The following is a 72,089-nucleotide window of genomic DNA, read 5'->3' on the forward strand; positions in this document are numbered from 1 at the left end:
GGACATAAAAATTTTTACAGAAAATACAAACTATTAATAAGAGGAAACAGGTAAACTTGGCTTGAAGCTACAGAAGTGATTGGGAAACAAAGGGCACTAGAAAACTTTTGGGGTGATTTGCACTGACTTAGTGCTATTACAGGGGCTTATACATATTTTACTTTTGATTAAATTATGCATTCTAAATATGTGCAGGTATTATATGTCACTTATATATCAATAACAGTTTAAAAAGTAGTATATATTTTTAAGAAAATACACATGTCAACAACAAAATTTTATGTATAAATAACACTTTATGGACACCAATACTGAATAACCCATTCTAGTTTGTAATAATGAGTGCTGTTATATGTGCATAATTAAGTATAGAACATAATGCTGAAAGAGATGCCCTTCTGATTTTTGGTTTATTTTTGCTATATACTATGTCTCTCATATTTAAAAGAGAATTAGACATTATTGAAAACATTCAACTTCAGTAATATTTAGCTACTTATTTTAATAGTGTGGCAGTTTTAAAAGAGGCTCCCCATTTTTTTTTAATCCTACATTTAAGAGGTGAGGGTCTACATCCCCTACTCTTGGGTCTGACTGGACTTCTACATATTTCAACCATTAGTGTATGATGAACTGACACTGAGTGACTTCTGAATTTTGGTCATAAAAAGCAATGCAGTTTCTGTCTTATTCACAGAAATACTTGGACTCGAAGCCCTGAGACACCATATATGAATTTTGACCAGCTTGAGTCTGCCATGCTGTGGCCATTCACAGGGGCCAGTGTAGGTATTTCTGGTAGCAATCTTAACCGTCCAATCATTCAACCCAGGAGCTTGCTCTGCAAGTGAAGGAGTCAACCAATGATTCCAAACCCAGTTCTTAAGTCACTGACCACCTTCTCGTTTTCTAAGTTGAGTTTCCAGACATCATGGTGCATAGAACAATCATTGCTATGTCTTGTCAGAATTCCTGATCCACAAAATTTGTGAGCATAACAAAATGTTTTAAGCTGAGTTTTTTGGTAGCTTGCATTCAGTAACAGTAACTGGTTTCTAATGTAATGGCCATTTTAATAGCAGCATTTCAAACAGGTTTTCTTTTCAAGATCTACAGTATTAAAAAAAAAAAAAAAAAGGTCAATGGGGCTCCTGGGTGGTTTGGTCGGTTAAGCTTCCGACTTCAGCTCAGGTCATGGTCTCGTGGTTCACAGAGCCCGTTTCAGGCTCTGTGCTGACAGCTCAGAGTCTACAGTCTGCTTCCTGGCTTCTGTCTCCCTCTCTCTCTGCCCCTCCCCTGGCTCATATGTGTCTGTCTCTCTCTCAAAGATAAATAAAACATTTTTAAAATTTTAAAAAATAGTCAACATTTAGATTTAACTATAGGCAGAAACCTTTGGATTCCCAGATGTTTGCAGCTCTCTAAGCATGTGGATAAGCCTGAATTAGAAATGGTAGGAATTATTTTTATAAAGTCTGGCAACAGTTTCACTATACGAGAACAGCTGCTGGCTCTAAAGAGTAAGGGTTGCCATATTTAATAGCAAAACTAATATTGGTTTATTAAAAGTGCATTACTGATTTGTTCATTCTGTCAAATGACAGGTGCAAAACACATATGTCTTTTTTAAAATTCAGAGAAAAAAGATATTGAACATACTGTCTTGAGCTGTTTTAGACAACTGTGCTACACATTCATGCACAACAAATAAAATAAAAATAGAAACTTCAAGGATGTATACAGGGCAAGATGCAATCCCACAAAATAGTTTTCTTTTTGTCTTCCTGTAGTCAAGAATGTACTTCAGGACATTTACTCCCAGAAGCTGAGGCAGAGCATCCTTGGCAGGCTATGTTCCTGGTTCCCATCAGTTATGGTGGCATAATGATGGCTTCGTTAATGATTGATTATATTGCAAAATTGAATACATTTGGTACAATACGAATCCATTAGGTAGCATCTGCCATGCACTTTCATCAATAATCTTATAGGACATGGGTAGATCAGACGATTCTTGGAACTAATAAAAACATGGCTCATAACTAATTCCTTTAATTCTGCTGGAGACCAAAATATGGAATTGCCTTCAGCTTCTGTTTACACAGCCACGAGAAAACATCTTTCTCTCCTTGTGCTATCATGTTTCATTTCTACTGAGGCTTGATTACTTATTTTGTTCATCAGAATTTTCCCCAAATATTTTTGACTCTTTACCAGAATTAGAATTCAATTTCAGCAGATAAGGCTTGAAAACACTGACAACTATTGAACATAATTTTAAAACCATTTTATTTTTAAAATTTCAAATTTATCTTTATCATTCACAGGAACATTTACATAAGGACATCTCAAAGAAACAATTTTGAAGAGGAAGAGTTACTGTACTTTATTTTTTAAGAGTTACTGTACTTTTAAATAAAAGCAGTTATAATTTACACTAAAACCTTGTTCATAGTTTCTGTGTCCCAGTTTACATTTCTATATTGCAAACACTGAAAAAATTGAGGTAATGATCAAATGATGGTGACCTTTGCAATTTTCTTTGCTTTACCTTGATTTCAACAAAGATCAATGAGCTAAATCGCATCAAATATGGCACATGGCTCAACCTTCCAGGAAGAGAATTAGGATTAATATAGGACTATGCATGTGGGCAGAGGAGATGGCCCCTGCATCACTGCTGATAACTATAACAATCTCATCAATATCATTAGGTCAACAGCTATTTAACTTACCCAGGGCTCTCTACTGTAGTAAGAGACATAAAATTTGCAATATTATTAGATGTCCAGAGAGGGAAGTTCATAAAGTCGTTTTTAAAATTTATGAGATTTTGATAGTAGAGTTGTTTTTTGAAGGCTTATCTTTTGAATTAAATGCTAAGAATATAAAAGAAGAGTTTGGCATCATTATGGCCATATTAATTGTATTTTTTTATTTATATTTCTTTTTAGTACAAATCACAAAGGAATTTTCTAAAAGGAGTTTTTTTTTTCTTGCTATTACGTTTCAGAAAGCAATACAGATGGAGAAGGCAAATAATACCTTCAAACTGAGGTTTATTTGATGTTTCAATCCCTGAAACACCTTTAGAATTATACCTATAATAGTGGCTTGGTATTTAATGTTATTCTACTTCTCCTTTCTTTTCTCATCTGTTTTTATGTAGTTTGATAGACTAGAATTCAAAGCCAATTGAACAGGGAGATTAAAGCTTATAGAGGTAGAGAAAGAAAGAAAGGCTTTGTTGATAGAAGTTATAGAAAAGAATAGATTGAAAGTAGTCAAACAGGACTAAAGGAAGGAGAAACAACTAATAGTTGAAGGGAAAGATAGCAATCTTGAGAAAATACTGGTACCACTATAGGGGCTCATTTTTTTTTTTTTTTTTTTACTGGAAAGTGTTGAAAATGAATTTAATATTGGCATGTTAGGAAGTTTTAGGACAGGAGAAAGAGGGTTTTTAAAAAATTGTTTTTGATAATATAGTGTATTCTCAAATATTCAGAGGGACAGGGCTCTCTCCTCCTTTTTGCTCCTGCTGTTTGCCTTCAGGCTATTTCACTGCTCATTAGCACCTTCACCAGAGAGTGGGCAGGAGGGAAAAAGAGCTGAAACATGAGTCACTCAATTACAGTTCTCATTAGGGGCTCTGGCAAAAAATGTATGGGTGGGCGGAGTCTGAAACTGACAGCTAAAGAGAGATGTGGAATTATCCGTGGTATTCTCTTGTCCAAATCATTCTGCTCCCTGAATATCAGAGATAATTGCATGTTGACTGTATTATAATACATTTCCATAGCAATTACTGACATGTTTGCAGAAGGGAAACAAAGCAAAAGGGTGAAGTAATTATCTAGGTCAGTGGTTCTCAAATCTGAGCTTGCATTAGAATTACCTGCAGTGCTTTTTTAAAAAAAGGCAGATTGTGGGGCTCTACCCGTAGAATTTCTGATTGAATAGATGTGTGGTAGTGCCCCAAAATATGAATTTCCAGCAAGTTCCTAAGTGATGCTGTTATTGCTGGTCCACAGATTATACTTCAAAGATCATTGACCTAGATAATTCAGAAAACATTGCATAGTTGCTAACAAGAAATATAATTGACAGATTTTAATTTTTCTCTTTTATAGGGCTTATGAATCATTATATGATTTCTTATAAGAATTCTGGCAGCCATGCCATCCTTTTTGGTCTTATCCTAATTTGATATACAAAAAAAAAAAAAAAAAAAAGAAGAAGAAGAAAAAAAAGAACACTGGGTTGCTATTCATCTTTTTCAATAACATCTGTAAGTATAATGGCAAAAATGAATGTATTATTCAGATATTTTCTTTCAAGTTCATTTTTATTTCATTGACTTACAGTTTGTCCATCTCAAACTATTAATTTACCAATTAAATGTCTTGAAATTATAGTTTTTCTTTTTCTGTTTTTTTTTTTAATTTTTTAACGTTTATTCATTTTTGAGAGATAGACAGAGACAGAGTATGAGCGGGGAAGGGGCAGAGAGAGGGAGACACAGAATCCGAAGCAGGCTCCAGGCTCCGAGCGGTCAGTGCAGAGCACGAAGTGGGGCTCGAACGCACGAACTGTGAGATCATGACGGGAGCTAAAGTTGGACGCTCAACCAACTGAGCCACGCAGGCGCCCCTTTCTTTTTCTGTTTTAAACTGTGAAAGCAGCATGTGATCTTTGAAAAAGAAATGTAAGGAAGTCTGAAGTAAAAATGCAGAAATCTTCACTTTCTACTTCCACTCAACCCATAATCTAAGGGTAGAGACATGTGGATATGTACAGCTACCCATATGGATACACAAAAACTACAAACGTAATAGCATTTATCAATATTTTTAATATATCTTACATGATTATAAGATACGGCCATTGTATATATAAAGTTGTAAAGATATATTACGTGAAGATATATATAAAAGTCGTAGAGAAGAACAGTTTGTATATATATAGTTGTACTACTAGATACAATTATTATATATTTCTTCTGTAACTTGTCTTACATTTTTTAAATTGAAAATCTATTGTGGACATAGCAGAAACTGTTCATTACCTCTTCTATTCAGTCTCCCTTTTTTCTATATTAATATAACTGTAAGACTTTGGCGTTTCTTATGGACACCTAGATTAGATTTTATTTGATACATCCTGATTTGCAGTTTGTTGTGATCAAATTGAATGACTAGAAAGTGGCATAAATGTTGTATAAAACTTCCCAGAATATCTTTAAAACATTGGAAAATAAGCTGTATCAGAATCACCTGGAAGCCTTGTTAAAATACTGGGTCCCAACCCTAGTTTCAGACACAATAAATCTGAGATTAGGCCTGAAAATTTGCGTTTCAGATAAATATCTAGGTGATGCTGATGCTGCTGGTTCAAAGACCACACTTTGAGAACCGGTACCTTTGTATACTTCTCTTTCCCTTATTCTTCCTGCTGGCTTAATGTGGACAGGTTTTCCTGCTTAATCACAAACAGCCATTTTGACATTATGGTAAAAACCACACGCAAGATGGCAGAGCAGTAAGATTCCAACTACAAGGACTCTGATGATTTTCGAGACTTCACTACCATCTCTGTACTCCCTACGTTTAGGTGAGAGAAGTGCATTTCTGCTTTTTTCTTTTTTATGTTATTTGTTTTTAAGTTTTGACTTTTTTAGACTATTTTTGTGTTCTCTCTCATTTGCAGTCAAATTGACATGGATTTCATAGGCATATTTTCACGTAAAATACATATAAATTCAATGTAATGGTTTTAACTGCTGCATAATATATTCTTTTATAGATAAATGAGTTTTCTTTTGTTACAATTAAATACAAAATGAAGACCAGATTTGGGAATTCCCTGAGCAGACAAAACCATTTAAACCACATAAGCAAAACTAACTCTATCTTATTTCATGAGCATAAGGAAATTTCTTAGGTTATTTCTTGTAAATGCTTCTGACAACCACAAAAGAAACTTGTCATCTTCCTAAAACTGGCATGTGATGACAACTTTTAGCCAATCCTCTGCCATCTAGAAGCCCTCATTGTAATAACTAACAGTTGGAAAGGGTAAACACCTTCCTCATTTTTTACTTTGTGAGCCATCCTCTAACTTCATGCTACGGTGCTTCCTATCAGTCTTTGAATTTGAAGGCTTCCAGCTTGTGAACTGTTCTTATAAATACTCTTTCTAATACTTTCTAAATACTCTTTCTAAATACTATTTATCGATTTTGTAGTTTTAATTGTGCTATTTCTGGATGTTTGACAGTTTCTGAAATAAGAAGTGAGAAGCAAAGAAGACCCCTCAATGATGCTGCAGCTGATCAGCAAGACGGTGCTGGACCCACAGACCCATTGGGGTCTTTCTGATTTCTCGCCCACCCTGGAATTTGGAGGTGAGTCTGTCCTGGAGCCAAGCTCTGCTATCATTGTGTTTTAAACTCTCCAACCTGATTGTACATATCTATGTTTTGAGTTTGAAGCTTCTTGTTAAGTTACCCTATGTTGTTCAAAGTGGGGGGTGCATGTAATGCCTTGTGTTACAAACAGGGCCCCTCATTGTTAAGAGGCCTTCAAAAATCTACAGAAGTCTATAGGTTGAAAACTCTTTCCCCACCTCTCTCATAAACTTTTGCTTCCTGGGGCGACCTGGGTGGCTCAATTGGTTAAGCATCTGACTTCAGTTCAGGTCATGATCTTATGGTTGGTGAGTTCAAGCCCTGCAGGGTGCTCTGTGCTGACAGCTCGAGCCTGGAGCCTACTTTTGATTCTCTGTCTCCCTCTCTCTCTGCCTCTCCCATGTTTGTGCTCTCTCTCTCTTTCTCTCTGGAGTAAATAAACATTAAAAAACAAACAAAACTACTGCTTCCTATATGTGTATCCTCTATGGAACAGGATCTTATGTCTGCTTGGAAAATGAACAAATTTTGGATAATTTGGAATTGTCATTGCCACTTTGGGGGACCTTTAACTTAGAGAATATAATCCATTTTAGGGGGCATGATTGAAAGAAGAGGATCCCAAACTCCTCAGAAAAAAATGCAGTGCATTCTTTGGTATGCAGAAGCTTCTAAAAGCCAACATAACTCCAAAAACAGCTTCCCGAAAGAATGCTTATAGTATATAAATAATCTTTTGTAATATTCTTTGGCCAACTGAGCAGGTAACTTAGTCCATCTGCCACAAACACAATTCGGATTGGGCTGTTCTTTTGTATTTTGTATTATTGTACCTGAGACATGGCTAAAATTTAAAAATGAAAGCTCTAAGATTTCTGTGTGTGCATATATATACACACACAGATATATACACATAATATGTATTTATGTATATTTATGTATGCATATATGTATACTATATGTAAGTAATAGTTTCAAAAGGCTTTTTCTATTTAATTGGCTTAAAGAAAAATGAGCACTTAAATAAATTAGGTATTCCTAAAACTCTCAAAATACAGAAACTAATTCAAATGATTTTCAAATTCACATGATCTAGAATTATCTCTGATATATAAAAGCTACTTTAAGTTTGTTGGTTTAATAAAGCAGACATGTCTTCGGAGTTGTTAATATTAAAAACAATGCAAACATACAACTTTTTCTACCTTGGTTTACTAGTCAAATAAGCTCATGCTATATCTATGTTACCAAATTTATCAACAACACAAAAATAAAATGATGGTTAGCTGTTTGATATCTAATCTGAACATAATTGGTTAAAATAAGTAATTTAAGCACATATAAATAAGCTAAACTAAATAATAGATATTTGTTGAATGTCTATATAATTTCCAAATAAGATAATACACTGAGGTATTAATTCTTAAACATTCATTTATTTACTAATGGCTTTTTAATTTTTACAGAGAAAAATATATTGGGGTTTATTAATAAAATATGACTTTTGTCACATTACAATATACTATTTAAAACATCTCTGAAAATTATAAATTTCATAATTATGTATTTAAAGATTGATTAACCTACTACAGAATGCTGTTGTATGATAGTTCACAAATGCCTGCTTCATAGTTTTCACTGGCTTCAGAAAATAATTTTTGAGCATTATTGAAAAAATACATTGATATGGGGAATGAGTCTTACTCAGATATAAATCTGGAACTGCTCAGATTTAAATCTAGAAAATCATGGTGACTACATAAATGATATCCTCCAAGGTCGAGATTTAAAATGTTTAACAACGCTTTGATCCTGACATTGAGTTTACAGGTTGATATTATTGGATGGATATTGGTCATTGTGACTCAGTGAATAATAGTCACTGTGATTATAGAGCCAGTGTGGTTATAGAGTCATTGAAGAAACAAGTTGTTAACCTGACCAACTCTGACTTAAACTAAACCTTTTTCAGTAAGCTTGGCATGGCAATATAAGAGTGAAGTTGGGTTGTGTGATCTCTTCTTTTGATGAAATGATCTTAAGTCACAGCAAACATGCATTCTGTCTTATTCACAGCTGTTTTGCAGTGCTAAGCAGAATTTCTAATATATGATAAATGTTCAAAAATTACATATTTAGTGATTATATATGTAATTTTTATAAATCAACTGTTACTTAGGAAATGATATTTTATGTAAATACTGTTTGTCAGACTAAAATAGAACTTCCATTAAAAATTCTACCTGTAATACTGTTTAATATATCCAATACTTGCCAACAGAAATTCAAATTTTGCTATCCCAAATTCTATTACTTTATTACTCTGAAAAATAATTTTTGTCTCTGTTTTGTGCATTTGTAGATCCCCTAGTTTTTCCATACTTTAGATTGGCTTTTAAAATTAATTGTAATTTATGGGGTACGTGGGTGGCTCAGTCAGGTAAGTGTCTGACTCTTGATTTTGGCTTAGGTCATGATCTCACAGTTTATGAGTTAGAGCCCTACATCTGGTTCAGCACTGACAGTGAGGATCCCATTTGGGATTTCTGTCTCCCTTTCTCTCTCTGCTCTTCCTCCGTCCCACTCATGTTTTCTCTCTCTCTCTCTCTCTCAAAAATAAATAAATAAATAAATTTGATCCTACTTGTATGCCAATATTCTTGAGAGAATTTCTTTTTAATATATATTATAGGTAAAAAAAATTAAAAAATGTGAATAGAATGGTCAACATATAGTAAATAGTCACTGAACAATCAGAGCAATACCCCCCTTGAGAGAGAAGTGGATAATTTAAAAACAATTTATGGACAATTTCCAACTAATAGCCTGAACCATGTGAAATCACTGTTATTCAACTGTTTTTAAATTATAGAAATGAAAGTTTCATGTACCTAATCATTTACTTATCTTCCATAGAAATTTATGTCTAAATATTATTTTATTAGTTTATTCCTTTCATTGATATTTCACATATTTATTTGTCTTTATCACTGTCATAACCTTTTTTAATTTGTTGGGACAGTTACTTTATATATACTCTGAAAAAAAGATGTATAATGAAATAATTGTCTTAAAGGATTTTTCCTGAGTAGTATACTGAATGATATTAATAATTGCTTGTCCTATTTACTTTTAGGAATCTTAATAAAAAATTAAAAGCATGTAAATAAACTTTTTCAAGACCTGACTATAGTATCTTCAATTAATATTCTTTTTGTTATTCACATATACATTTCTCACCAGTAATTTTTTATTTATTTTTTTAATGTTTATTTACTTTTGAGAGACAGAGTGCAAGTGGGGAAGGGGCAGATTCAGAGGGAGACACAGAATCCGAAGCAGGTGCCAGGCTCCTAACTGTCAGCACAGAGCCTGATGACGGGCTCGAACTCACAAACGGTGAGATCATGACCTGAGCCAAAGTCAGATGCTCAACTGAGTCACCCAAGGCGCCCCTAGTAATTTTTAATTTTTTTAACTGTAATTTTATTTTATTTTTTTTAGAAAGAGAGAGTGAGAGCATGAGTTGGGGAGAGGGACAGAAAGAGAGAAAGAGAGAGGGAGAAAAAATCTTAAGCAGGGTCCACACTCAGAGGGGAGCACTATTCAGGACTCAATCCCAAGACTCTGAGATCATGACCTGAGCCAAAATGAAGAGTCAGACTTTCAACCAGTTGAGCCAGCCAGGTGCTCCTCACCTGTGATTTTTTTTAAAACTTTGACTAGAACATCTTCAAATACTCTACTTTCAGGTCTCAAAAATTATTATCAACTGAAAATAAACTAAATTTCCAGCTTTATTCTCTATTTGCACAGACCTGCTAGATGCCAGCCACCAAGTTTAATTAGGAATTAAACAAACTTGAATTTACGTCTTTGCCCTATTATTGGCCTATGAATAACACTGTACAATTTATTTAAATCACCAAGTATTAATATCTTCATCTGTAAAATGAGGTCTTAACTCACTGAGTTGTTGTAAAACTTAAGTTATGCATTCCTTCAGCCTGCAACACAATGCCAGGTGCATGTTAAGCCTCCTAGAAATACTAACATTTCAAATGTGTACCATTCACCAAATGTGAACCATTGGGTTCGTGGCCAATGTTTATATTGCTATACAGTGTTCTAAGCTTTCTCAAATCTGTAATGAGCTTCACACAAAATGTAATATTTTAATTGAACAAGTTATAAGACAGCATATGTTCTTTGCAAAAATCAAATGTTACTAATTGTTATTTGAAACAATTATTGTTCTTATTTTGTTGTATATCTTGCAGGTATTTTTCTGTACATTACATATTCTGTATAGCTGTAGATATGCAGTTTCTTTCAATGCTATTTGCCTTTTTATTCCCCAAATAGTATAATGTTCAACCTCATGTTCTACAATTTGTTATTTCACTTGGTAAATATTAAAGATCTATCTATGTCCAGTTATATGAAACTACCTCTATTTTCTAACTGAACCATAGACTGAATCATAGTGTATGCTACACTTCCTCAGTTTATCGACATTTAGGTTGATTTCAGGGTGGTCATTATTAGAAAATATAGTGCAATGAGCATCTTTATACAAATAGCAGGCAAATATGCAAGGTTTCTCTAGTGTAGATCCCACTAACAAAATTTCTCAGTCATAATATGTTCAGTCTTCTTAATTTTATAGCCATCACAAAATAGATCTCTAAAATACCTATACAAGGGAATCCTGGGTGGCTTTGTCGGTTAAGCATTCAACTCTTGATCTTGGCTGAGGTCATGATCTCATGGTTCGTGAGATTGAGCCCCGCATGGGGCTCTGTACTGTCAGGACAGAGTTTCTCTGTGTCCCTCTCTCTTTGACCCTCTCCCACACTCTCTCTCTCAACATAAATAAATATTTTTTAATTAACTTAAAAAAGTAAAATTAAATATCTGTAAATTAAATAAACCCATTAGCTACATTTAAGATTTCCTCTTTTACCCATATATATGCTAATAGTCAATATTTTTTAACTATGTTTTGACAATTAGATGAGTAAAATTATGCTTTTTCATTGATGTTTTAATTTGATTTTCCAATAACTAATATAAACATCTTTTCATATCCTTAATGCTCATTTCTACTTATGCTTCTGTGAAATGACTATTTAGATTATTTGCTTATTTTTCTTTTGAAAACAATAGTATTATTATCATTATATTCTGGATATTATTTGGCTATTATACTGTTGCAAATATTTCTTCTTGAGGGCCAATAAGTTTTTAAATTTTTTTGTAGTCATTTTTTTCCCAAGAGGAAGTTTGTAATTTTGATATATTTTGATTCATTTTATTTTCCTCCATGATTTAGCTTCTTATGTGTTCTTGGAAAAAACCATCCCCTAGCTCAAGGGCATACATTTGTTCTCCTATATTTTCCTTTACATATTTATTTTTATTCCTTATAAAAATATTGATAATCTTTAATACATCAAGAATGAATCGGGGATAGTGTGAGGTAGGGATTTAATGGAATGTTTCTCTAAACATTTTCTAACATCACTTATTGAACACTTTTATCTGATTTGAAATATGACTTCTGTATCATAATCAGTTCTCATACACACATGTGGTCTATAGAGCAGTTTTTCTTTTTAACTTCAAGACCTTGCTTTTTTTTTTTTAAGGCCAGCTATCAGTTTTAAGGTTCAGGAAATTATTTATAATATTACATAAAACTTTGTGAGTTAAAATGTACATTTCCTTCTGAGTAACCTTAACTTTAATTAGATCCTTAATTAGTCTCTCACTCATACACACACACACACACACACACACACACAAAATGCAACATGCTGAAAGACGTTGCATTTAAAAGAAGGAACATTGGTGAACCTTTCCACCAAAGTTGCTACTATAGAATCATGCTGAGCCTACTTAATAGGCAGAAATCAAAAAGCATCGGAGATTACATTGAAAGTTACCGTTTGCTGGGTAGGTAATAAAATGTTGTTTCATCATATGTAAAGAAAGGTCTTTTAATGAGCGCACTTAAACTTTCCTTGGAAGTTTTATAGTTTGCTCTATAGCCATCTGGACTCAAAGAGTTATTTCTTTTGAATTACTTGATCGTCACTTCTACTTCAAGCACCACAGGGGCAAGTAGGTTTTCTGGTTGAGCTCCTGAGAGCTGAGGAAAATCTGAATTAATCAAAAATTGGCATGTTCTCACTGCTAAATTTTCAAGGGAGTTTCTTCTATATAGAGTGTCTGATAATATTGAAAACAGCATCTGTTACAGTTTTTGCTTTTGTTTGCCGCTTTGTTGTGATTGGATTGTTGGTTCTTTGTCAGTATATTGAAGCTCATTGTTTTCTTAATTGAAAGGCCGACAGCTGGCTCTTTTTGTTACACTCTTTCCCCTACATGCTATTCAGATACACCTTGATTTAAAATGCAAAGGTGCTGTTATAAATATCTAAAAATCATCTCACATATATGTAACAGGAGGTTCTGATGCAAAATAGAACAAAATAGACGTTAAATTTTGAATAACACCTAAGTATTGAACACAGATGCTGTTGTTTAACATTTCTCAATAGCATCTTTCATAATTAAAATTTATATACTATATAAAATGCTTTAACTCATATTACTCATTAACCTTATACCTTCTGAGACATATACCTGTTTACCTTCCATGGGATCTGTAAAAGACCCCCTAGAGGACAGATCTTCCAATTCTTTGGTGATATGGAAATGGAGATGTGCCATGTTCTCAATCAAATATTGGAAAGCCACATGCAAACCAGATATAGATGGTGTAGAGAAAGTCTTACAAAAATGTAAACAAGCTCCAGCCAACACATTGCCTGAGTGGACTGAAGTGAATGGACCTTACCTATCCCTGTCTGACAGAGGAAAGAGAGAACCCCTTCTCTGGAATTTCTGTGGTTCTTTTATTCATGATATCCATTATATCTTAAAATAAATAAATAGATAAATAAATCTGTATCTATATCATCTGTATCTATGTTTATATCTATATAACATGCAAAGAGCCGATAAAATATGACCAACAATGAAGAGAAAAAGAAAACAGAAATAGACACATTGTGAAGTTTATATGATTAAACTGCATAATGTGTTTGTTTTTTCCTCTTTTGATTTTTCAGACTTTGGACAGTTATAAATGTGGCACATAATTATAATCCTGTCTATAGAGCATTTATTATGTACTTATTGCCTAAATCCTAATAGCCTCACTTAAGTTTGTAATGACAAACTCATTGTGTTAAATACAGATAATATGGAATATAAATTAGAAAAAAAAGTCAAATAGACAAATTAATAGATTACAGATATAAAAAGTTTAGTTCGCCAAATATATAAGTGATTTTCATTTTCAAATACAAAATTTGTGTGAGCCATTTCAGTATATAAAAACCATCCCATTTTTATACATGAGAGCTTCTCTTAGGGAGAGGAAATTTAAGCTATGATTATCATTAATTAAGGGTGGTTCAGTTTAGATGATGGGTTGCTATTTTGACCTCCCCAAATGAAATATGATTGAGTGTAATCAAAAAGATAATAATTTACCAAATTCAGAGAGATTCTTTTTAATATTATATAGGTTAAGATTAATTGGAGCATTCCCCAAACCCCTCAAGTGTCTTACTTTTCACGGCTAAAGTGGGAGAGAAATTATATTCATGCAGCTGTCATCAGTAAAGGTGGTCTCTGTAATTCGTCATTCTTTGTTAATAACGTATTAAATTCAGAATATAATATGAGCATCATTTTTCTAATTTAAAACTTAAGGGAATTTTAGCTTATAGTTTACTTAAGTTATTTTATCTTCTTCTATATCCCATTAAAAATAACAGCTAGGGGCACCTGGGTGGCTCAGTCGGTTGAGTGTCTGACTTCGGCTCAGGTCGTGATATTGCAGTTCGTGGGGTGCTGACAGCTCAGAGCCTGGAGCCTGCTTTGGATTCTGTGTCTCCCTCTTTCTGCCCCTCTCCTGCTTGCACTCTGTCTCCCTCTAAAAAATAAACATTAAAAAAATTGTTTTGAAAAAAATAACAGCTAATTGGGAGCGCCTGGATGGCTCAGTCGGTGAAGCGTCTGACCCTTGGTTTGGGCGCAGGTCCTGATCTCACAGGTTGTAGGATAGAGCCCTGTGCAGGGCTCTGCACTGTCAGTGAAGAGCAGGCTTGGAATTCTCTCTCTCCCTCTCTTTCTGCCCTGCCCCTGCTTAGATACTCTCTCACTCTCTCAATATAAATAAATAAACATTAAAAAAATAAAAAAAATAAAACAACTGCTAATCAAAGCAAAGCATTTTGTAGACCCTCCAAAGAGTCAACAGTCACCTTTTATTATGTGTGTGTCTCCATATGCTTGTTTCTTTCTTTTTTCTTTTTTTTTTTTTTTTCAACGTTTATTTAATTTTGGGACAGAGAGAGACAGAGCATGAATGGGGGAGGGGCAGAGAGAGAGGGAGACACAGAATCGGAAACAGGCTCCAGGCTCTGAGCCATCAGCCCAGAGCCTGACGCGGGGCTCGAACTCCCGGACCGCGAGATCGTGACCTGGCTGAAGTCGGACGCTTAACCGACTGCGCCACCCAGGTGCCCCTCCATATGCTTGTTTCTTAATCAACAGGTCTGTTCCGAGATAGTGCTAGGTAATAATATCATTGCAGTGCCTTCTACTACCCAGCTGTGGTAAAACCTGGCTTTTCTCTAATGTGGATCGCTATCATTCAGTCATACAATAGAATCATAATTCTCAACAATTTTCATTCAGACATGATCTTGGGTTGACTTTAACCAGTGCAACGTGAATAAGCATCAATGTACATCTTGGCAGACATTTGAAGGACCAATTTGCTTCTCACTATATTCACTTTTCTTCTGTGTCGGCCCTCTTAACCTGGAAGCATACATCGAGATGGGGCCTACGTTAGATTATGACTGAATAAAGACCGTGAACAGAGTTCCCATGATAACCCATGAGGTGTAGCATGAAGAATAAACTTAATTGTTTTATGCCACGAGGAACTTTGAGATTGATCATTTCCATAGCATAACCTGGCCTCTTCCCGATGACAGGTAAATTAGAACCAAAAGTGGTTTGCAAATAACCTTGAATATGTGGCATGGCCCTGGGAATCCGAGAATGGCAAGGTAAGTGTTAGTGGACTTTGGGAGTTAATGGAATTGGAAGCTGTCAGAGCTATTCATGTTATGCAATGGCAAAAATGTAGTAAGCCACTTCTCTGTAATGAGCTTAGAGCTTTAGATCAGGGTTGGGAAACAGTGTTTTTGTTTGTTTGTTTGTTTGTTTGTTTGTTTTGTAAAAGACTAGATAGTAAGTGCTTTAGGTTTTGTGGGCCAAAGGAGTTCTGTTGCAACTACTCAGCTCTGCCATCATTGCAGGAAAGTAGCCACAAACAATATGTAAATAGGTGAGTGTCGCGGTCATTTTCATAAAACATTATTTACCAAAGCAAGTGACCTGCTGGATGCAATAAAAGGTATAGCTGTCACACCCATGTTTAAAAGCTCTGACTGGATTAATGTGATACCCAGAAATTTTTTTTTCAGTAAAACAAGTGTCTAAGGGAAAAGAAAATTGTGGCTTTCCCAGGAGACCGCATATGCTCAAGGTATATACAATTTATTTAGTTACATGTCCAGTGAATTGTGGGTGCAATTTTTGGCACATGTAACTGATTGAAGTCAAATAAATAATAAACCTAACATGTTTCTAAGACTGTTGCACTATTACATGAAGAACACCATATTGGATTAACTGGGGCTCCTGGTGGCTCAGTTGGTTAAGCATCTGACTTCAGCTCAGGTCATGATGTCACAGTTTGTGGAACAGAGCTCCACATTGCGCTCTGTGCTGACAGCTCAGAACCTGGAGCCTGCTTTGCATTCCGAGTCTCCTTCCTGCTCTCTGCCCCTCCCCCACTTGCGCTCGTGCATGCGCTCGCACGCTCTCTCTCGCTCTCTCTCAAAAATAAATAAACATTAAAAAATATATATAACTGTTCAGTACTTAAAACCCTTCCTTGAGTTTCTTACCTTCTATATGCAGGGCAGATTGAAAAAGATGCTTAGCCCATAAAGGTGGAGCTGAAAAGAGAATTTAAAGGAAAGACCCATTCATGCTGACAGGTTGATTTACAAAATGAATTAGGAAGCTATTCTCTGGGATTAGAATCTGTCTAATCTAAAAACAGTCTCCTTTCTCGGAATATGGGAGTAAAGGCTTCACCCAGTCTTTGTCTTCTGAAATTTAAATATTGCTGTAAAAAGGAACTGATGTATAGTTCCTGTTCTTTCTTCCAAAAAGTGTTTATTATAATTATCCTTTCCCAAAACTCTCACCTTTTACTGGGTTTGTGGAGAGTTTATTACTTATCTTCTTAGTTCATAAATCTCTGGATTTAGACCGGATGTAAGATTTTCTAAAGAGACTGAACATGGAGAATAATGAGTTGTGATGGATTTTGGGGGTTATTTCCCTTAAAGAGGGGTCAGTATATTATGCATGGGTGACTTTTTTTTTGTCATAGAAGGAAAGATTATTCTACTCATTAGGATTACTCCCAAGTGTGTGGTGGTATCACTTGAGAAACATGGAACATCTCTACCCACTTTAAGGCGTTTCCACTTGATTTTATTTTACCAATAAAATTGTGAGCTGACATGGTATGTATCATACCTATATGAACATTTTGTCATGTGACCAGCCACTTTTTTCTTTTTCTCTCTCCTTCCCCAAATCATATACCGTTTATTAAGGTAGAGCTTCTGCCAGTTGACATTCATGAGTAACTACTAAGGCTTGAATCCCCTCACAGTTATCAATGGCCATATGGCATCAGTGAAAGATGCATTTTCTTGTTTTATGCTTAAAATATAAGATGAATAAAAACTTGTTAAAATTGTGCACTTTCCAAACTATACTGGCAACTCTACTAGCAATGCTTTCTCTTCAGTTCTCTTCAATTAGCACTTGTCAGCTTTTAAAAATCCATTTAAAGTTCTTAAAAATAAGGAATGTCTTCAAACAAACAAAAGTGTCTGGGTGGGAATCATCCCAGGGCGTGGAGCAAGACAGACAGGGCAGCCAGGAAAGAAGATATCATAGGCTGGTAACGCAGGCTGAAGTAGTCAGGGTGCAGAAAGCTATAGGGAGCCTTCCAGAATTCATAAACAGCAAGGGAGGATAGGGTTTGCTTCAGGAAACAGCAACTGGTTTGGGGCTACTAAACTTTGGAACAGCAATAAGGTAGAGAAACTGAACCTGATATAATCACTTACAAAGTCACCAGTAGGAACAAACACTCCCTGGGGAGAAGCTTCAATACAAAATCCCAGAACCCATACAGAATTACATAAAGCAATAGAATCATGTCCAAAGATGGCCAAGCACTCAAGAATCCTGGCATCCATGAAAGAAGTTCTAAAAGATACAATAAACAACTGATTTTAACTCCAAGGATTACTTGTGTTTGAAAGGTCAATCACAGAATATAGGGTATCTAAGTATGAAATGCTTAGGGAACCAGATTATGCAGTTTCTTAAACATTCAACAGAGAAAATGTGAGAAAGACAGATTTGGAAATAAAACCGAAAAGGAAACCTGCAAAAATGAAAAAAAATGTTACAATAAAGAATTAATAGATGGTTGAGATGATTATTAAATGACAGAAAAAGTATTTACGATCATCTCACAAAAGTAAAAATAAAATAAAAGTTGGCATCTGCTCTTTTTATTTTTAATGCATAGACAAAAATATCTAGAATACTTGGCATACAGAGCAAATTATTTAACCTAATGAAATGGGAAAAATGTTCATAATTAATGTAACTCTAAATGAGTATTGTGAGAGGCAATTCCTTTATAGTCAGGGACATTTTCACTACCTACATTCAACAGTGTAGGAGGTGATATAGCAAATGGTAAGAGAAACATAAAAGCACAAGGATTAGAAAGAGGAAAATTAATCATTTGCAGTGAATGTGATTACTTACATGGGGAGGGGGAGAATATACAGACATATTATCAGTATTGACGATAATTGGATAGTAATAGCAAGGTGGCTCAAAATAAGAAAAATCTGAAAAAAAATCAATGTTTATTAACAGCAATGAGAAATTTAAATAGCAAGACAAATTAAATTCTTAGATATTACTGTAACAAAAGATGTGCACATCTGTGACCTTTGCAGTAAATTATAAATCTACTGAACAATTATTAAAGCTCTCAAACAATAAGACATGCCCCATGTCAATAGATACAATGAATGAATATCATAAAGATGTTATTTCTTCTCTACAGACTCCAACTGATCTACAGATTCAGTGATTATATAGAATAACAGTGAACTATAAATAGCTTAAACCTTTCTGAAAAAGAAGAATGTGGAAGAAGAAAGGCTTTTATGAAATCCTGAGACTTGTTTTAAGTTATAAGAATTCAGACAGTGTAAAAAGTGAACAAGCATAGGCAAATGACATATATAACAGAATAGTGAACCCAGAAATAGATCCACACAAATATGCCACTTTGATTTAGGGCTGAAGTGGAAAAATGAGCAGCAAAAATTTGTTATCCATATGGAAAGAAAGTGAAATTGAATTTCTCCATCACAATGTTTTCATAATTCAAACCCAGATAGCTTAAAACTTGAAATACCATAACAAATCTTTATAGCATTTGAAAGAAAATATAAATGAATATATTTTTGATATTGGGAAGTGGAAGATTTCTTAAACAGTATGCAGAAGTGTTCATTATTAAAGAAACAAAATTTAAGTGTGGCTACATTTAGTTGAAAAACTTCTGTCCATCCAAAAATACTTGAAAGGGGCGCCTGGGTGGCTCAGTCGGTTAAGCGTCCCACTTCCGCTCAGGTCATGATCTCGCGGTCCGTGGGTTCGAGCCCCGCGTCGGGCTCTGTGCTGACAGCTCAGAGCCTGGAGCCTGTTTCAGATTCTGTGTCTCCCTCTTTCTCTGATCCTCCCCTGTTCATGTTCTCTCTCTGTCTCAAAAATAAATAAATGTTAAAAAAAATTAAAAAAAACTTGAAAAAGTAACGATCAAGATATAAACTTTGAAAAATATTTGCAACACACGTAACTTATGAAACATTAGTTTAAAAATATCAAGAATGTAATAAAAAATCTGTTTTAATAATCGTTTGACGCATAACAAAACACTCCAGAACTTAGTGGATCAAAACAAGAACCATGTGTTTTTCACGGTTCTACTCTTTAGACAGTGCTCCATTGGGATGACATGTCTTCGGGCTACACTGTGTTGACTTGGCAGAAAGACAAGAGCAAAAAAATTCCAGATGCCATGACTACATATATGCCACCTGCACTTGTGTGGTTGAATGCTTGGGACTTTCTCGTTTCAACCTCACATCTTACAGATCATCTCTTCCTGTGGCTTCTCCCTTCAGCTTCATGGTCAGTCTTCTTTAACAGATAGCTCAGGACTCCATGAGAGTGAAAGGGAAATTACTAAGGGTGTTTTAAGGCTAGATCTAGAAGTAATACAGTATCACTTCTGTCTCATTCTACTTACCAAAGCTGTGAAAATTAGTAATGGGAAACCTCATTAAAATGAGGAGGTTTCAGCAAGGGGAGTTTTCACATTATACCACCTGTAGTCAATTGTACACCCAAAAGGAAGAGATGGATTTGACTTTGCCTAGAAAACTATTTTATTCCAGTCAGAGAAAGGGAAACTTTCCTTATCCCCACTGGCAACAATTCAGCCAATGAAAAGTCACTGTACTTCAAACTCAGTTTATTCTAATGGACTTTCAATTTATCATACCCTTCCCAACTTACCTCTCTTCTCCTTAAAAAAAAAAAAACATACCTCTCCTTTCCCCTCTAGACTTGCCTACAGTTTTACTGCAGCTTATTTGTTCCACATTGCAATTCTCTTTTATTCCTGAATAAACCCACCCTGTGCTGGAAAACAAACAAACAAACAAACAAATAAACAAACAAACATGGCAGTTATTATTTTTAAGGTTAACAAAGCAAATCACAAATTTGAGGGGAGGAAACAGACTCTAACTCTTGTTGGAAGAAGTGGCAAATGACCTTTAGTGTAAGAGAGACTGTTAGGACCATTTTTTAAACAACCTACCATGTAAATCTATGGAAAAATGAGCAAACAACCATAGACATTCCCCAGCAAAAAAGAAAACAAACAAAACAAAACAAAATGAAAAAAACATGACCATAAAAAGAGGTGCTCTGTCTCATGAGCTTGATGATTAGTCAGAGCAAAGTAAGACCACAATGAGATTCCACTTCATACTCATTTAATTACCCAAAAAACCTGAAAATACCAAATACTAAATATTAGAAAGGTTTTCCATTACTGAGCTCTCTTAATCTTTGGTAATGAGAGTGTTAATCGATACAATTTCTGGTAAATATTTCAGAATTATCTTGTAAAGTTGAGCACCCACATATTCTAGCCTAACTATTATAGTCTTGTATGAATGATGCAATCTTGCTGCAAAGAACCAGAAGATATATAGGAAAATGCTCATAATGGCTTCATTTGTAATAACAAAACCTCGGAACAGACTCAATGCCCACAAGTGGAAAAGTGAATGAATAAAGGAAAGTTTGATATCTTCACACACTATGGGATATTATTTCATAGGGGGAATGACTATTTGATATGATAACATGAATGAATCATGGAAACATAATGCTGAGTGAAAAGAACAAATCCAAGTAGACTGCATAGAATATGATACTTTCTTAATATAGTTTCAGAGGAAACAAAAATAAACAATACATTAATATGAATGTATACATACATACACAGATATTTATCATTCTGTAAAGTGATAAAATTATGTGTAAATATAAAAGTATGTGCAGTTATAGGCAACATATGTGGGCAGAATATGGGAGGATCACACAAGTATGTAGGTATCATTCACAAATGTTTCAGGACTTGGGTAATAGATTCATAATTATTAATCATTATTATATTTTAAATTATACAATTCTCTCTAAATTGTACTGTTACTTAGGAAAGTTGGAATGTGAATGTGCATTCCCATGCAAAAAGTTTTTATGTAATTATGCATTTCATTTTTTTCTCTTACCCTTTTTCTTTCTCATGTGACTAATTTACTTTTCTCCTTGTATTATCTCTCGCTGTATAAAAAAATTACTCCCAAATTCAGCTGCACAAAGCAACAAGCATTTATGTTATCGCATTGCTTGTTAGGGTTAGGAATCTGACAGAGCTTTAGTTAGATAATTCTGACTCGGGGTCTTATGAAGTTACACTTTGCTGTATGTAGGCTGATGCTGCCGTCATCTGAAGACTTGACTGGTAAATCTGCTTCCACATTCACTCACATGGCTGTAGGCAGAGGCCTCAGTTCCTTGCTGGATGTTTGTTGTTCAGAAGAGCTCAGTTTTTCACCACGTGGACTTTTCCACAGACATGCTCATGATATGGCATCTGGCTTCTCCTAGAGCACACCTACTCCAAGAGAAAACTCAATCAAGATAATAAAATAATCTCAGGACGTAACATACCATCTCTTTTGCCATATTCTACTTGTCACACAGGCCAAAACTCATGTAATATGGAAAGGGACTCCAGGGTGTGAATACAATGAGGTACACATCATTGGGAGCCATCTTGCAGGCTGGCTATTACACTCAGAAGCTAAAAATAATAATACATCAACAGTACTACATAAAGACAAATGTGAATTCAATATTTCTCAATTTAAGTTAGCATACTAAAACACATCCATCATCAAATTTATTAACTTTTATAATTCTCATAAATTTCTTTACAATTTCTAAAATAGTTTCTCTACAGTTTTGATTTTCGTCCTAATTAAATCCACATTTCACTAACCAGCTTGTAAGAAAAATTCATTCACTATTTTAATTTATATTTCTTTTTTATAAGGAAAATTAAAACCATATTTGAAATTGCTATTACTTTCAGAGAAAAATATATAATCTTTTAATTTGTTTTGAGTTAGTTTATATAAACTATGTGAGGAAATATCCCCATTCATTTTTCACATCTCTTCTATAGTTAAATCAATTTATGCCTTTACCTGTGAGTATTTAAATAACAATATTGGGGATTTTATTTACTGACTGAAATATTCACTGATAAAAACACATTTTCAAGTTATTCTCAAATTATCTTCTGTGAAAATATGTGGTATATCCCAATTTTACATATATGTTTTTAAATCATTTTTTTCCTCTAAAAACTTGTTGGGATATTGGGAATTTATAGTGTTCAGTGTATTGCATCAATGGTTTTGCAACAATGGGAGACAGACTCTGTGTTTCTTGCCATTATTCATCTGAGACACGTACTACCTGGGTGCTTGATCAAAGCACTTACTCATGCATTTGATATTTTATGGACAATTAATGACCATGGTTATGTTTATATAGTTCATCAATGTTTCAAAATTTCATATTTAAACACAGTAATTGTAATGTATAAATCACAGAATAAATGATAGATAAAGCTACATCTAATATTTTTCAATTTCTGTGTTTTCAAAATATTTGATGTATGTTATTACTGTTGTTTTATGTTATGGGTCTGTCTCTATTAAAGAGATTTTGCTAGTATTTTCACAGAATTATATTGATATTGGTTCATTTCATGTATTTGCACTCTTTGATGCATTTGTATTTTATAATCTAAATTGTCATTTGGAATTATATTTTATAAGAAATGCTTTCTTGAGGTAGATAGTACTTGTCTAGTACCTTCTAGTCCTTTAAAGATACCCTGCATGTGACTATATAAGCTATTAGTACTAGTTTTGATGGTTTCTATTCTGTCTATAAATACCTACATTGTAGCCAGCATTTTGAAAATACAGTGTTCATATATTAACTGAAGGAATCTTTGTAAAAATGTTATAGAAATAACTGATAATTTTGATGTGATATTTTTTCACCAATTTTAGGAGTCATATATACATGACTATGTATATATGTCATATACATATATATATATGTATATGACATATACGTATATATATATATATAACATATATATGTTGTGTGTCTGGTGGCTTTTCTAATCATTGATATATGGAAAACTTTTTGACAGATTCCTAGTTAATTTAATGTGGTTTCATAGTTTTTTTAAAGTGGAGACTTTGAATCATTTTTCAGTTCTTATATTTAAATATTTAATCCCATTATTCCATCTTTTTTTTTTTTTGTAGTAAATTTACAGGGAAAATGTAATGCATTGAGTAAAATGCTGAAAGCATTTGGATGGTTAAGCATTTTAATTATGAAGCTTCTCATTTCATGTCTTTGTCATAAAAGCAGATAGTTATTGAGGCAGTTATAGCTACCTGAACATAAAGAACCTAGACTATTTCGTATGCTCATGCCAACACCATGCATATATCTAAAATTCAGATGTAGTATTCCATCTGCAATTATGTTTGATTGGTTTTATTTGTCATTTGCAGGCAGTCCCAAATGAATCACTAAAAAATAGTCCATCAATTCCTCAATATAAAATGATCCATTATTATAGAATATGATAAGTCTAAGAACACAGTTTCCCAACAAATGATTACCTTGCAAAGTAAAAGTATCCTATCTCCTCTGAGAGCACAATAATTCAAGGCTAGAAATGTAGTTTTGTTCCATGGCTGACTGGATCGAGCACATTTTAGCATACTGTCTAAACACATGAATAAAAGGACAGAAAAAAAATGCAATGAAAATTTATGAAGTACAGTGTGTTCTTATATTGTTAACCTAACTTTCCAATTGTAAAGAAATGTGACTATATTATAAGAATTATTCCTCCCCATAATCTCTACTGTTTAATTGATTGTATAATTGATACTGCTTAAAGAGCATATAGCAGTCAATAATCTTTTTTAATAATGGAATGACACAGAAATGTAATCTAAGGACATAAAAATAATGGATAAATTGACACAGATTTTAATGGGAATTTCTTGTAAAACCCTTTAGTGATTATTCTTTTGGAATTGAGACTTTTTTTTTCTTTTAACAAGAGTCATTACTAAAGTAGAATGATGATACAAGATACAAGAAAAGAAAAAGAACTTGAATACTGGAATGTATAAAACATCCTAAGAGTTGAAATTATGGAGTCAGTAACATGTGGTTGACTGAAATTTATGCAATCTACAAGCTTTATTATTTCTCAAAGTTCTTTGCAAGAGTATTTTACATAGACAAATACGCTTGGTATGCACTTAAACTCTATTGAAAGTAAGATTATGGACAAATAACTCTTTTAATCTGGAGCTGACACTACCTGTGTAATTTTAGAATAGGTAATTACTTAACCTTTCTGTGACTCAGTTTACTTACCTGCAAACCAGAATAATTCAAATACCAAACTATAGTGTTATTATTAAAATTACAGTTATAAATGTAAAGTAGCTTAGGAGAGTATAGACTAATAATGTGTACATAATCAATGTGAGCTATGAGTATTAGAATTCTAATGTCATACATTCCCTGAAGGTCTGTATATATCGATGTGAGAAACTTTTTTTTTTTTTTTTTTGGCTAGGAGAAAGGTGTTCATCCTAGAAAGTTCTTATTTAGGAAGTATAAAGAATGATATTGTTTTCACATCAATCTTCTTTTTCCAAAGGCATGATACCATCATAACATTCAAGGACAAACACTTTATTAAATGTTTTGCTGGTGGACCTGTTCTTTATTGACTGACATTGTCATCAATCCTTCACCCCAGTGGCTAGAACATACCTTAAGTATCAGTTCATCTCTGCTTACGAGAACAAAAGTCATTCCATTACAATGAGTTTTTAAAATATATATATATAGTGTATTGAAAAGAATATTTCACTGAAAATTGATTACGTCATTCTCATGGCATTCCAATAAATCCATCTTACTATCCTGTGTAGTCTAAATATTCAGCATAGCAGTGAGTAAGGGTGCAAGCATGCACGGTGTGCCTTTGGATTCTAGTTCCACTGCTCACCTGCTGTGTGAACTTGACAAGTACTTGCTCAAAGTTTTAGGTTTCTCGTCTGTGAAATGGAAATAAAAATAGTATTGGCTTCAGAGAATACTTCTGAGCACTAAATGAAATAATCCATTTAAAAATGTTTAACACTGTGCCAGGTACAGAGAACAGTTAGCACAGAATGTTGTCTTCATTGATGTTTTGTCATTGGTGGTGGCAGTGATGCTGTTACTAAATTTGGCAATTTTCTTTTGCCCTAATAAAAGTTTTGAGTCTATATTCATATGTATATAAATTTTATATGAATATATATACACATATACACCCATATATATGTATGCTATGTGTGTATAGATGTATGTGTGTGTATGTAGACATTATTTCTCTCTTTTCCACTACTTTAAACTACTGTATACATGGTATTTTGTTTCTTTACATCTGGCTATAGTATAGGCATTTCTACACATATTAACATAATGTAATTAGTCCGTGTTATGAACAGGACAAGGTCTTTAATAGAGGTGGATGTGGTGTTATATATACAATTAATTGAAAACCTGATTCATTGACATAAAAAATAAAACAATAAGTGGTAGGTTTCCTCAGAAACTAAAGTTAAAATTAATAAACTCCCTCATGCAAACTTCCTGGCATTATTGCTGCAGAATATGCAATAGACGGTAGGGAAAAAGATTTTCTCTAGATGATGAGAAAAGTAGGAATCTTAAAAAGGCAGTAGTAAGATTAAACAGAAAAGTATATGCCTAAGAATAGGAAATCCTTTTATCTCATCTCCATTTTCAGATGATGATTTTACATTACTCTTCAATGAGAAAATTGAAGTAATTGGAAAAAAAAATTCAGAAACTCCTACTTCTATGTCTATGCACCTGTCCACATATACTCTGCTTTCTTTCCTACTGCTGCTAAAGAGCTCCACCAGACCAGATTCAATATTGGTCAAATCTGCCTTCGTTTAAGAGATCCTGGGTATGTACCTGCACTCTTCCCCCAAAGCAGTCCTTATCAACACCTCCAGTACTTAGTGCTAAATCCAGTGGCAAATTATCAGTCTTCCTGGTATTTGGCCTAAGTAGTACTTGAGCAGGTATTTTACCTCCTGCTCTTTGATGAACTTTATCACTTCCTTTTCAAAACAATAGTTTCTTCCTTTTTCTCCATTCTTGTTCCTACCATTTATAGCTTCTGTGAATTCCACCTCTTTTAATATTGGAATGTTTGGAATTCAATCTGTGGAACTCTTTTGTTATCTTTGTATAAAATTATTCTTCACACTCCATCCAATTATGTGACTTTAAAAACCACCTACATAGTGAAAATTTCAAATTTATACCTCCATCTCAGATTAGCCTCTGAAAATTCGGATTCCTACATAAAACTAATAACGCAGTATTCCTGCTTAAAACTCTTAACATACGGGTCAAAATTCACATAACCTCATATTGCTCACAAACTTGCTCCTTATGCATTCATTTGCATCTCATTAATGACACTCCATTCTTTACTTTGTGGGGTACCTTTCTGAATGTTTACTTCATGACCACAGCTAATATTTCAGGAAAATATGTTGACTCTATTTTTTAAGAAGCAAAAATCTTGAATCAGATCACTTCTCACCAACTTTAACTGTTTTATTTTTCAAAATATGTCAGTAGTTTTATTCATTTTTTTTTAATTTTTTTTTTCAACGTTTATTTTATTTTTGGGACAGAGAGAGACAGAGCATGAACGGGGGAGGGGCAGAGAGAGAGGGAGACACAGAATGGGAAACAGGCTCCAGGCTCTGAGCCATCAGCCCAGAGCCCGATGCGGGGCTCGAACTCACGGACCGCGAGATCGTGACCTGGCTGAAGTCGGACGCTTAACCGACTGCGCCACCCAGGCGCCCCAGTTTTATTCATTTTTTAAGGTTATTTTATTTATTTTGTGAGAAAGAGAGAAAGAGAGAGAGAGAGAAATAGAGCGCTTGGGAGGGGCAGAGAGACAGAGAGAGACACACAGAGAGAGAGAAAATCCCAAGCAGGCTCCGTGCCATCACAGCAGAGCCCAATGCAGGGCTCAATTTCAAGAACCATGAGATCATGACCTGAGCCAAAATCAAGAGTGAGACACTCAAACCAGCTGACCCACTCATATACATTTTAAATCTGTATATACTATATATACTATAATTCCACAAGATGTAACATAATTGTTTTGTGCAATTACTGTTCAGGTAATTTTCAGCTGAATTTCAGTTTTCAGTTGTCTTTATCCTTGTAATTTCCTTTGTTCTTTGTTACTGTCTTCCATTCTATGGTTCGCTCTTGGGCCATTTTGATCCTGCCTCTTTGGTATTCTTCTTCTCTGGAACATTAGTCTTTGCAATTCTGCATCCTTAGTAGCTCTCAGCTGCCTTCACAACAGTCATTTCTCTATTTGTTTCTTTTTTCCTAGTTGTTACTAAACTATGTATGGCTGGTCTTCCACTATTCCATTCCTCCTTGGAATTTTATGCACATTATTTTTCATGTGTTTTTGATAGTAGTACATCAAGGAAGGTAATATCAATATTTCAGTTTTACAATCAGGAAACTAATATCCTCTGAATCTAATCAAGACTCCTAAGATCTCTTAGTTCATAAGTTATGCAGTCAAAACTCAAATGCAGGCCTGTATTAATCCAATTCTCACACATTTTTTACTTAGTAAAGATATAGTCAAAGACTACATAAAGTTCTTAGTTACTAATACGAATTTAAAGAAAACTTACTGTGTTCCAGGCATCATACTACCTTCTGATGTTATCAGTGGAGATATGGTGTATAGAGGGTGTGAGGATCACTATACTTCCTATAATTTCAAGGAGCAGAGAAAATACACAAATAAAGAATTGTCAAGAGGGGCTCCTGGATGGTTCAGCTGGTTAAGCATCCGACTTTTCATTTTGGCTCGTCATGATTTCACAGTTCTTGAGATCAAGCCCAGCGTCAGGCTCTGTGCTGTCAGCCTTGGGATTCTCTTTCTCCTTCTCTCTGTCTGCCCCTCCCCACCTCAAAATAAATAAAACATTTTTTTTAAAAAAAAGGAATTATCAAAAAATACATGTGCTCTCTTGTGGGTATTATGGGTACCCACTCAGAATCCCAGACTTTCTATAATATTTATTTTAAGCTGAGAACATTTGAGATTTAATAGATGCAGGAAAATAAAGCCTTCTTGGAGCTTTTTCTGTCTCCCTAACATGTGAGGAGTGGGTTCGGGACTTTATATTTCATAGAAGAAATTAAAAGATGAGAAGGGGTTGCCAAGGTAAGGAATGGACAGCAGATCTTGAAAATAGTATTGCCTTTATCTTGTACCTGGTGGGTAACTGCTGCTTATTTGCAATATAGAAAATGTAGGGCTTGCATCATGTTAGAAAGGAAATGGTTAACGGGAAAACCTGAACTTCTCTGGGGTGGGGGTATAAAGGGACACAGATAGAGATCTTTAACAGTTTAAGCCTTTGAATACTGTGTTTCTGCCTAATGAGGGATGCTTTTCCAAAAAAAAAAAAAATGAGGCAGAATATAATTCTCCCTATTACCGCAAATTGACAGCATTATAGGCAAAAGGCAGAAAGTTCTCAAATTAGAGAAAGAACAAAATGTAAACCCAGGTCAGTCATTCCCAGGTTAAAAAGCAGAAGCAATATTCAAAGAGCATATTGGAAGAAACAACTCTCATTAACAACAAAGTGGTCCCACTATATTTAAAGTCAACTTTAAACAACTGCCCACAGATTATGAATACTTTGCAAATAGTACTAAAACCCTGACAAAAATCACAACTACATCATAACACAAATTACTCCATCTTTCTCTCTTCCCTCCCTCACTCTTGCTACATTGTAACTCCCAGAGCAGAAATTATATTATTATTTATTTCTCTCCTTCTGTGAAACGTTTAAAGTTTTAGTAATTTTTTGTTGAATAATTTACCAACTGAAATACAGAAAAGGAAAGGAAAACAATGGCATAGAAAATTAAATTAAAACTTGGAAGTAGTAGATTCCAAGACTATGCCAGAAAGGAAACTCATTCTGTGTTAAAATTAGCTAAAGAGTTTCTCTAGCTCTTTGTAAAGAGAAACTAGAGACGGATATTTGAACCCAACTGGAAATTCTTTATATATATATATAAAATCTCATTAAGTGGATACTAAAATACAGCTAGTTTTCATTCCAGTTTGTTCATTCTGTTATGCTCATTATTTTCTCTCTTTATCTCCAAGTCCTGAGACAAAGACCTCCCAGCATTTTTTACATAGCTCTCTAGGCTGATATTATGCATGCTATTATAATCAAACACTGATGCCAAATGGTAGATTCCACTAGAAAAGAAATACCACCTGCTGAATGGGGTTCTAATAAGACTAATTTCTTTCTGGACATGTTACAAGTTATTGCTAAAATAGCATTTAAAAATTAATAAAAATAATCACAGATGAAGTATTTAAAATGTTTAGTCTGTCAATTCAATTCCATATTATTTCAAATATCAAAAGAGTTCTTTATTTAAAGTTTTAATTGCTTGTGTCTATTTTAAATTCAGACTGATTTATACAACAGTTGCATTCATTTCTAGTGTTCCTTGAGACATGGGGATAAAATTATGCCTTCAATTCAATGGTAAAATCAAATTCTCATCTGTATCAATTCAGTTGAGTACTAACATCCTCATTTAGACCTTCATAACTTTTTAAAATATGATCTCAAAGAAAACATAAAAATTTGCCACAATATGTCAACGAACTCCTATGGAATCTTTATGTAGTTTGACCAAGTATTTCTATTTAGCTCTATTTGCTTATTTATTACCCATAAGTACCCACATGCACATAAATATAAATATATTTAGCATATAAATATATTAATTTCTCTGAATCAGTTGAAAGTTGTAAAATTATGTTTTTTAGATCTAAACATTTCATTATATGTTTCCTAAAGGAAAGAGTATACTCTACTACAATTTTCAAAATCAGAATATTTAATATAGATCCAATACTATTATCAAGTCCACAGTTCCTATTCAGATTCCATCATTTGTTCCAATAATGGCCTTTATAACTATTTTTCCTGGTTTGGGATCCAGTCCAGTATCATAAATTATATTCCATGTCTTGTGTATTTTGATCCAGATCATTACTTAAACTTTCATTGTCCCCTTGGACTTTGGCATTTAAAAATATTTTTTAATGTTTATTTATTTTTGAAAGAGAGACAGAGTGTGAACAGGGGAGGGGCAAAAAGAGAGGGAGACACAGAATCCCAAGCAGGCTCCAGGCTCTGAGCTGTCAGCACAGAGCCTGACACCGAGCTCGAACTCAAGAACTGTGAGATCTTTACCTGAGCTGAAGTCCGATGCTCAACCAACTGAGCCACACAGGTGCCCCTTCTTTTATTTTTAAAATTTTACTTATTTGCTATTTCTCTCTATGTCTCAAAAAATCATTAAAATAAAAGAAAATGTTGAACAGAAATTTCATATTTTTTAATTTATAGTATATAAAAAGTAAGGTCATGAACAATTAAGATAACCAAAGGTAAGTTTTCTTTCTGTTAGATATAAGTAAGGTATAATTTTAATAATCCCAAATTCTGCTGAAAGTAATGTTTTGAAAATATAAGTTAATTTCTTCAATATAAACGGGCTCAACTCTAATAATTATACACTCTCTTTGTATTAAGCATGTGCTATTTTAGATAAGACTATTAGACTTTCTAGGCACAACTTAGATTTGGTTCTCCAGGTAAGCAAACCTAGAGGAAGGATCTTCAGTTTCCTTTACACGTTTTTCAATTAACACTTACCCTTTGGATCAGCTTACTTCTCCCCAAGGCAACGCCACTGGCGGCTAAATGATGAACTTGTTTTCCCACACTCCCTCAAAGGCACTGAACTATTTTAATTGTTGATCCATATGGAGAGATGATTGATGTGAAAAAGAAGCCAGAGCTGCTCACTATCACACTTTATAAATTTCCCTTCCATTTATCATTCACTATACAAAAGCCCTCAAGATTAGTTTTGTTTAAAGATTATTTGCATTTAAATTGTGAGGATATAGTAGAGTACTTGTATTTATGACTGAGGTTAAAAGCTAAAGTCATCAGTGGTTTAATCTTTTTTAAAACTGTATTCCCTAGAGCGACCCAAAACATTGAACATGTTACAATATTGAGAGGAAATTTCTTCAACTGAGGGGATACTGGGGAGTCAACAACATAAAAGAGAAAAAAGTATCTTTATTTTCTGCTAGGTTGGAGCCAAAAATATATTCCAGTAGAATAATAGTCCTTGATGTGAGCTACTCTTTACAAACAAAAATGAAGCTTTTTATTTTTCTGAAATTACAATTGTGTAAGCCAATTTTTTCTCAAGTATCATGCAGAGTTAATTGACTTCCAGTAACCTAAATTATGTTGTTACCTTACAGTTCAATTTAAAATTGTTAAGCAGAGAAATTTGGAAATGCTAGAATGAAAACATTAGACATAAAATAGACTGTAATGTAACATTATAGCAATTCTAAGTAGATTGTACGCACTGAGGGTTATAGCTGTGAGTGTAAAACGCAATTATCTATACTCTTCCATTCATTTCAAAGAGTTCATGGGGTCATTCATATCAAATAAACAATCACACTTTACAGTTTTTACCAGTTAAGGTACCTTATTGGAATAAATCTTGAAAGCATTTCACTTAAAAGTTTTAAGCTAACTATTAAATAGCCTGTACAGAGTTCTTCAAAAATGACCATTTCTATGTTAATAGTTTTTTTTTTTTAACCTGGTAAGTGAAGAAATCTTGTTTTATATTTTTAAAATATTTAACAAACAAAACTGTTTGGTTAAGGCCTAAATTGGCCTGAAGGATAAGACTGTGTATATCTAAAGTGGATTTGCTGAAGGAGAAGGATGATATTTCCTTTGCCTGCTTCACACTGACTTATTCATCTTTATGTGAAACTTCTGTATCTAACATCTAATAATTTTCCATTAGAATCATGTATTTGGTCTATCATGTTTGATAGATTCTACAGAATAATTATGTATTATACCACATTATGTATACTAATTATTAAGGGTGTGCCTGAAAGTTCTATTCTCCTTTATACCTTAAGGGAGAAGACCTATGGAAAGGATCCAAGTGAGTCAAGCAAACTATTGTCTCAGCATCTGTGTATTTGTTAAATATAATCAAAATATTAAGAAAATTAACCATTCCTCCACATCACTTTATGTTCATGAACATATATTTATTAAAACTCTTATCAAGTACTCATAGCCTGAAGATATATATACATAATCAATCAAAACAAAATGACAAATGATGATATATAAAATTCTCAAACAGATATTTGTAGTTTGTACATCATATATATTCTTATCTTCCCTGAGGATGAGGTATAAAGCAAATTAAGTAATATACATGAAATACATTTTATAAAATACAAAAGGAGGTCAAAATGACACATACAAGTTAATGTTATTCTTCATTGGATTCAGCAAAGCATTCATCACCTCCTTGATGATCCTAGATGTAAGCAAAGAAGTTTAAAGGACTAAGGTACGCTTAGACCTTTGGACAACCCCTTTCCTTAATTCAAATATATGCATTGTGTATTTAATCCTCTAACATTAATCAAAGAAAAGTTATTTTGGAAAAAAAGAAAGCTTCTAAATACTGGGTAAATTAACCTTTTGTGACTATGTCTTCTCTACTTTCATAGTGTTGAGCCAGAATATATTATTGAAACAAAATTATAATTGTTACCAGAGCTTGATCTTAAAAGCCAACTATTGTAAGAGGAGTGAAATGTTGAATTTCAATATCACAGCAGATGGTGGGGGGTCTGTTAGTATTGTTTTCTACTGCTGCTTCATCTCAAAAGTAGAAACTCTCATCCTTTTCTATGTGTTATCCTGGATTTGGTGAATTTTTCCAGTGGTGGTATTTTCCTGATTCTTGGTATAACAAGTTATTTCTTTTGCACCCTAGACATTTTGAATATCGTGTTATCAGACCCTGTATTTCATATAAATCTTCTGTTTTATCAAGCCTCCTATAACACCATGCCTGTAGGGGGAGAGGCAATGTCTCATTACTACTTGCTGGGGTAGAAGTTGAGGTTCCTTACTTTGCTCCTTGACATCCCAGCGGATGCCAGGCAGGGTGAAATTCAGGTTCTCCATTAGACCTCTGCTGACATTATTATTAGAATTTTTATGAGAAACAATAAGGATCTAAATTTGGGGAGTGGCTTTGGGAATGATAATCAAGGGGTGGCTGTAAAAATACTGGGATTCCAGGAACCCTGGAGAGGACAAGGGAAGAGGACTCAAAGATGCCATCCAGATTTATGTTTTGTGAGTCAGAGATTAGTGATATTATATCAAAGAACACAGTTTTTGTCATATTTACAACTTAGCAATACTATTATATACAATAATACTTATTTTTAATAATGTTTAACTACCTACTGTTAAAGCACATGGAGGTTTTTATTTATTCAAATTATTCGTATGTTTTTCGTTTGGTCTGACAAACACAGGTACACCTGCATTGATCTTTTGGATTGCATGTTCTATACATGTTCCAAAATTGTCTTACAAACCTGGAAAAATGATTTACCTAAAACAGCTTGGAATATATCACATTCAGTTTCAAATACCTTCAGTAACTCATTATCTTATATTTATATGGATTATACATTTTGATATTTAATACAACCCATAAAAATAATACAATATAGGATGTGTCTAATTTTATTTATTTATTTTTGTCTCAAAAACAATAGCCTTTATGGCTAATAGCCTTTATGGAATCTTTATATAGTCAGTCATATTACACCATTATTGGTCAGAACATTTTCTCAGATCAAGATTTTTAATTGGGTTGTATTTATGTCTGAAATCTTTAGTCTGTTATCTATTCTTTTTTTTAAGTTTACTTTTATTTATTCTGAGGGGGAGATAGAGAGCAAGCAGGGTAGGGGCAGAGAGAGAGGGAGATAGAATCTTAAGCAGGTTCTGTAATGCCATCACAGAGCCCGGTGTAGGCTCAAACTCACGAACTGCGAGATCATGACCTGAACAGAAGTCAAGAGTAGGATGCTTAACTGACTGAGCCATCCAGGTGCCCCCATATCTATTCTTTTTGATATTCTACTTGTTGAAACTGATTTGGGAGAGTAAATCAATTTCTCACATGCCCCATTCATCAAAATAAATTTCAGATTTAATAATTAATTAAAATTAATTATTGTGTTTAATTAAAATATAGTAAAAAGTATCCTGAGGCATAACACTTAAATGTAGAGAGGTAAATTTGAATATACAAAATCTAAAATATAAGATACATCTATAAAATATAAGCACAGTAAAAGGACAAAAATAAAATATGTAAAGTTTTGCTTCAAATATAGCAACAAGAGCTAACATTTAAAAAAACAATTGCCAATAAATAAAAAATAACCTAATTAAAATTGGGAAGGAAATATAAATAGAGAATTTCTAAGAATTTAACTTAGAGCTAATACACTTATTGAAAAAAGTCTTTCAAAGTGTGTTGAATTCCTTTATTTGGAATTGTCTTTAGATCTATCGAAACAATTTTATAAATATCATAATGGTAGTATACAGTTATCCTTTGGTACTGGGCTTGGTTTTCTGAAACCACACAAGATAGGCCTGGAAATAAGTGGATAAAGGAAGCCGTTAAGGAATTAAGGAATTAAAGGTTATTGAGAAAATAGAAAAGAATATCATCTATTTTCAGGAATGATGTGTAGTCGGTGAGATATTCATATGCTGTTAAGTTAGTAGAGAGAGAAAACCTTTGTCAAGTACATTTAGCTCATCCTGAATTGCTTCCTGGCCTTTTGGCTAAGATCAAGTGTAACTCATCCTGTGGATGGAGTGCAGGAGAAGCAATTACCCAAAAGCAGCAAAATTTGAGCTGAATCTGGAACAATTAGTTTGAAGTAGTTGACTAGACAAAAGTTGAAGTAAGGTTCTTGGCAGAAGAAGTAACATGGAAAAACATGGAAGGCTTCAAAGTTGATGCACTTTTGAAGGAACTGTACGTAGCTAATTCTGGCTGAAAAGGTAGTAAAACCTTGTGAGTATAATTTGTGAAGTATAATTTGTTCTGGAAACATGCTGGTAGTCCAAAGCACTTGTATATAAAAGCAAATTTCAAGAACCATTGGCTCAGTTGTGGTCATGTGACATTCAGTGTCATGTTGCAAGATATTGCTCGTTTATCAAGTTAAAATTTAGAAATGCTTGCTCAGGGGTGCCTGGGTGGCTCAGTCGGTTAAGCATCCAACTTCGGCTCAGGTTGTGATCTCACAGTCCGTGAGTTCGAGACCTGCATCATGCTCTGTGCTGAGAGCTCAGAGCCTGGAGCCTGTTTCAGATTCTGTGTCTCCCTCTCTCTGCCCCTTCCCAGCTCGTGCCCTGTCTCTCTCTGTCTCTCAAAAATGAATAAATGTTAAAAAAATTAAAAAAAATAAATGTTTGCTCATCTTCTGGAACACTTACTCAAACAAATCCATGGCTTTGGAAACATTTTTGGAAGGAAAGCATATAGGTTGTTAAAGTTATTCCATTAGGAAGCTGATACAGTAAGCTGAGAGAGAAACATTTAACATTTTTCCCACCTCAAAAATTTGTGTCACATACATACTATTTTGTATTTTCTTTTGTTTTTTTTTTCAATGTTTATTTATTTTTGAGAGACAAAGTGTGAACAGGGGAGGGTCAGAGAGAGAGGGAGACACGGAATCTGAAGTGGGTTCTAGGCTCTGAGTTGTCAGCCCAGAGACCTACGTGGGGCTCGGACTCTTGAACTGTGAGATCATGACCTGAGCCAAAGTCGGACGCTTAACCAACTGAGCCACCCGGGCGCTCCTGTATTTTCTTTTAATCACATTTAACCCTGTATTTGATTGACAGTTTCTGAAATAGTCAAGGGTAAAGGAAAAATACAAACTATCCCAACTTCACATTTTTTCCCTCAGAAATACCCAAGTAAAATTATCTTGACATCCTTCTGGATATTTTTCTTTTTAGATTTCCAGCTGTAGCTGATTCTAGGCTTCACTTTTTTCCTCCTAAGTTTACTTAACCAGAATCACAACTCCGTTGGTTCCTAAAACACCGAGGCAGATACTGAAATATTATAAAATACTGAAAAGTATAGTTATATATATTTTAAAATGTGGTTGTCAGAAATGGACTTTCAGAAGAAAACTGGAAGAGACACTCATCACCATTTGTGTTGCTTGGATTCTCACCAGATGCAGAACTCTGATACAGATGGACAAGGTGGGCAGGGCAATGAAGTCCTCTACCTTTCTCAGGCTCTGGCACCTGGTTGGGACAATCAATACACAAATCACGTACAATATTTTCTGAAGCAATCTTACCCAACCTAGGCTTATAACCTTGACCTGTGTATTCAACTTTCTTTTCAATTTTCTGAAAACGTTTTCTTTTGGTGATAATTTAGGATCATCCATTTTAGTAGATATCATTCATTTAGTATACTAAGTGGAAGGGAATAGAATTCAATTTTTCTCAATATTTTTCTAATATTAGAATAATTCCCCTTTGTATTGGATTTGTTGTCTTAAAGACTTTTTTAATCATAAAATTTTGATGCAACTAATGGTGTGTAAATTAGAAAACAGAATGTTACAAAAATTTCTTTCTTAACTCATTCTTAAGACTGCCTAAATTATGAAGTATTCATAATTCTTATGCCCCAATCAAAAGTAAATGCTCTGCCTCAATTTACCCTCACCCCTCCAGCAGCTCTTATCTGGAATATTGTATTTACCATTTCTTGAATTTATTTATGATTTTATCACTAACCCCCTATGTTATAAAGTTTTGCTTATTTTTAAACTTTACCTGCTCAGATTCACATATCTAAGATTAAAAATGTTAGATATTGGAAGGAGTGTCTGGGTGGATCACTAGATTAAGCATCAGGCTCTTGATTTCAGCCCAGGTCAAGATCTCACGGTTCATGAGTTCAAGCCCTGCATTGGGCTCTGTGCTGACAGTGCAGAGCCTGCTTGGGATTCTGTATCCCTCTGTCTCTCTCTGGTATACACTGGTAGGTGATTTATTTTCTATGTTGAATGTTAATATATGAAATATACCACTGTTTAGTTTACATTCTCCATGAGCATTTGGGGTACTTTTATTTTTTTATATCATAAATTATATTACCATAAATGTTTGTTAAAATATCTGCTAACATACATGTCTACATAGTATAGAACCATTTATAGAAATTTCAAGCCAAATAACATTAGATATCTTTACTATACAAAGCCAACCTAATTTCTTTTTTTAAACTTATTTTTATTTATTTTGAGAGAGAGAGAGAGCGCGCGCAGGGAGGAAGGAGCAGGACAGAGAGAGAGGGATACAGAATCCCAAGCAGGCTCTGCTCTGTCAGCACAGAGCCCAATGCAGGGCTTGAACTCATGAACTGTGAGATCTTGACCTGGGCTGAAATCAAGAGTCTGATGCTTAATCTAGTGATCCACCCAGATGCCCCTTCCAACCTAATTTCTAAAATATTTTGCCAGTATATACTCTGACTTTGTAGTTTTCAATTTATGCTTTTGAATCTGATGTGTGCAAAATGTATCACTTATTGGTTTGGGTACATTTCCCTGATTAACTGCTTCTGTATTAGATATTATTTTTAAAACCCAGTTTAATATTCTTCATTAACCATGTAACTAAACCTTGGTTATCCTGTTCATCATCATTGAACTTTTCTAGCTGGTGAAAGCAAACTGTAGGTAACTTACCTGGGTAATTCACAGCCTGGTTGTTTGTCCCCTACCTTACACTTGCTCCTGGTTTCAGTTAATAATGGCTTTTCTTTCTGTTTGTGGGTCAGGGAGGCTTAAAGCATCATTTCCCTTTATCTTCCCCGCTGAATAGTTTCCTGCCATGCTTTACCCCTGTGTCTGTAATACAAAAAACATCCGTCCTACCTAAATTACCATTCAAGTGTAATACCTTTTTTATTTAACCCTGAGTGCATGACTGCTCCCTTTAATCCTACTCAATCTACCCTGAACAGGGAAATATCTAAAGGAGAATTTATGGTCCCAAGCTTCAAATGCTATTTCTCAGTGTACTTGGAAATGGTTTCAAAATTGATGTTCACTGAAGTTTTAGATCAAAAATTGAGCATAGATAAAACCAAGGTCATGACTAGTCAGCTCACAATTATTTTTGTAAAAGCTTACCTAGGGAGAGTAACCCTGCTGTGCTTTGTATCTCAAATGTTGAATTAGCATGAGAAATCGAATTAAAGTATTATGGAATATGGACCCATGATCTGGCCAAAAAAGTATTCAGGCATGACCTCACAAATTAAGCCACTAAAGTGATATGACAGACAGGTCAGACAGGTTTAAAGAGTGTCTAGAACTCAGATAGTAACTGGGTTCAGGCGAACATGTACAGAGCAAAGGGACGAGTACAGCAATAATTTATGTATTTTAAAATCAAAAGTCAAACTGTTTTCATGGGTTCTCTAGAAAGTTCTCAGCAATTATGCTCCCTGATACTAGAATATTTTCCTCTTGTATAGACAGTTGATAAGCATTCAGTGCTCATTTCCCTCCCAAGTCCACACTTTCCAATGCTTGCAAGGCAGATGTGGTAATGTACTCATTTACATACCTTCTGTGGTTGGAAAGGTGGTGCTAAGCTCTAACCCCTTGTCTAATATGTAAAGAACCAACAAATGATCCCTAGACCTTACCTTTTTTTCTATATGGTATATTTCTTGTGTTTTAATGAACTTATATTAATGCCTACATAAACATATATACAAAGCCCAAATTTATCTTAAAATTTTAATGACAATCGTATGTCCCAAGATGTCAAATAAATATAATTTGTGGTTATAGAAAAGGCAAATGAGGACACTAGTATCAATTACTTTCTAATGTTTGAATTATTTCATATTCTAACATCCTCATTGCAGAGAAAAAAAAAACATTTATTTTTTTAATAGCACATTGTATCAGTTTTCTTTATTCTTCACCATATTTTTTTGCTCAGAGACTATCTGACAGCTTCCTAAGATGTGTGTTCCTTGACTCATTGTGAAAACTTATCAAGCACATATTTGTCTGACCCGTGAACTGTAAAAAATCATTTCTGACTTTTTTAACCCAGGTTTGAGATATGGATCAAGCAGGGACAAGATATAGGCAAGCCCATAAATATAGCAGTGCAAAGTGTGAAGAGCCGAATGAAACTGAGAAAATGATCAAATCAAAGCCAGCTCTCATTTTGTTCTATATCAAATGTACTCACATTAAATTGAGGGAAAATATGAATGTCAAATACTAACAAGGCAAGCCTAAGTTTGATGTTATTGAAGTGAGCTAATTACCGTTACAGAATGTGCTTACCATGTTCTGGAGGTTGAAAAAATAATGTAATTTCGTAGTTTTTGCTATAAACCCACACTTTCCCCACTCCATAGAAGTAAATGAAACATTGAAAAGGCTGGATTCTAGCCCTCACATTAAGTCGGTCTATAAATGAGGTGACAAGCCTAGAGTCACTTTGAAAAGTATAAAAATGACAGTGAAATATTTACAGGTTTTAGGTGGTTTCATAAATTGCAAAATAAATGTATTAACCGATATAGCAAAGCTTTGATGAGTTAACTATGGCTTTTCCTAAAAGTGAACCCAATCAAGGCCTGGTCATCTCCAGCTTGTGTATAAACAAAGACCACCCCCCCCACCCCCATTGGCTGTGGGACACCTTCCAGACTCTGCAACATTTCTACCAGTATCCTTGATGGGGTGACCCTCAGGCTCATCACCCACCACCTTGCAACTGCTTTAGACTTTCCCTCATAACCTTTGAGCTATTCACTCAAAGATGCTAGAAGACGTTGGAAGATCTCGGTGCCTTTGGCAAATAAGTCTAGTCATAACAAGAGTGTGTATGTCCCTTTTATGCTCAGCTCACACACTACCTTTCTGATGAAACTTTCCTGACCATGAAGATAGCACTTATTTTTTCCTCATGTGAGCCTTTACTTCTCTTTGTACATATTATTACATTAAATATATGATGTTTTAGCTTTGATTTGCTACTGTGTCTGCATCTTTTCATTAGGCAAAAAACACTTAAGGGCAGGGTACATTTCAGAAGATTTTCCTATTCCCATTCCCCATGGTAGCCTAGCCACAATCATATTTTATGGACTGGACTATCTGTCATCATGAATAGTACTCTCTTTTCTTTCATAAAATAGTATTATGGCTAATCTTTTTTTTTTTTTTTTTTAAATTTTTTTTTCAACGTTTTATTTTATTTTTGGGACAGAGAGAGACAGAGCATGAATGGGGGAGGGACAGAGAGAGAGGGAGACACAGAATCGGAAACAGGCTCCAGGCTCTGAGCCATCAGCCCAGAGCCCGACGCGGGGCTCGAACTCACGGACCGCGAGATCGTGACCTGGCTGAAGTCGGACGCTTAACCGACTGCGCCACCCAGGCGCCCCTGGCTAATCTTAAATATAGTAAACAATAGAGAAAGTTACTATGCAAATGAAACTCACTGGCAAATAAATAAAAATGTCCTGTTGGAATTAAATAAAAATTTAGAGTGCCTGATACCTCCAAAAATATCGCTAAAAAATATGTTATTTTCACATCTACTTTGACTTCGAGGAGCTTAAAATCTAGCCAATTAGATACTTATGAGATTCTCTATAAACCAAAACAGAATAATCCATCAGGTATGAGCTCTTTGAAAGTTAACAATGATGAGAATATTATCAATTTAGAGACTTCAGATTAAAATTATTATTATCCTGAGTGACATTCAAGATGAGATTTAAAAACCAATTTGGGTTTGATTTGGGTGCATAGAGTACATTTCATGATTGCTGGGATATACTGAGAATATGGCTTGTATCAATGCCTATAAGATTTCAAAAGTCAAAGTAGCATTTTGTACATAAGTTATTAAATAATGTCAAGCTAGTGAAATTTTAGGACTAGAAGAATCGGATCATCAGGAATACACATTTTGGAAAAATTAAAATAAGTTGCTGCATACAGAGGATTGTAAAAACATGAGTAAAATGCCAAAGGGCAAGGTAAGGACAAATAAACAATGACATCAATACTGAACTATGACTTGAAACAAAGTAGTGACAGTGCATTGGGAGATGAAAAAGATAAGAGAACTAACATGGATGGATGTAGACTTAAATGATTTATCAGCCAACTCATTCATAGAGAGCAAGGGAGGAATTAAAGATGAATCTAAAAAATTGAGCCTGGATAACTGGAAGGATTGTGGGCAAAAAACAGACTAAGAAATTAGTGAGAAAGATGTTTTTGAAAGGGAATGATGAGGACATAGTAAGCAGTTACATAATGATTATAGCATAACACATACTACAGTATAAATCACAATAGTAGTACTTTCTCTTTACATTATTTAATCTTTTCTGCAATACTGAAAAACAAAACGATGTTACTCATTTGTAGCTCAAAGATCTATGTAACTCATTCAAAATTACACTGCCATTAGGCAGTCAACATTCAAATCCATCAAACTTTAAACTTTCTAAAGGACTCCCCGACTCCTCCCCCCAAATGATCTGCCATTTAGTTTACATGTTTAACTGGTGGCGTATTTACAATAGTGTTGGGCAGCTGCCATTTAGAATAGGCCAATAATTAAAGTATTAATTCTTCTAAAACCGTAAACTTATTTTTATGTTAGATAATAAACAAATCCATTAGTATAGCATTTTCAGTAAGAGGAGAAAGTGAAACAAACAAAATAGGTATTTTTCTCTGTTCTCTTATACTTTACTTGATGGGTAGCATAGAGCCACTTTCGTGAAAAATAAAAGCATTAAAACTAAAAAAATTTAGTCATACCAGTCACTACTATCTTTTGTGTATAGAATAGCAATGCATCTAACAGACTTTTTGCAGTAAATTTACTGAGTTGATGATTATCCTGTAACTGAAAAGGATGCTCAAGTGATTACTTTTGTTAAAGTTTATCCCTGCCTTGATATTGTTTGATGTAAGTCAAGTAAGTAATAAGTAAAAATAGAAAATTGGTCTGCACTTATTTATTGTTTATTTTCTATTTAAAAATGCAATTCAATGATGAAATACTGGCTATATTCGAGAAGAAATAAAATTTTATTTTGGAAAAAAAATCATTGTGTCATAGTGAGTTCCTAAAAGTAATTCTTTTCATGGGAAAAAACCATGTTTCTAGATTTAAAACCTAAATAATTATTCTTTCACTTAAGACATTGCTTCTAAAATCTAAATGGTTATTTCACCTATGTTTTTAAGTGACTTACTAAAAACAAATTTACAGGGTAAAAGAAACTTAACTGAATGACAATAAAGAGTTAATTTCCAATTACCATAATCTCTTATTGGTTTTTCCTGATGATATTTATATTAAACCTATATATATATATATATATATATATATATATATATATGCCATTGATTTATACTATATGAAGTTAGTATAAATGTTTTAAAATAAATATTTGCTAGTTTAGAACACTTGAATAGTTTTGTATTGTTAAGTTATAGATACAAAATGATATTTATTATATCAAACATGTATTTATGGCCTCTTGGCCTGTTATTATGTGCTATTTTGTGCAATGGGACAACTTTGACACAATTTATTGTTAGAAATTTTTCAACTTCACTTGTGTCAGGATCTGCTGGATTCTGCAGTCTGTAAATACCTCTCTACACTCCTTTATTTAGCAATTCAACATTAAGCACATATTTATTGAGTTCTTATTCTAAGCCAAACACTATCTGAGAGAGAGAGAGAGATACAGCAGTGAATAAAACAGTAAAAATCATTGCCTTTACCATGCTTGATATCACTTGCCCTAGAATAATGCCTGTGTTAATTTACACCCTCAGGAGCTTCATGGGTGAAATCTGAAACTGGCTGCGATACACAGAAGGCAAAGAGAGACTGAAGAAAGAGACAGAGCACTCCAAATCAGTAAGTGGCTTGATAAGCAAGTGAACTTACAGGCAAAGGCTTGTCTTGGGCAGGCACAAGGTGTTCTCTGCACCCACCCAGCAGAATCTCAAAGTTTATATAGAGGCCTTAACTGAGTTTAGTCACCTCCATAGGAGGCCTTAACCATACAAAGTCTAGACTGTCTCAGCACCACATCGTTCTCTCAAGGCTGTATCCTTGGGGCAGCTTCTGGGAATGAAGTCAAGTAGAACACACATTCTCAGGTCAGGGGAGCACGTGAGGAGCTGCCTGGGTCCAGCTTATTTGTCAAACCAGAGGTCTTATCTTCTGGTTGACTTCCTCCATAACTGGCATCAGCCAGAGAAACTGAATTCTAACTTGGGCCCTCTCTCTGGCCTTTAGTATTAATTTACCCCTTAATTCTTGTCTGAGACCAAACATGTACATACCTACATTAGCTGAGCTTTTGCCTTAAACCTGAGACCAAATCGCTTACAGGTGGCCAATTTCTCATAACTAGCTCACACTACTAGCTTCGGCTTCTGAATCCTGGTTGAGACAAAATACCTAGCAATTCAGATCCTCCAGTACTAATGTTCTTTTCCATCATCTTCTTAGGAATAGGAATCCCATCTGTAATCACACGGTGGAGAACAGGCTTAAACCCCTTGCAGACGGACCCTGCTAACATGTGTTTACTTGCCTTGATAGAGGCAGATTTCTCCTGCTACTGAAATCATCTCTGGCAACCCTCCACTATAGGAACACCCATTCCTTCATGATGTAACTGCTTTGTACTTTTGCCAAGACCAATGATTGCCTGCTAGCCTTCATGTCTTACCACCCCTGGCCATGCTCCAACTTAATAGTCAATATAGTTCCAGAGTACTATCTTTTTCATTCAACCCCTCATAGAATGAACTAAGTTATCTGTGCCCGTGCCAAAATCTATAACAGCTTAGAATGAATGGTGGAAGATATCAACCAAGACATTGAATAGGCAAGGGAAAAGTGAAATAACAAATATGAAAATCTAAGCCCAACTTTCTAATTTGTTGACAGGTTTCCAAAGCAAATGAGTTTAGAAACTAGACCAAAAATTTGCAATCAGTTCAATAGGAGTAGAATAGAGGAGATGTAATTACATTAATCAAGTTTCACAATGAGTTTCAATAACTAAGGCATTTTTCTCTAAGCAGATCTGAAAGATTATTACAGGGTCAGTCAGACAAGTCAACATGAAAAGGAACCTAGGAGAAAGACACAACCACTGTTGAACTGGTAACTTAACAGCATCTATCAGGCCGGCTTCTTATGTGTGATGGACAAGCACTAGCAGATACAGGACCAATGATACGAGACACCAAGTTTGGAGGGATAAAGGGGTACTCAGATACATAATTACAAGCATAATAGCATTGTTGTAGTTTGGAAAGACAAATAGCATGTGATTTCACTCACACAAGGAATTTAAGAAAGAAAACAAATGAACAAAGGAGACAAACCAAAAAATAGACTGTTAATTATAGAGAACAGAGTCCTCTGGTTACCAGAGAGGAGGTGGTGGGGGGGATGGATGAAACAGGTGAAGGGGATTAATAGTGCACCTGTCTTCATGAGTGCCGAGTAATGTGTGGAACTATTGAATCACCATATTGTATACCTGAAACTAACACAACATTCTATGTTAACTACACTGGAATCAAAATTAAAAAAAATTATTTCTATCTTCAGATAGAAATTATATCTTCAGATAGAAATCTCCCTCTTTAAAGAAGGGAGATACGAAGGTCTTCCTTTCTTTTTCTTTTCTTCTCTCCATCTTACTTCTTCCTTCTTATTCTTCCAGCCTCTTCCCCTTCATTCTTTCTTTTTTGATTTCAGAGATATTTAAGAGAGTTTATCATACTCCTCAATGCATCCACATCATCACCAATGGTTTTTCAAAGTCTTTGCTTCATACAAATTATTATTATTATTATTATTATTATTATTATTATTATTACCTTACTTATAATACTTACCCAGTTCCTCTAATCCTCTCAGTATATATATGCATATATATATGTGTGTGTGTGTGTATATATATATGTGTGTGTATGTCTGTTTATATATGCACATATGTGTATATGTATATATATATGTGTATATTTATATATACACACACATACATATATCTTAATAAACTAATAAATGTTTTTGTTTTTGTAGCCATACAAAAACCTGTGTATTTATATAAAAATGACATTGTGTTATGAGAATAACATTCTTTCTTAACACTTAAAGACAAAATTTTGAGTGTGAGAGCGATCTGGCTCCGACATCTGTCAGCCCATTGATTGCCCGGATTGATGCGGTTGATCTGGCTGCCTAGGAAGGTATCCCCCTCCTCCTTCACCGTTTCATGTGTGTCTCTCTGAAATCTATATGCTCAGTAGAAGAGGACGATCTTCCCAGACAGAGGAGTACTGGTCTTCAGCCAGGAGTGAATGTGTAAGCTGGGATTCTGTGCTAGCAGCTCAATACAAGCTCTCAAGGTCCATTTGTTAGAGGACATAGGGTAGTCACACTTCCAGAGTCTAGACATATCCAAGTGAGGCGCTGTATATGGCAATATGCCTTTCTTAAAAAAAATTAGTTGTATATGAGTACATATTTTACTGTTCCGAGATGTTCTATAACGTTGTACTGCAGGCTTCCTCCACATTTTGCCGCCTGTTTCCTACAGATAGACATCTAAGTTGCCTTCATAGGTAAGTGCTAACAATAATGTTCCTGCAAAGATCATTTTGTGTACATGTTCCTCATGGAACTGTACAAGAATTTCTGGGCCTCATTCAGGATTTGTATTGTAGGTCACAAGTTATACTCGCAATTAATTTCACCATTTCCAGCTATCTTCACAGTGGCCTTAGCAATTACACTACTTCCAATACTGTATATGTGTTTTCATTTCCCTCCATCTACATCAAAGAATTTATACAATCCAATTTGTTTTTCTAGTCATATCAGTACAAAATGGTATATCATTTTTAAATTTCAGTTTATGACTACTGGTAAAATTGTCAGTCATTCATGTGTCCCATATATAAGCTGCTTATTTATATACTTTGTTCCTGTTTCTCCTATTGGATTTTGTGTCTTTCATTTTATTTCTGTGAGGGAACTTTTTTCTTATGGATTATTTAAACTTCATTACTTTACTATTTCAAATATATTCCCACAGCGTATCACCTACTAACTTATCGATATAAGTTCTGTGTTAATTAAAATTGTTAATTTTAATACAATAAAAAAGGTATTTTATCCCATTTGGGGGGGTTGGTTTCAGAAAACTTGTCATGGATAACTTTTTCATCTTAATGGTTTTTACTTAGTGTATGTCTGGGTTCACTTTATATATATTGTGAGTCAATTATTCTTTATTTTTCTCCATTGAATGCACCTGTTCATGAACAACATCCACTAAACAATTAATCTTTCCCCTACTAATATGTGGTTTCATCTATAAAATATCAATATGGGTCTGTTTCTGAGCACTGTATTTTATTCCATTTCTCTGGGGACAGAATAACACAAAGTTAATTGTTATGGTCTAGTTGCATTTTTAAAAATCTGTCCTGGGGCGCCTGGGTGGCGCAGTCGGTTGAGCGTCCGACTTCAGCCAGGTCACGATCTCGCGGTCCGTGAGTTCGAGCCCCGCATCGGGCTCTGGGCTGATGGCTCAGAGCCTGGAGCCTGTTTCCAATTCTGTGTCTCCCTCTCTCTCTGCCCCTCCCCCGTTCATGCTCTGTCTCTCTCTGTCCCAAAAATAAATAAACATTGAAAAAAAAAATTAAAAAAAAAAAAAAAAAAAGAAAAAAAATCTGTCCTAATAAGCCCTTCTTTAAATAAAACGTACTTAGGTATTTCACCTTTAATCTTTCACAAAATCTTTATTTTACGAACGACCTTGCTGAAATTTACATTGACAGTGCAGTGATTTTATAAATCATTTGGATAAAAAGACAATTTTACGGGGACGAATTTTGTCTCTGCATTTATTATACTTTAGATTTTTATTCTTTTGCATTCGGGGTAGGTTATTTCCTAGAAACATGGTTTTTGTTGCTGTAAGTCTTATTATGTTTTTTAGTTGACAAACACCATTCTAGAAAGACATTGTTAATTGCGTAAGTTGATAGTGTACTTCATCACCTTCCTAACCTTTCGTTACTGCTGCTGCTACTACAGCAGCCCCAAATTCCTGCACCCAATTGGCCCTCTGGAGTACTGAAACTAATTTTTAATGAAGGCCATGAAAAAGAGTTGGTAGCTTATCTGAACAGCACAAACTCAGCGAATGCAAGCTTCCACCTGTGTCTTTCAACCCCTTTACAAATTTTCGCTGTCATATATGTTTAATGCATCCCTAACTCCCTGTGCTTCAAGATGGGCTTCTTAGAATGTGGCAAAAGTGAAATTAAAACCTCATCGTGTCACTATGCCAGGGCTGGCGTTTCCTCCAGCTCAGTGTCCTCTTACTCATCATTTAACCTCTACTCTGTGTAGCATTTATCCGATGGACAACTCTTCACCCCAGTCCATAATTAATTGACTTGTTAGCCTTGATAAAATGACAGTCTTTAATTAACCATGATTTACAATGTACTTTTTAAAAATGCTGATGAAAACAAACATTTTTGAATGCACACTATGGTCACATATTTTGCTGAGTACATTAAATGCAGTGGTTTCAGTTCACCTTGTAAAAAGCTTAAATATTGTTGCAGACTCCTGCTTAAAAATCAGATAGACTGATTTTTGAGCTCTTAATAGACTTTAAGTGGCAACCTTCCATTTTCTTAGCAATCAGTAATTTGCATCCATCACCAAATTAAATTTATTTATTCTCTCTTGCTTGCTTTACTGTAATGGAGATAATTTTTTTTCTTACTAAGTCTTCTTTTAGTATCAATGGTCAGTAGTTTCTTTGTATCATAATAAATACATCGATATTTTCAAATTACGCAGGCTTTAGAAATGCACTAGATTGTTGAGATACGCATAGGCCATGTCAACTGATTGAACTCATTAAGAGGAAAGAAATCTGAAGCATTGAATAGTCTTTAGAACAGAATATGATCATTATATTAAATTTCAAGATATGAGTTTACTTATTATTTAATTTTATCTGCACTATTAAATCTCGTTTGAACATGAAAAAAATGAATCAGTTATTTAAATTGGAAAGAGAAAGTGCACAAATATTCCTGAGGAAGCTTATGCTTGCAGTCCTAAGCTTTCTGTTGGCAAAGGGCCCAAAGCTGCAGCTATAGGAAAAACAAAACAAAACAAAACACAATGTTAAAAAAACAAAAACAAAAACAAAACACCATTAGGGCACTTGGGTTGCTCAGTCTGTTAAGTGTCTGACTTCGGCTTACATCATGATCTCACATTTTGTGAGTTCGAGCCCCGTGTTGGGCTCTGGGCTGGCAGCTCAGAGACCGGAGCCTGCTTTAGAATCTGTGTCTCCCTCTTTCTCTCTGCCCCTCCCCGCTCATGCTCTCTCTGTCTCAAAAATAAATGAACATTAAAAATAAGTAAATAAATAAATAAATCACCAGAAATACCAACTAAATTAAAGAACAATATGAAGTATTGTATGATTATTTAGATTATTGATTCACTGTAAAACTGTAGTCTTAAAATAATTCAGATTGCAACCAAATGGAAAGATTTCAAAGGAGTCTAAATAATAAACTTGGACAGTATAACCAAAAAAGTTAATTTTCATTTGTGTTTTCATTCACAACTTTTCTACTAGCTTCTCCACCATATTCATTTTTAATGAAGAGATCAATTATTTTTAATGAAGAGACTGGTTATTTATTTAAGTCTTTGTATATATTCAGTCTCTATCAAAACTTTAGATTCTTCTCTTGATCTTAGCCAAAAGGCCGAGAAGCGATAAAACTTTTGATTAGATTCTTGACATTTGAGAGTCTTGTGAGCATAGAGAGGGATATTTACTATTACTTATACATTCTATATTTCTTTATAAGTATTATAAATATGTTAACAAGTGTTTTGCATATTTAAACTTTAGTTATGCAACAATGGATAAAAATCAGTAAAACTAAAACAAACTGAAAAAAATAATAATTGCTGACTAAAAATAATTAAAAGCCATCTGGAGCTTTAATATATAATTACAAAGTTAACATAGCTTTAAAAAAAATTTTTTTAATGTTTATTTATTTTTGAAGGAGAGAGAAACAGAGTGTGAGTGGGGGAGGGACAGAGAGAGAGGGAGACACAGAATCGGAAGCAGGCTCCAGGCTCCGAGCTGTCAGCACACAGCCCGAAGAGTGGCTCGAACTCAAGGACTGTGAGATCATGACCTGAGTTGAAGTCGGACGCTCAACCGACTGAGCCACCCGGGCACCCTGACATGGCTTTTTAGAAGAATAGTTCACACATATTAAATAGCAGATAAAGGATAAAAAATATCATAGTATTCATTATAACACATTTGTGTGAAAATAATATCAAAGATCTAACTCCTTCACTATCTCCATATGTTCTAATAGGCTCTCAGAATTCAGTATATTAACACATATTTATTTCTCTATTTTCTAGATGATATTAGCATTATCAGTCCCCAGAAAACAAAACAAAACAAAACGAACAAAATGAAACAGTGAAATAAAACAAACCCAACTACTCCCACTTCATCCCATGTTTTAAGTTATGGGTTACTAACTGATTCCTGGGGAAGATGTGACACTTGCTAGCAAACATAAGCCTATCCTAGTCGGCAGACCAGCTTGCTAGAGTTAAATGCTCTGGGGGCCCTGGGTGGCTCAGTCAGTTAAGCAGCTGACTTTGGCTCAGGTCATGATCTCACAGTTCATGAATTTGTAAACCAGGCATCAGGCTCCCGACTGTTAGCACAGAGCCCACTCTGTCCCTCCCCTGCTCGCTCTCTCAGAAATGAAAAAAACATTAAATATATGCATTTTTATACCAATGGGTTTTTTTTTTCAAGCTCATAGCTTCTACAAAAGTGTAATTCTCTGGAAACTTGTTCTTTTTTATTGTCTCCTTTTAGCTTTGCTTTCCAGACATCACCTGGTCAATTGGCCTGTCACTTTTTTCATATTGACCCGGTAGTTAGTACTATTGATAAACTGTACTGATTTAGGTAAAGCACATTCTAATTGACAGCATAATTATGAAATTTTATTTCCTAGGTCACAATATATTATGTCGACAGAGCCAGCTTCCCCATTTAGAACATTCTGCTAATCCATAATTTCTGGAAATCACGGTTTGACCCCCTTCCTTTTTTTAAAATTTTTGTTACAGGGTTTAAAGCTCACAGATTGGGGCGCCTGGGTGGCGCAGTCGGTTAAGCGTCTGACTTCAGCCAGGTCACGATCTCGCGGTCCATGAGTTCGAGCCCCGCGTCAGGCTCTGGGCTGATGGCTCAGAGCCTGGAGCCTGTTTCCGATTCTGTGTCTCCCTCTCTCTCTGCCCCCCTCCCCCGTTCATGCTCTGTCTCTCTCTGTCCCAAAAATAAATAAACGTTGAAAAAAAAATTCTTTAAAAGCTCACAGATTAAAAAAAAAAAAATGTCCGCAAATTATTTACTACCTTTGTCTTTAACAGATGGGCCCTAATTCTCCTCCTCTTAAGTGTAGCAAATCTTACAGGCTTGTTCCTAACAACTTGACTAAAGTGAAAGTGGTGATGTGTGCCTTTGGAGACGAGGTTATAACGAGGCCCTGCGGCTACCATGCTGATTGCTTTATCTCTTGCTCTTTTTGGAGGAAGCTCACTTTGGGGAAAACCAAGAATCAGAAGCAACTGAGAAGGTCTCCAGTCTAACAACACTCGGGAATGGAGGCCTGCCAACACCCATGTGGATTAGCTCAGAAGCAGATCTTCAGTGAGACAAACCTTGAGGCGACTACAAACTAGGGATGAACAGAACTACCCTCATAAGCCACACCTAGATTCTGGCTCCTTTGAAACTGAAATAATAAATGTCATTGTTAAGCTGTTGAATTTGGGGGTAATTTTCACACAGCAAGAGATAACAATTACAATGACACTGATATTGATGAATACGTAAGACTGTTATGACCATGGATATACCTGCTAGTTCTTCCTGTTTGGGTGCTATTTCCCACTTTTGCTAGAGTTCACCTTGAAAAGAAAATATGAAACATATTGTATATCATGTATTTTATCTAGTGTGTGATATTGCATATTTTTATATATTATACAATTTTAGTGTATATGATATATTATATTTTATAAATATGAATTATGTTTTGTCCTTTCCATGTATTTGCATTATGAGGTAGTCGTGCCTTTTGATGGATTCAACATATTATTATTATTATTTTTTCTGATGCCCAAATTACTACAATTTTGCCAAAAGAAAGCTGAATTATTTTTGGTCTTTTAGCAATAACCCAAATGTTGATAATTTTATTCTCTGACTTGAAATCACTAAAAATTTCTAGCAACAGGTGTTTCAAACACATCCTATCTTTTTATTATTATTATTATTATTATTTTATTTTTTTTTTTTTGAGGAGGGGGGCTATGTATATGAAAAGGTATATATGTTCAAAGCTGTATTGCTTTGTTTCCTCTCAGGCCATAGTCCAGACACCTGCCTGTCTCTTTCCTTCTCCTCAGTCCAAGCTGCAAAATTTGGCCTCCATTGAAAGACTGTCATGGCTTTCCTATCTTTAAAGACCCCTCTCATCAGCAATTTCAATTCTCTTTTCTTACGGTGCTTACCCATATGTGAGATTAATTATATAAATTACTTGTACCTTTTTGTATCTTGGAGTTTGAAAATACATCTTTTAAAATTTTTGATCTTTGAAAAAATGTATTATATTTTTTCCCAATAGGTAAATCAATTTAAACTAGGAAGCAAATGTTTTTTACTCTCTCTCTAAAGTTGTCTAACAACAAAGTGGATGATTATTTCATCCCTGAGACTAGTTGCAATTCTAGCTATTATTATTTAACATTAAGAAAATTCCCTAAATCATTTCCTAATTTCCTGGCCTAAGCTGAAAATAACAATAGCTAAGCTTTATTGAGGACAAACGATGCGCCCTGTACAGCACCGTATGCCTTTTGTGTAGTCTTATTTAATCCTCAAGATTACCCTATGAGGCTGCCACTAGGCTTAGCCTCATTTTAGACTGAAGGGAGTAAATCAGAGGGAGATGGAGTTTCTGGCCCAAGGTCACAGAGTCAGGGCACAGTCAGACTTTGAAGTTAAACAGTTGGAATTCTTAAATTCATGACCTTGACTACAATGCTATAATAGTTGTCTACCACCAGATTTCTGGAAAAATCTATTTCATGAATGTAACATAAAATTTGTGACACATTTTGACAGGCACATTTTTAATTTATTATTCCTGTAGAAATCTAATTCATCTAGAAATAAAGCACTTACAGAAATTTCAAGTAAAGAGAAAGTTTTTGTAATTCAACTATGCAGAAAAAAATCTTCAAACTTGGACTATACTTATACTATACTAAATGCTTATGAGGGAAAATTTAATATGCTTCTTAGTAGTAGGATGATGCTAGGAAAAGAGGTCCCAATTGACTGACTGCGTCAACATGAAGACAACATGGTTGGGGGATTTTTATTCTTATTTTTATCCGTAGCTTCTTAAAATTAAACTTATCTATGTATTTGCCTTGTTTATTATTCACATTTTGTATAAAGTAACAGCTGTATAAATATAAAGTGTGTGTGTGTAAATATGTGTAACGTGTTTCAAAAAGTATCAGTATTGCAGCCTAGAAAATACAAATTAGTTTAACCAAAAGATCACTGTGATTTGAGTATAGGTTTCTAAGAACAATCTTAATTCAAATTTTGGAATGGTCTCTTGGCTGATACTTGTTTAGCCCACATGAAAGAATACATTAAACTTGAAAGCACAAGATATTTTGTTTGTCCTCACATAAGATTACTCTAAATTTTAAAAGGTTTATAAATTATGTTGCCCTTTCAATATTATTATTTTCAAAATACATTAGACTGTCAGTTCTACAAAGTTGGGTTACAAGTGTTAGAAGTAAATTTTTTCTATTTAATTAACTTCTCTGTTTATCTTATCTTTCTGTCTTTTTACTCTTTTTCCTGAACTAAAAAGAGCCTTCATCAGGAGTTTGATAGGAAGAATATAGGGCTTAATACATTTCAATTTTATCTTTGAAATGCAAAACATAAAGGTAAAAATGAATAATTCAGTGAATTATCTACTTGTCTTGAAGATATCTAGTTATTTACATTCACTTGGCCTTAGTTTAGTCATCCACTAGAAACTTCCAGAAAAGGGACTTGGAACAGAAAAGATAATTTCTTTCTTCTCTTTCTGTCTTTCTTTTTCTCTTCCCTCCCTCCATTCTCTTTCTCTAGTCCTTACTATCATTTCCCTGTCCTCTCTATAGTTTGGTAAAGATATTGCTTTCCACTTATGTAAGGAGTTAATCATCTCTTTTTGATGATTTTAATCAAAGAGACTTGCTTGGGACGCCTGGGTGGCTCATTTCGTAGAGCCGACTTTGGCTCAGGTCATGATCTCACAGTTTGTGAGTTTGAGCCCCACATCGGGGTCTGTGCTGATGGTTCAGATCCTGGAGCCTGCTTTGGATTCTGTGTCTCCCTCTCTCCCTGCCCCTTCCCTGCTAGTGCTCTGTCTCTCTCTCTCAAAAATAAATAAACATTAAAAGAGAAAGAGAGAGACATGCTTAACAGAAGGAAATAAAAGAGCTGGTGGACAAAGTCCCATGGCATTTGCATATTTTAAAAATTATTATAATTTTTTAAATATTGTATTAGATTTTCAAAACCTACAATACTTCTGTATCCAAAGGCAAGTCATAGAATCCAAAGACAGAGGCATCTGGATACTGTTTTTTAAATTGTCTTATTCATGACCATCCTGTTATGGTTTAATAAACTGAAGCAAATTTTGCACAATCCCACATGCACATTAGAAATGACTAATGAGGACATTTTTTGTTTGTTTGTTTGTTTGAATTTATAGAAACCGCACTTAAGGCAAAAAGACCTCATCATCTCCAGTCTCAAGAGCAGCAAAAGAAAATCTTTAAAAACATTTCCTTGTGAACCTGCTGCATCTACTTTCTCCACCATTCTTGGCTCACCTGTGGTGGGATGATTTCATTCTACCTGGAGGAGGTGTTCTGATTAGCCATCCATGGTTTGAGAAAGCTCCATCCTCCTGCTGGATATGAAGGTTCTCCTCTTATGCACATCCACCTTCACACTGAAAATTCCTTGTAAGGTATCCATTTTACCTTTTTCATATTATACATGAGTCCTACTATAATTTTCTTTTGAGTTTCTTTTTTTGATGTAAACCAAGACTTACTAACGTGCAAAATGTATATCAGCCAACTCTTCTACATAAAGATGTGTGTTATTTCATGTATTGTACCCATATCTATGACAACATAGTCATAGAAATTAATATTATAACAAAGACAATTATCTCTGGAATCTGGCCCCCTTCTGTTCATTTCTATTGTAAGCTCTTAGTTCAATTTTTTTTCTTGTCTAAATAATCATAAAAAATGATTTTAACTATTTTCCGTATTGTGTATATTTCCTTACTGTAATGCCTAGGGAACTTCTTGAAAGTCTGCTCAAATAATGGAAAGTTTCCACCATACTTTAGAGGGAGACAAAACCCTTTGGCCTAATAGGTGCATGATATTTGTCTACATTTGATATAACAAGCTTCTCTACATTTATGAAGCAACCTAAATTGCTTAATAACCTGGGGTCATGCTACTAATTGCTTCCACCATCATGCCTTTCTTCATGCTTTTCTCCAAAGAAATCATTGATGTCACATTTAGTCATTTCCTTACCTCCACCTTTTCAAATACTGTATATTCTAAAAAGGTAACGACACCCCCACCATGAAGTTTCCCTAAGTAACTAGAATTGCTCTCTTCATCAATGCTCTGATAGTACTTAATTTGTAGCTCTCTAAAGCCCCTCATCACTTTTTACTGTCTTTGAGTTATTTGTATTCATGTTTTACTTCTCCCAATAGACACATATTTGAGAACCAGAATAATTTATGATTGAATCACCCACAGAGCACAGTGCAACATCTTATACAGAGTGAGATCTTTGTAACCTTTTTTTTCTTTGAGGGGAGGTGGCATTAATGGATTATGCTTAATATAAGTAAGATCATTAAAGCAGAGAAGTAAAGAAGAAGAAAAGTAGTTCAAGAAAAAACTGTTCAACATTTCAAAAATAGCTTAAAGGCCATATAAGATAACAAGATGAACATTTCATTTAGCAATTTTTAGTTCATTTATTGATATATCTAGAAGTCTAAATACAGTGGACAGGACATCAGAAGGGCTGACATTATACTGAACATTTATTATGTACCAGGTCCTTTCAAGAACTCTAATTAGATTAATTCTCACTATAAGCATGTGAGCTTGGCATTACTTCCCCCCCCCTTTTTTTTTGAAAAGTATACTGAGGCATGGTGAATTAGAATAATTTATTTAAGGTTACATAGCCATTATGAGAAGGAACCAAATCCAGGTTTTTTGTTTCAGGCTCTAGAACATACCCTTATAGGTAATGCAGCCAATGTCTGCCTGAGTATAAAAATATGTTTTCCCACAACAACTTTTCATGATGAAGACAATAATTAGGTTGACTTGGATAAATTATAACAATAACTATTCATAGGAGCATAAAAACAATTTTAAGAAAAGTGGCAGGAAAGATATGAAAAGTAAAAATTCACAAATGAAGCAATAACATTGACACTGAAGTATATTTGTTGACAAATTAAAGAGGATAATTAAAAAATATATGGAATAATTATTGAGGAATCTGTTTGCTTATGCAGTTTTCTAAAGACAAACAAAGACTAAGTGGGCTCTTCTCAGGTGGACTCAAAAGTCTTCAACCTGTGGAAAGTTGAATGAGCTTGCTTTCTTGATGAAACTGGAATCAGAGTCTCCAAATAATCAGGCTAGATTCGTTTCACCAGATTAAAGTTTTTTATAAAGAAAATTATATTTTTGTGCACCTTGCCCCACCATTGACACACACAAAACAAAAAAGCTCTGTCTTAGTCCACTCAGACTGTCATAACTGTAACAGAAGTACCTTAGACTGGGTGGCTTGAAAAATTCATTTCTCATAATTCCAAAGGCTGGAAAGTCCAAGATTCAGTCATCCACAGGTATGGTGTCTGGTGAAGAACTACTTCCTGGTTCACAAATAGTAATCTTGTCACTGTGTACCTATGTGGCAAAATGAGTGAGAGAGCTCTCGTGGATCTTTTTTTATAAAGGTGTTATTTCCATCCATGAGGGAGCCACCCTCATGACCTAATAGCCTCCCAAAGGTCCCACATCCTAATACTGACACTTTGAGAATTGGGATTCAACATATGGATATTGGGAGGATACAAACATTCAGGTGATAACATCTTGCAAAATAAATCTCTGTTTGCTTTCTGTCTACCTGATTGACAATTGATAAATAAAGAAAAGGGATGGAAATGCAAGATGTCTAAAGAAATTCTTGAAATTTTATAAAATACACACACACACACACACACACACACACACACACACAGATACATACATACTACTTAGGGTATCTATCCAAACTACTCATTTCCAATGGGTTATTGTTAGTATGAATTTCTGCTGTAGGAAGGTTGTTGAAGTATTTGTGTGTAACTTTTTGATGAATAAATCCACTAAAGAGTACAGGAGAAGCAATATTCATTGGCCGTAGTCATTAAGAAGAATAAGACTTTGTAGAAAAATGTAAAAAAAAATAATAAAACTGCCTAAAATCAGTCATTTCTTTCATTATCTCCATGCACTGGAAATTTTAAATAATGTCAATGACACAGCATTTCCCTGTGAAGTTTTTTTTTTTTTTTTTTTTTTTTATAAAATCAAGATAATCATGCAGTTATCATTGTTTTAATAATGTGATAACAATTCTAATTCCTAATTTGCTCAATTTTATTACTCCCTTAAATAATCTATGTATTCTACATAAAAGTTAATTCTGAGAACTCTCAGTTACATGGTCAAACTCTACTCAAGCAGTTCAGCCAAGAATTAAGTTTCAAAAGTTTAGTGGTGGTGGTTCAGAATGAATCAAACTGATTTTGAGTGCCAGTCTTGTCTACAGCTACCGTATAATTATATATTCCTCCCTTTAATAGTAGATTTACAATAAACCATGAAAGCACAGTGATTGTAAACAGGCAGAAACAAAATTAATTACATCTATTGTCACTCTATGTGCAAATTTTTGCCTAAACTTGGCAGAAGAATTTCACCAGGAGCTTTTCCTCTGGTGCATTTTCACTTTTTCCAAAAATTACGTGAATGCAAAACACAACTGATAAAGAACTGCTATTTAAAATTACAAAGAACTCATAAGGTTAACAACATGAAAATAAACTCAATTAAAAAACGGTCACACATCTTAACAGACACCTCACCAAGAAGATATGCAGATGGCAAATAAACACATGGAAAGATGCTCCACATCACATATCATCAGGGAAATGCAAATTAGAACAATGAGATGCCCTTGCACACTTATTGAAATGTCCAAAATCCAGAGCATTCATAACACCCAATGCTGGAAAGGATGTTGAGGAACAGGAAGTCTTATCCTGCTTATAGGAATGCACAATGGGGCAGCCACATTGAAAGACAGTTTAACAGTTTCTTACAAAACTAAACACACTTTTACTGTATGATCCAGCTATCATGCTCCTTGGTACTTACCCAGAGGAGTTAAAAACATAGCAACACAAAATCTGCACATGGATGTTTATTGCAACCATATTTATAATTGCTCAAGCAATTGCCAAAGCAACCAAGATGTACATCCGTAGCTGAATGGGTAATGCGCTTCTAGTACATCAAACAATGGAACATTGTCCAGTTCTTAAAAAATAATGAACTATAAGTCATGAAAATATATGGAGGAAACCTAAATGCATATTACAAAGTGGAAAAAATACAATTTGAAAAGGCTACGTACTGCATAATTCCAACTATATGACATTCTGGAAAAGACAAAACTATGGAGATAGTAAAAGGATGTAAAATAGGCTGAGCACAGAGGATTTTAAGGGTAGTGAAAACGCTCTGCATGATCCAAAATGATGGACACATGTGTTTATGTTGGTCTGAGTCTATTTATTGTGATAGTATTGCTAGGAATGTATGAAGCACTCTCCTAGACCTGTACTCCTTACTTGCAGTGAACCACCTTAGACATTTCCCCAACCAAAGTCAATGTTGTGGATGGACCGACACATGTAGCATAGATGTACCTCAGCAACAATCATCAGGAACTTTGAAAGAACAAGAATTTTTACTGGCAAGTCCTAAAGAATACAGAGAAAGGTCAGAAAGATGGAATGAACCTGGGGTTCTGCCTTTAGTGGGGTCAAGCGTAGGGTGCCTAGGGTATCGGGTTCATTCTTTTTGATCAATCTAAAACGTAAGAGAAAAAAATAAAATAAAACATAAGAGGAAGAATGAAAACATGGGAAGGGAAAAGCGGGGTCATTCAAGTGGTCAGTTAGGTCACTGAGGGTTTTCTAAAAGAGGAAAATCATGGGTGAGTCGGCCTGGCCTTTAATCCAGTTGTGTGGCTGGCAATAGCTTATCTGAGATACATGTTTTTTGAAAAGAATGCCTTGGCAATCAAAAGCTTAATGTTAGGCACTTACATTGTAATCAGAAAATCTAGTTGTCAGGCATTTACATTATATGTATGTCATTGAATAACTGTCCTAACCTATAGAATGTATAACACAGAGAGTAAACCTTAACCTAAAGTATGGACTTTGGGTGACGATGATGTGTCAGTGCAAGTTTTATCACTTTTAACAAATGTATCATTCCAGTCTGGGATGTTGACAGTGACGGAGGCTGTGGCTACTTGAAGCAGAGCCAGGGGAATATGGGAATTCTCTGAACTTTCTGCTCAATTTTGCTGTGAACTGTAAACAGCTCTAAAAAGTAAATTCTATATTAAAAGGGAAAAAATTACATTCATGTAACTAAAAAAATGTTTGTTTTTTATTGACTTGTTTATTCATACAATTTTTTATAAAATTTTTACTATGTCTTTTATAGCTATTATTAGTATTCATTTCATGAATAATAAATTTCAAAATCTTACAGTATAGAGAAGAACATATTTAAAAATGATCTGTTGCAGGTGTTAAATTTTATATCAGAATACAACCGTTGGTACTTTGCCCCAAGGCGGCCTTCTTAAAGTCATCCATTCCTCAAAAGCTAACCCCTTGCTTTGAATCAAATGAATATACCTGAAATTTATGTCCATTTAAGGTAACTTTTTTTGCTGCTCCCACCAGTCTACCAGAAATATTTATGCTACTTTAAAGAAATTTTAGAGGCTGTGTCTCGAATATTTTAAAGAAATAGTTTAAGAAAAACAATCTAGTAAATTTACACATGAAAACATTTTTTCCCTTAGATTTTTAGTTTGTCAGGGTTACTTAAAAGTATTGATGCAGATTATAATTGTATGGGTGCTCCCCAAAGCTGTTCTGTGGCATCCTGCTGAAGTTCGGGCTCTTTATCTCAATGTCCCCCAATATTAAACAGCTTTCTTGTTATAACTGAAAACAGAAATGTATGAAATACTTTAGCTCATTGCACAAGGTAATAACATAGTAATGGCATTTATTTTTCACAAGGAGATTTTTGATCGCAATTATTAGAGAAATCTGATTTTATGGTATCAAGGCAAGTGCGTTTTCTTCTAAGTGCGTACGAGACTGAAATATGCAACCATCTGTCTGCCGAGCAATGTAGAGGCAGTGAATCCAAAGGTGCATAGGCCGTTTATTAATGAATCTGAAAAGGAAGTAAGAGAAAGAAGAAATTTAAATAACTTTTACCTGATTTCCTACTCTCTATACTTATACACTTTTTCAAACCTCGTTTTGGCTAGATTATTTGCTACTGATTTTGTATTTATGTATTTCTGCTGGTGAGTGCATGAACATAAAACATTTCATTTATTCACAGAAAGGACTCAGAATCTGTATCAAGTGTATGTTACAGCATCCCCTGCAGGGACTCATTAAGGATAAAAAACTCTCTGTCAAGGAGCATTCAATCTTTCCTTGCATAGATATGACTTATATATATAATTTTAGCTGCTATTGTAGGCATTTATCATTCACCTTTTTTCCCATTTTGTTTGATAAATAAAACTTCTAAAATATTTTAATTGGTTCTGAGAATAATTGTGTTTAAATATCAATAAAGAAATAGATATCCAAAAATACTGCATGCATTTGCAAATGTGTTTTTCTAAATATATCACTAGAACCCAGGAAGAAGAGAGAAATATAGTTTATAACTGCTACTAAAATAAAGTCAATTTTATCTTTGTTTTTGTTACTATTTAATTTGGCTAGTTTTCTTTTTTTTTTCTCCTTAATGTTTCTAAGGTTTTCTTACCACTCAGACTGTGAACTTGTAGGTTATTCTGAAGGGGATTTAATTATTATGTTTTCCAAAAGAGAAGAGTGGAGTTCTTTCTTACTGGTATTCTTTTTGCAACTCAAAGAATTTAACACATCTGTTATGTGAATATGGAATTGTGTATCTGATTAGAGGCACCTGGGTGGCTCAGTCGGTTAAGTGTCCAACTCTGGATTTCGGTTCAGGACATGATCTCACAGTTCATGGGTTCAAGCCCCACGTCAGGCTCTGCACTGACAGTATGGAACCTGCTCAGGATTCTCTCTCTCTCTCTCTCTCTCTCTCTCTCTCTCTCTGCCCCTCCCTCGCTGGCATGCTCTCTCTCAAAATAAATAAATTTAAAAAAATTGTGTATCTGATTTAAAATACTTGATTATTGGCGTGTTTGGGTGGCTTAGATGGTTAAGCATCTGATTCATGGTTTTGGCTCAGGTAATAACCTCATGGTTCGTTAGTTCAAGCCCCACATCTGGCTCTACACTGACAGGATGGAGCCTGTTTGACATTCTCTGTCTCCCTCTTTCTGTGCCCTTCCCCCTCTCACTCTCGCTGTCTCTCAAAATAAAACCTTAAAAAAATACCTAATTATCATTCATACAGAGTAAAAATATAATGTTTTTAGAATTGATTTGCCATTATGCTAATTTTTGTGTTGTGCATTAGTTCTAAATTCATCATTACAAAATTGTTGAAATGGAAGAATTTTTGCAAGCGAAAATGGAAATGTAGAAAAATGGAAATCGTAGAAAAATAGTTTATTAAAGACAGAATTGGGATATTCTTGGGGTATGTAGTGCTGAAAAAGAGAAATATAGGGGCATCTGGGTGGCTCAGTTGGCTGAGATCCTGACTTCAGCTCAGGTCATGATCTTTTCCTTTGTGAGTTAGAGCCCCATATCGCGCTGGCTGCTGTCAGCACAGAGCCGGCTTCAGATCCTCTGTCCCCCTCTCTCTGCCACTTCCCCACTTGCACTCACTCAAAAATAAATAAGACATTTTTTTTTAAATTTTTTTTTTCAACGTTTATTTATTTTTGGGACAGAGAGAGACAGAGCATGAACGGGGGAGGGGCAGAGAGAGGGAGACACCGAATCAGAAACAGGCTCCAGGCTCTGAGCCATCAGCCCAGAGCCTGACGCGGGGCTTGAACTCACGGACTGCGAGATTGTGACCTGGCTGAAGTCGGACGCTTAACCGACTGCGTCACCCAGGCGCCCCAATAAGACATTTTTTAAAAAGAAAATAAAAAGGGAAATATACAATAATATATACACACACATTTTATATCGTTCCTACAAAAACACATCGTGTGTGTGCAGCAGGGAGGGTGTCTGTCTTTCAACAAGCATTGACCTACATTCTATAAGCAAGACAGTTGGAAGCAAATAAACATTTTGTAAATGAATCATGCTATTTAGTGAACTCATTTGCTATAGTACATTTTACAAATCTGCTGTGGATCTTATTTATTGGATATGATTCTGTTACTAAAATTTAATTTAAAAAGTATGAGACTTTTTGAAAAATTTTAGCTAGACTAGTTTCACACATTAGAATAAATATCTCCTTAATTTTCATTTCCTATGATATAATCCCAGGGCGTAGGCGCACATAGAATACAGCATACCAAAATGGTAAAATTTATTCAAAATGGAATGGATTAGTCAAGTATCATGTATCTTCACTGAAATGGCAAATGTACTCCTGATACGGCTAAACTCCAAAAGTTGACATACTAACTCCTATTCAATACCCAACAGATCAATTAACAGATTTTTCTTTTATGCTGCCCTGAGATTTTATAAAATTTAAAATAGATTTTAAATATTCTGTGCACATGGTGATGCAAGTATATTACTGTGAAAACCATGTTGAATAAATATCCAACATTAATTAAATTAACCCTCTATAGGTAAGGTTACAATTTTACATATATAAAGAAAGAAACTGTAATATTTTCAACACTCAAAAATTTCTATTCATTCCTCAGTTAATTTTTTTCCCATTTAAACAGTAAATTTCAATTTGTGTTTTCATCTTGGTATTTCTCCTAGAATAATTGGTACTTTCTCATAGTTATTCTGCTGGCAATAATTAGAAACACATAACTGTTTATCAAGTTCTTACAAAACAAGAGGAAATGTATTTTACAAATTGCCAATTTCAATATTTTAATTATTTTCTGAAGAGATTTTTAAAAATAGTACACATGTGGACGTGTTTCTGTGAAAAGCAGTTGAGAAATATATACTTTCTTTAGACATTTTCTATTTTAAGGATAGAAAAAGAGTTAAGTACTTTAGAAATAATAGTTAAATGTCTAGCATTTAAAATAATAAATCACTCTAGGGTGCCTGGGAGGCCAAGTAGGTTAAGCATCTGACTTCGGCTCCCGTCATGCTCTCAGAATTCACAAGTTCAAGCCCCCGTCGGGCTCTGTGCTGACAGCTCAGAGTCTGGAGCCTGCTTCAGATTCTGTGTGTGTGTCTCTCTCTGCCCCTTCCCAACTTGCACTTTGTTTCTGTCTCTCCCTCTCTTAAAAGTAAATAAAAATTTAAAAAAATAATAATAAATTACCCTAAAATCACATTCATGTTTGGAATCCAATGACAGTATATACTTTTAAGTCACCAACAGGTGTAAAATAACTCATAACAATAGTCAGTATTCCAGAACACAATCTGTGAATGTTCCCCATGTTTTTGACTAACTTTGGTAAGTTAATTATTCATTTCTTCTTTTAAATGTTCAGAAACACATCTAGATTTTCACATATTTGAATAATATTCTATGAACATCTGAGAGCACTGTTAACATTTTGGAGTTCTTCCTCTCAGGAAATAGCATTACAAAAAAACCCAAGTATGTGGTGGATAGCATTGTGAAAATTGTGCCTCTGTAGTTAAAATTGCTGAAACCTCATCAAGTTTTTAAGCTGGCCACACATCACAGTCAGATAAACTCTGATTTTCTGCCCCTGCAATTTCATCATGTCCATCTGAACATTAATGAAACTGAAGAACGTCTCTTAAAAAAAAAAAAAGTCCATTTTTGTGCAAGTATCTTGAAAAATGGCATCAATAAAGGTTAATTTTACATGAATTTACACAATTTGTACACGTCTTGAAATCAAAAGCAGAATGTTGTTTCTTCCATGTTTTTCACATCTGAATTCTAAATCTCTAAAACACTGTGTTTCAAAATTTTTTAATAATGGCAGACTGATTACACCATTTATCCATTCATTCGACATAGAGTTTTGGAACACTGACTATGTGCAGGTAGGTGATTACCAGGGGTATAGCAATAGAGGGAAAAATCCAGACAAGAACCTTAACCCTTAACCTTTTTACAAGTTAAAATCTAAAGTTGTGATCAATTATAAGATTAGTAAATTAAATATCTAGCAATAGTCTTCACATTTTGAGCACACATAGTTTCTATACTAACCTAAACATTTCGTTATGATTGTAGATAATTGCAAAGGATATAGTTTTGCTCTTTATAAATCTTATCAATATTTTGTCAAGAACTGCAAAGGGTCTAAGATTTTACTCTATTTGCAAGCTGACACGTTAGCATGGCAACGTTTTATGGATGCTGGCAGAAGAAAGACATGAGTCTCCTGAGTCAAAGACAAAGGGTCTTCATTATTTTTGGCTGAGAAGAAAGCCCAAGCTTCAAGTTTGTAAATCCCGTGAGGGTTATGTGGGGGTTGAGGGGGCTGGTAAATGCTGTACACACAGCTGAGACACTGTGACCTTAGGAAATCCCCAATGTTGTAAGAGTGGGCTAGGAAACTGCCCAATGAGTGCTCTGGAGGGAGATGTTATCTTTATTATACTGTTCCAAACACCAGTGTGACCTCTGTGCTAGAAGAAGATACTGTGTGCATCTTCAAGGTTATTCGCTACACAGACTGATTTGGAAAGAGAGTCTGGGACAAAAGCTGTTACAAAAGGTATAGAATTGTTTTACCATAATGTACAGGATCATTGTACTATAACATTACAATAAAATTATTGCAATACTTCTAAACTATCCAATGGAATCTAAAAACTATTATGATTGTATAGCTATTATCGCCCTTTTTTTTGCATTGGATTCAAATTTCCAATTATGTGCCCATCAGTGTATTATTTATCATGTTTTGTGCAAAACATTATGTAAATTGAAATTTAATTATTTTGTCCATTGTACATAAGACTACCATTTAGTTCTGCATTCAGGTATCTTATAATTATTAGTAGTATGCAATTTATCAAAATAATAAATTTGTTACAAATAAAATATAAATATAAAATAACAAATGCAGTATAAAATTTAAATAAACTGAAGTTTAACAAAAAGTATAATTTTATTAAAATGTATCTCTTAATGAGATGGGTACCGCCTGTCTCCAATATATCCATTAATGTATATTAAAAACTGATAGATTGAATTGAGTTTCAGCAGCAATTAAGTTTCTTTTTAAGTAAAATTAAGTTTAAATGTTAAAAATCATTGTTCATATAAATAAATAGATGAGGATATATTACTTTCATTACAGAGATGTCACTGAGTTATTTGATTTTTTTTAATTGTATGCAAAATTAATATAGTGATAAATCAATAAATTTACCTTTATGAGATATTAGCTAACAATTAAATGAGGTCTTCTTCAATTTGTTAAAAGCAAAGATTTGAAAATCAACTGGCTTGCAAAAAAAAATTGTTAGCATGCCAACAGAATCATTCATGACCCAATTTCTGGGAAGTCCACCAAAAATGATTTAGCAAGTGTTATCAACTGACTATTAATTACATCTGTTATTTTTTCACCTAGAGACATGTTATTTAATCTTATGTACTCAGAAAGGGTTATGAAAATTGGAATACTTTTCATTCTAATTTACATTTGCCAATGCAATATTTGTTAATAATTTTTTGATCCCCTCACACAACCCAATTAAGACAGCCGGTCTTCATTGTTAAACTAATTAAGCAAATCACAGTTGGTTTCTGTCAGTATAAAAGCCTACCTTCATTGTATAGTTCAAATACATATGCTAATCCAAAGTTCAAGATATATTATGAAACCACTGTGAAAACTAATTGGCATGTGGCCACAATATCATTGCATTATTTGTTAATAACCGAGAGAAAGCATTAAGCATTCCATAAAATATTACTTATCCTTTGAAATAAATTAGGACTTCCCATAGTATCTAATATGAATATGCTATGCGTGCTTGAAAAGAATGCCTTGCTGTGTGTTGGGTGAGGTGCTTGTTTTGGTCAGTCCAGGCTGCTAGAACACAATACCATAGTCTGGGGGCGGGGGGCTTCAACAACAAATGTGTAATGAAGGCACATGCTCTGGTGAGAGCATTCTTCCTGGTTTCCAGAAGATCTTCTCTCTATATCCTCGTGTGGCAGATTTTAATTGCTTTTTGATGTGCCTTGTAACTTTTTTCTTGATATCTGGACATGATGTACTAGGTAAAACGCCCCCGATTATGTCTCAGTCTTGAGGTGAGCCTATGCTGCTGGATGGTGTGAACTTCCTAAGTGTTTCTCAGTTTTCTTTATTTTCTTCCCCTTTTTTTTGGGGGGGGGGGCAGGGTGGCTAGAGGGAGCAGGAGTTACATTTATCTCTTCCAACATGTGAAAGCTTAGAGCCTGCTACAACTGGATATTTCTCTTCCTCTGTTCATTTAAACTCTAATAATACCTTAGCAGTTAGGCTCTGGTTAACTGCTGTCCCCTAAGGGCAGGGTTTGTTATGGAAACTAGATCGCTCTGGCATATTTCAAAATGGTGCCTTTCTTTTCCTCCTATTAGGAGACTGACAAGATTTTTCTCCATTTTTCTGAGGGAATCAAATCAAGCTCCTGGAGGTAAATCTCACTATACTGTGAAACCCTCTTACGACTGGGTCCCCCCCAGAGTTTTTAACTCTTAGGGTTATACATACTGAGTTTCTAGCAATTTCTTAATACAGTTCAGGTTTTCTATCCAATGATGGTTCCCTCAACCCAGTTTCTTCTAGTGAGTCTGCTCCATTAAACCATGGTACCTCATATTCTCCCATCTCTCCATTCGAGGGGTCAGTGGCTTGCCCTGTGTCCACTCCTCCTTTATGGATCCAAGAAGCGTTGCTTATTTTTCAGTCTGTTTAGCTTTTTACGTGTTGTAAGGGTGGAGCAGTAACTTCTAAGCTCCTTTTACATGCAAAACTGGAAACCAGAACACTTGGGTCTTTTTATTTCCTATTTTTGTTTTACAGTGCTAGTATTCTCTTTTCTATCCTTACAAAATAATCTTATGTTTAATTATGTTTAATTATTTGTCTTTCTCTTTAACTAACTTTGCTTTGGTGAAATATGTTTTTCAGATACAATAAAACCTCGGTTTGTGAGCATCGTTGATTCTGGAAACACGCTTGTAATCCAAAGCACTTATATATCATAGCGAATTTCAAGAACCATTGGCTCAGTTGTGACCATGTGACATTCGGCATCATGTCCTATTCATATTGCAAGACATGGCTTGTTTATCAAATTAAAATTTATTAAAAATATTTGCTTGTCATGTGGAACTCTCGCAGAACAAGTTACTCTCAATCCAAGGTTTTAGTGTATGAATGTGTATTTTATTTATAGTCTCTAATTATGCAGTTTTAGTCTATAGATTTGTGCTTTCAGTGCAATAAGCTATTTTGATAAGATTTGTCATGGCTTCCGTCCATGAGTGAAGAGCGGGAGGGGATAGCCTCAGAATGGTAGCCTCCAGTCACTTCAGAACTAGTGTGGTCACTCTGTCTTGCTCTCCTTCCTCAATACTTTTTCTTCCACAGGCAAACCCCTTTGTTCTTAGTTTTATCTTCAAATTTTCAAGGAGTAACAGATATGCGGAAACAATTTCCTGGGTACAACTTACCCAGGGAAGGGAGAATTGAAAGTTCAAGAAGCAAAGCTCTCGACAGTGGACACATCTCTAAATCAACTCTTCACTCCGCCAAAACTTTTTGCACTGCCTTGATATCCTGCAGACTCCGCTATCAGCTGGTGTTGCTGATTTCTGCAGCAAAAGGTCAGGCAATCATTTTTCCAAAACAACGTGGGGAGTAAAAGCAAGAGCCAATTTTTAAAAGACTTACTTCAACCTAACCTCTCAGGGCTGCTTCTAGCTGCCCTCTGATCTCAGCCTGAAGCTATGCATCTCCCACAGTCCCCTGTCTCCTGCATTGTCTGAATGTACAGCTTATTGTTTTCATTTGTTTCTTGAATTTGTGTTCTCTTCTTGCTCTTATAAGTTCTTCAGTTTGATTTTTGGTGAGAAAATCTACTTTCCATACAACATATCCTCCTGAGAGTAACTAGATTTCACTTCCTGAAATCTCCATGATTTTTTTAAATATAATGCAGACTTTTGTTACAATTTTTTTTTTAATGACAATTACTGAGAAAGAAATCCTGAGGTGTGACAAAATTACTGCATGAATGGAATGTAATCAGAAATGCTTGCAATGAAGGAGGCAGGGATAACCAAGTTTGGAAATGAACAAAGGTGTTTTCAAGGTAGAATTTCAGTTTCAGCAGAACACGACACTGGTAAAGTAGAGAGATACCAAACAAATATCAACAAAGTGATGCTAAATGCCCTATCTTGCATTACCATGTTTATTAAAATGTACAACTTTTGCAAACAGCAAGCAGAGATATGAGTTAAGATTCACAAATTACAGGGGCGCCTGGGTGGCGCAGTCGGTTAAGCATCTGACTTCAGCCAGGTCACGATCTCGCGGTCCGTGAGTTCGAGCCCCGCGTCAGGCTCTGGGCTGATGGCTCAGAGCCTGGAGCCTGTTTCCGATTCTGTGTCTCCCTCTCTCTCTGCCCCTCCCCCGTTCATGCTCTGTCTCTCTCTGTCCCAAAAATAAATAAACGTTGAAAAAAAAATTAAAAAAAAAAAAAGATTCACAAATTACAAATTTGATAATCCTGTACTGGTACCAATATTTTAAGGGAAGTTTTGGTCCTTTTATCTGGTAACCTATTTTCAAAATACAGTTTATCTTTCACTGTAACTGATTGAAAGTACAACTTCAAAACCATTGTTTCTAGGGGCATTTGGGTGATTCAGTCCTTTAAGCTTCAGACTCTTCATTTGGGCTCAGGTCAGTATCTTAGGGTTGGTGGAATCAAGCCCCCGGTCAGACTCTGTGATGATGTCAGTGGAACCTGCTTGGGATTCTCTCTCTCCCTCTCTCTCTGCCCCTCTCCTGCTCACAAACTCTCTCTTTCAAAATAAATAAACATTTAAAACATTGTGTCTATTTTCGTCTTAATGTTTTATATGCAAACTAATGCATATCGGTTTTTATAACAGGTATATTTTAATGATAAATAAAATGCACACATTGTGCACAAAGTTCCTTTACTGAGCAATGTGTCCAAACAAGACTAAATGCTTTAAAGCTCCAGTTCCATAGTTGTTGCATTCATATAGCAGAATACAGAGGCAAAATTATTTCAATTTTATGCTATGGTGAAACTTTGATTGCAGGTCTACTGATCTACTTGGTAAATTATTTTAGAGAAAGGAAAATATTTGCATGGTTTTCCTAATGAAAATTCCAATAATTAAATTTAAATAATAATGCTAAATTGACTTGAAAGTTAGAACTCTGAAATAATTCTAGAAATTGTTTTCCCAGCCATCTGCTGTCTTTACAATACCACAGTTGGGCATCTTCCCCAGTCTGGACTTCATACTCTACACAGCACTTAGGGCGTGCGCTGCATCTAAATTGTCACCTAATTAGAGAATTAGCCTGAGGTTGCTTAGTATGAATCAATCGCTTCTTCCTTTGAAGACGCTGCTGCCCCTGAAACGGAAAGCATAGATCCAATGGTATGTCCTGTTTTTGGCAGTGTTTCCAGAGAAGGCTATGTTGTCTTTCAGTTAGTTATTACACTTGTAGGCCTTTCAGCTTTCAAAAGATGGATTAGATTGAATTTACAGAGTGATGGTTTGGATTATAGAAATTTACATGTGATTTAAAGAATCATAGCCATTGAGGAAAAACAAATCTATCATACAGCAGTGGCCTCTGAATCACAAGTATGGATTTGTATAATCTTCGTGTATCCAGGGACACTTCTATCTAAAGTGCCTTTACATCTGTGTTTTAAATTTTGTATTATCATTTCTACAGTTACTTTCATAAATTGGCTTTTCAAATAGAGATTTTAAAGAATTTGTAGGGAACCTTTGGATTTTCTTTCTTAAAACTTGTTGAAATTCAAAACTGCCTGAAAGAAAACAAACATGTACTATATAAACTCCAAACCTTCAATCCTAACACCTTCAGTTTATTTTGTCTTGTAACATGCAGTGCTAACCAATAGTAAAATCTCTCTATGGAAATTCACCTCCTTAAGCTATGGTGGTCGGTTGATTTGTCTCTGAGTCTATCTGACTCAATTCACAATTTAACCTTTCCTTTCCGACTTTTTGTAAGTGGCCATATGGGAAGAACATTCATGATTTCTGCCCTTACCACAAAAAGAACTCAGTAAAATCATCAGATAAAATCTTGAGTTGAACACTACCTACTCTCAAGTAATGGTGAAGCTGAAAGAGACTGCTTGAGGTTGACACTTGAAGGACCTGACCTTGAAGCAATAATGAACTGTGAAGGACATGTTGAGTTTTGGAACACTGGAAATCACTGACATAATTTTTTCAGTTTCAATGAATATTTTAAAACGTTTCTATTATTTTCTGGAAATTCTGGAAGTTACTCTGTTATATATAAAAAATTGTTGAGCAATTCACGAATGCCACAGAACTCTGGTTTTCTTAAGCAAGCAGTATAAACTTTGTCTAGCCTGCCTTTCTGTAGGCATTGTTTCTGAGATCTGACAACATTTGAATGTAAGCTCTCATTGTGATTTCACAGACTAGTTACTGTTAAAATGTTTAGGCATGGACTAGAGAGCTGGAAATATTTTTCCCAGGAATTTAACAACTATTTTCTTGAAAGTTTGGGGTAATATAACAAAATATCAAAAACATGTTGCCTTATAGACAAAATCAGGGTGCCAGTGCAGTTAGGTTTTGGTGAGAGCCCTCTTCTGTCTTACAGATAGCCATTTTCTCATTGTATCCTCACATGATGGTGAGCAGAGCAGAAGAAGCAAGCTCTACCATGAATCTTATACGGACAAGAATCCCCTTCATGAGGGCTCCTCTCTCCATGTCCTCATCTAATTCTAATTATCTCCCAAAGGCCCCACCCCCTAATACCATCACATGGTGGGGGGTGGAGTTTCAACATGCAATTTTTTGGGAGGGGCACACAAACATTCATTCTGTAACAATTATGCATGAAAATAATGATCTGTTTAGGAACACTGTGTGCTAAATTTTTAGATATATATTCATTAATATTATTCTAAATGCAGACACATGGTTTCTGGGGCAAAGCAGATTTGTATTTATTTACAGCCAATAACCATGCTGATTCTCCAAGCCCCAGTTTCCTCTTCTAGAACAACATGATGAACAGGAAAAAAGATCACCCACAAACGCTGGATGGAGTCTGTGCTGTTGGCAAGAACCCTTGAATATATGAAAAGAGGAAATTGTATAGAAGTGAACCAACTATCCTTTCCTCTCTTCCTTAAAGATAGGGATCTTTTGCTCCTAATGTAAACAATTCTTTTGGGAATTCAAAAGGGAAGGATCCTGGGTTCTTATCCTTGGGATACAAATTTATATTTCCAGGAGAAAAAATCAAACTACTCCCCCTAAGCTTTAGAACCCCTGGGATAGCTCAGTGGTCTTTGTCTTATCCCCCTTGGAATGTAACTGCATATATCTCTTGGGGTAAATCTCTATCTAGAATTTTGTATCTAGTAGATCAAAAA

At 34.7% G+C, this 72,089-nt stretch overlaps 1 long non-coding RNA gene across 1 annotated transcript; it reads left to right on the top strand.

Annotated features, from left to right (window-relative positions):
* The first annotated feature begins 6,181 nt into the window (after positions 1–6,181).
* Positions 6,182–55,764, top strand: LOC123585666. The gene is made up of 3 exons (XR_006706361.1): positions 6,182–6,406; positions 43,488–43,572; positions 54,642–55,764. It is a non-coding gene; the product is annotated as an uncharacterized LOC123585666 (long non-coding RNA).
* The last annotated feature ends 16,325 nt before the right edge of the window (positions 55,765–72,089 follow it).

The sequence above is a fragment of the Leopardus geoffroyi genome, chromosome C3 (genome assembly GCF_018350155.1).
Source record: "Leopardus geoffroyi isolate Oge1 chromosome C3, O.geoffroyi_Oge1_pat1.0, whole genome shotgun sequence".
In the NCBI taxonomy this organism is placed as follows: Eukaryota; Metazoa; Chordata; class Mammalia; order Carnivora; family Felidae; genus Leopardus; species Leopardus geoffroyi.